This window comes from Gekko japonicus, unplaced genomic scaffold (assembly GCF_001447785.1).
Source record: "Gekko japonicus isolate JY-2015 unplaced genomic scaffold, Gekko_japonicus_V1.1 scaffold14, whole genome shotgun sequence".
Taxonomy (NCBI): Eukaryota; Metazoa; Chordata; class Lepidosauria; order Squamata; family Gekkonidae; genus Gekko; species Gekko japonicus.
In genome coordinates this window covers 1,101,513-1,166,767 of record NW_015176452.1, presented here as the reverse complement: position 1 = coordinate 1,166,767, position 65,255 = coordinate 1,101,513, and the positions used below count along the sequence as shown (strand labels likewise).

Here is a 65,255-nt window from a genome sequence, read left to right as displayed (position 1 = left end):
GGGATGGGGGGGAACTTACCTCCTCCTGCTGCTTCTTCTTCTGCCTCATAAGTGTAGAGCTCCCCCCCCCCGCGAGTATCGCGGGTCCCGCCCCTTGTAAAGATCCTAATCTTTAAATAATCAGCTGATGTTGGAATATTTAATGTATAAGCAAAACCATTTAGCACATGTAACTTATCAAAGCCAACAGAAACCAGACATTTGTGGAATAAATATAATTTGTAGACCCACCTCAGATTTGGTACAGGAAACAAATAGCTTTGGTGGGCATGATGAACTATTTGTGCCTGGAGCTGCACAGGTGGACATGATCCTATTGATTCTCAAAGGCAGTGCTATCTGCTTCTGTCAACCTTCAAATCACATAAAGAATGAGGAGCTGATGGCTATGCTGTGGGACAATTCCATTCCTATTTAGATGGGCATTTCTTTCTTCCATTTTAATTTCACCCTTCCTCCAAGGAGATCAGGGTAAGATACATTGATCTCCATTGCTCCATTTTATCTGCACAACCACCCTCACTCTCAGCAGGTTAGGCTAACAGTCCATGACTGGGCCAGGGCTCCTTGGTCATTAATTTACATATCTTTTCTGCACACTGGGGACCCAATGGCTTACATTACCCCTGCCCCCAATTTTATCCTCACCACCACCACCACCCTGTGAGGTAGGTTGAAATGACTGGCCCAATGGCAGAGTGGGGATTTAAATTTGGGTCTCTCATATCCTAATCCAACACTCTAATCACTACACCACATAGCAGGCAGCACTGGGCAATTTTTACCATATCCCTGCAGAAATAATTTAGGGCTCTATCTTGCTTGCACTCCTGTTTAACATGTAAGTACATCTGCTGGTTAAGATTTGTGTTTGAAGACTAGTGTCATCACTATGACAACACCAAGCTCTATTTTCATCCAGTCTGAGAACAGCAATTGTTTCTTAGAACCAGTGTTAGCACACTATGAGCTGAAATGGAATTTAGACAATTATTATGAACAATACTTCTGGTGCATAGTGAGAGGCAGATTCACATGCTACCCTGAAAAGGAACAGGTTTACAGAGCCTTGGAGATGCTGATTTTTCATTCAGACAGTGGCTGCAGCTGTGTATGCACTGCACTTTGTAACATGATTCTTCCAAGATTTGGCTACTATTATCCATGCTTTTGCAACCAAAGCCTTATGAAAAGCCATAGTTACAATTTAATATTCATTTATGTCCTGTATTCCTTGCCTGCATTGTGCTAGCTAGTTACGGCCCAAAATGAGCAAAATGATGCAATGGGCAAAGTCAATGAAGAAGGCATTGAACTGTCTATATATTTCCCAATAAATTAGACTGATTTGCTGTGCTTGCTGCTTCAACCAATCCCTAATTCTACAGGCAGGGATACTAGATTATACAACGTTAAGGAGACAATTCAAATGAAATGTACATTTCATCCACTGTGGTTAGGGTTGACTGAAAAATTTAGAGATTTGAACACCTTCATCCTAAGCAAACATGTGTTTATTTTATTTACTTTCATGTTATCCATAGCAGCAGGAAGAATTATCAGAGGGGCACAGGGCTATGAGCAATTTTAAGGAAAAGAAGTTGCTTTGTTTCTGGATAGAGCTTTGTGTGCATATATACAACTTTTATAGTCCCTCTGCTCCTCATGTTACAAACCTGCACTAACAACTAAATCTTGAATTAACCATACATAAACCTAGTTACCTGGGATCATGATGTTTGTACCTGCTTTAAGGATAACTTTTTGCCTATTTCTAAGGACCAATGTTCAGATCTCAACCTGTCATTTCAGAGTCCTCACTGTTTTTCTGAATGGCAGTCATTCTGTAGTGCAGTGCAAACATTTTCTGTTCACTCAGTATAAAGTTCAGATAGCTGATGCAAGTAGTAGTTGCCTGATCAGTATACTTGTGTGAAAAAGCATTGCTCCTGTAGTTTAAAGATAATCTCTGTAAAAAATGTGTTTAAATTTGTAAAGAAATGGTACCTTCAGTAGCCTCATCAAAAGACACTGACGTGGGTCTGCAAAAAGGATCACCTTGTTTCTTCTGGCAAATGAGTAGAGAAAAACTTACTTGCCTAAGCAGGCTATGATTTTAACAGTGGGAAGAGGCAGTGAAGAGAGTGCACCATGTTCCTGCAATTTTCTTCTCCATGATTACCTGATTATTACAGCCGGAATAGCATAGAAAATTCAAATGTCAAAGGATAGGGAGATTTCAGACAATCCTCATTTATGACCAGCATAATAAACCCTCCCAACTGCTTTATTAATCTGAATATAAAAATGCAATAAATAAAACGTTTAAAAATGTAACTGAAAAGAAAATTCTGCTTTAGAAACAACATATTCAGAGCATTAAACTGTACCAAAACTTCCTCTGGGCAGTTACAGAATGAAATTAAAAGCTAACATTTATTAATCAGCTCAAATTTTAATACACAGTTTAAGAATGTGGCAGTGCAGAAGGAAACTAGTTTTTAAAACAAACCTGAATTCACCACTAGCAAATACATTAAAGATCTGGAATCTCTAATAAGTGGTTCCAAAGAACATTTTACTTTAATCAGCAGCTACAGAATTGATGTTTTGTGCAGCTGTATAGAGATATTAAAACTGAAATTATTCCCATATTATGGGAGGCACACTCATGACATACTGGAGCTCCATAACCGTACTAGCAGCAACCTCAGAAAAACTTAACAGTTCAACAGACATTTCTAGATCATACCCAGCCCATGAGAATATCACACCAGGTTTTTGTTTGATCGGTTTCTTACAGATACCCCCCTTCCAAAAAAATCAGATTTATATACCAGCAAGGTTAGAACACTGAAGTAGATAATGGCAGATCCCATTTGGTCCACACAAAATTACATACATATTTAACCAATTATGTTTTAATAGAACATAATAAACCTTAAAATTAAAGCACACAGAATTCAAGAGTCTGGCCTGGCAAAAAAAAAAAGACAAGAATACTAAAGAGCATTTTCCACCATTTACTCTCATTATCAAAAATATTTTTCAACTCTTCTTGCAAAACAGAAACAAAAAAGTACATACTGAACACTTACATCACATTCTTCTTCCTATGGCTTTAACCCCACCCCCACCCTGCCCTACCCACAGAAAAGACAGGGGAAAAACAAACCAAAAAGCCAATAAAATGCTATTTGACCACATTCACATAAAATGACACCATGGTACACTACAGAACAAAAAGGAGGCATCATCCAATTGGTGTCCAAAACCTTTTGCTTACTTTGCAGACCTAGTAATCATCACTATACATGCTTTGTGCCAAATCCAAATGTGTCTAAAATCATAATTCACTGGCAACATCATTCAGTGAACAGTTAGATGGAAAATGTAAAATAATTTCAGGAACTGTGACATTGTATTTCTTTAGGTGAGCTAATTAAATATTGCTGTAAATTAGGATGTTGTCCTATAGATTGCAGGATAATCCTTTCTGTTCTAGTCAGTCCATAGTTTATGCAAGTAATTTAGATAACAGACACCACCAAAAAAGTAGGATTGATATGAACAGGTATACTTTAAACTGTAAAGCTCTCTCTCAATGGCGTAACTGGTATAAAGTAAAGTTGAAATCCTGCACAGAGAACAGGGCATGGAGTACTTCCTTTAGGGATCCAGTACACCCATTGTGCTGTTGCTGCATACCATTCACTTTTAACGAACGCCATCTTACACATTGCCCCAACAGATCTAGCACTTTTCTTTTATAGAGCCCCAAAACAAGCAGGAAAGGAACGATACTGGGAAGGGGGGAGAGTGTGCATAAATGAGTAAATGCAGATCCCATTTTTGAAGGAAAAGAAATGGAAGGGCCTGAAGCTGAAAGTGAATGTCTGACCATGTCAGAGCATGCCTGCAAGCATATCAGGATATGCCATATTTTAGACTGCCAGAAGCTTCTGCTCTTTGTGCTCCAGACATGCAGGATTGCAACCTAAATTTGCATCATGAGAAAAGGCATGTATTCTTAAAAAAAAAAAAAAAAAGAGGCTGAATGCAAGTACCCAGCCACTGTTCCAGAGGCCTGCCTAGAATCAGTCAGGGACACAAGAGATCACACACTGCAGACTGCCTACATGGGTGAAAGGAACTCACCTACTGCTTTGGGGGGGGATGGGACGACACCATATAAAATAAAGTTCTAAAGTTGCCAAATTATGTAATCTCTGAAGACATGGCCCTGTATACACTGGGACTGAGGATATCATTACCCATAGATTTTAATGTCGAGGTACATCCTAATGCTATGGGTGGTTGCTTCTGTGAATGAGATGATTTTAACAGTGATCCTGAACAGAGTTAGACCCTTCTAAACTCATGGATTTAGAAGGGTGTAACTCTGCTTAAGACTAGCCTTGTACAGCAAAGCTAGCAAATGCTATAGAAAATATCACCATGTGAATTTTATTATTTCCAAGTAAGAACTGGACTCCATTTACAATCCCTACTAATGTCAGTGAAAAATACTTAAGAATAGACTTTGCCTGTCTCCCACACCAAATCAAATGAAACATGGATCCCAGGTAACTTTGACATGAGAACTAAACTGCTTTTATATTGAAGCTTTCCAATACAAAATGTTAATGCTATGGGCATGAAATACATTTCACGCGAAAACAAAATGAACAATTTTACGAGGAGGAGGAAGCTTCATGACAAATGCATTTTATTTTCAAACTGTTGTTCATAAGCAAAAATCATATTTGAAAACTTTGAGGTATCAACTGAAAATAAATGCCTGGGTTCAAAGTTCTTTTGTTTCAAAACTGTACACTAGCTGGGCAATTCCAGTAATTTTCACTCTAATGTAAAATTTCTTTTGAACAAATTTTAAGTACTAAGTTGCCTATTTTCCAGTCCAAAAATAACGTGATATTGAAGGCTGTTTTCTGGCATTTTTTCTCAAGACTTCTAGTATGGTGCAATTTATGAGTAACACTAAGTAATATGGATATGTTAAAAATTAGCACAACTGTAATTATAATTAGCACAACTTTAATGGACTGACTAGAAACCATTTCAGTGAATGTAATCAACCTCTGATTAAGCACAAAGCATGAACTGGTACAACAAGGTCAATATTTTCCAAAGAAGTCAATCTGTATTAAAAATCATTTACATTAGCATTTGATCCGAAACTATGAGGTGCTGTAAGAACTAAAGACAGTTTCAGGGTAACTCCGCAATTACTGTCAAACTATTTCCCAGACACTAACACACAACATAGCAATGAAAAACACTTGATACAAGTGATCTATACGTAGGAGCTCCGGCAAGTTAAACAGAACCATAGCTGCCTTCAAAATTGTAGCAGTCCCCCTACCAAAGGCTGGGGACAAGGTGAAAGGGGGGAGAAAGACAAAAGAAGAATGACTCAGCAGTCATATCTCATGTCTATAGCTTCATCCAAGTTCTTATCATCATTTGTACTGGCAGCTAAAAATGTCGTTACTGGTGACCCTGTCATATTAATTACACTGGTACTTGTGCTGGCATTCCGCACAGCAATGCTTGTCACATTAATGCCCAAAGTAAGCCTAGTCTGCTCCAAGGCTTTTTCTGGCACTGCAAATGCCTCCAGTTTTTTCTCCCCATTAGCCATATATGAATTTTGGCAGCCACGGCATATGCAGTCTAAGCAGGCTTTTCGGTTTGAGTAGCAAGGACAGCGTTGGCCACGACATGTAAGAACACTTGGATTTTGGGTGGCTCGGCCACATTTACACCCCTTCTTTTCCTGCTGTTTCTTATATACAGTTTTTGTTGGACTTCCTTGCATGACATGACTGCTACCTTTTGATTTATCTTTTGTTTTCAGCATTCCTGATTTAGATTTTGGGCGAGATTTCTTGGCAGTATGATCTAGATTCTTCTTCATGCTTTTATTTGATAAGAGTACATTTTTGCCTATTTTAGAAGCAGTGCCTCCATTGGGTACAGTTGCTATGGGCTGCAAAGACATCTTAACTTCCTGTTTCACCATTACCGGAGCTGAGGCTCCCAACGTTGGGCCACAAAGGATACTGGAAATTGGAAGAGGTTGCACTTTTTCGCTGTCACTTTCCGATCGAGATCGTTTTCTATTTAACTTAACTACCTTCGGTGTTGCAGCTGTACATGAAATACCATGAGGCGAAGAACCCAATGACATGTACATATTATGGCTAGGAAGTGGAGGGGAAAGCTGCAAAAAAGGACCATTTGATAAACTGGTTTCCAAACTGTGCTGCAGATTAGGACTGCAGACATCTGTGCTAGTCTCCAAGCTCCGCAGTACTTCCTCAACACTAAGCAAAAGAGGATCACCTGGTTTTATGTCTTCGCTGAAACTGCATATGTCTGCACACAAGTCACTAGGGGAAACAGTGTCACAGATAGGCTGCAGACTGCTAGAAATATCTTCAGTTTTCATGTATTGTCCAGGACTACATACATCAATTGAATGTTCGTGTTCAGGGGAAGGAATATTTCCTCCAAGTTTATCTGTTGACAGCCCATTACAATTGGGCAATCCATTAATAACAAAACCTTTTGCATCTGAGTCGCATGTGCTTTCAGGTACAGAAGAATTATTAACTGGCGGCTCATTTGTATGCTCAGAAGTTGAAGGTGATGGGGAATATGTCAGACACAATGCCAAGCCTTCATCAGATGCTTTTTCTGGGTCATCATAGAGTGGGGAACCATCTTTGAGCAAAGTCAAAAGATCTGGAGAACTGTCCACAGCTTGTTTAATATCTTGTGCCAATGGTGTTTGTGTTATGTACTCACATAGTTTTTTATAGCAGTTCACTAGAATGCTTAACTGTTTATTTTCTTCAAACTGCTCATAGTCCTTACACCAACTACATGATGGTTTCATCATCATTTTCTTGCCTTTACAGGTTTTGCAGACATAATGTTGACATGTGGAGTTGGTGGGTGCAATTGGATCTTGCAGCAGATTTCCTAAGAGGAAAAAAGAAAAGTGTCACAGAAACCCAATGGAGACTTGAATTTTAATTAGATCCTTATCATATATTAATATATGTTTACCCTTAATATTTGGAAACACAGCCCATGAAACCACTATGTATGTCACCTGAACAGACTTTCACAGTGTAAAGCAATAGATTGCTAATCAGTTTACTGTACCAGCTATAGAATATCCACAATATAAAAAGTCTTTCATGCCTACCATTCCATTTTGTTCATTTTGTCGCTGTTACCATTAATGCAAGGTTCAGGAAATTCTGTTACTACAGGAAGAGTTGGAACAATTGAGTCCTTGCAATGATCACTAACTGAAATTGATCCAAGACCCTTCCCATGTGCTCTAGTATTTGTACTAAGTCCATTCTACCATTTATCTCAACAATTCTAAGCTCCACAGCAAGATAAAATTATATTAATTCAACAAGCAAGTCATAATTTTTTAACATACATTGCTGCAGCATGAGTATCTCCACTGCAAAATTTAACATACTTAAACTAAGAAAACAAAAAGCTGGTATGCAGTATTCATATGAACATATTTTCAACTGGGAATGGAAGAAAACATAATTAGGTTAAACCAAGAAAAGGAGCACTAAGGACATTATACTTTATCTTTACTAACACAGAGATTTATCAGGTCAGAAAAAGCACATTATAAGGAATAGAGGGAAGGGGGGAAACGTCTTTTACACCATAGATACATGTTTTGAGGCTATATTCTATATACAGGCTTTCCAATGCCTCTATACAAGGTGAACTCAAAATAAAGGTATCTGTCACTCATTCAATAGCTTGACTGTAGATATAATACTGAAAAATTATCAAATTGCTCCGTGCATGGCTATAGGTGACAGCAGTCACACCACTTTTGCTGAGAACTCCTAAGGGTTTGGCAACCAACAGGAAGAAAAAAACCTGGACAGATAAAAATCAAAGACATGCAGCAGAAGTGCTGGCTATCACCTTTTATCTCTCTTCTTAGAGGCTAGGAGAAGGGATAACTAGTCACTAAAAAGAACAAAGTTTGAGTCCAGTGGCACCTTTAAGACCAACAAAGTTTTATTCAAAGTTTTTGTGTGCAAAGCACACTACTTCAGACAAATGGAATAAAATTTCCTCAAGGGTTACTTACAGGAAAAAAGAGGGTGAGGGGCAGCCGTTAGGAGGGGCCACGCAAATTCAAGGTACATATGCAGAGCTGAAATTGGATCAGGTGGCCGGCAATGTTCCCTCTAAGCACCACAGTGTTGTGAGCAGAAATTCTACCTCGTAAGGGAAAAAAGCTACTAGCATTAAAGTTGCAAGCAAGTCTACATTTGACTATTGTGTAAATTATTTTTTAGAAGATTATTTCCATAACCTTATAAAAATCTCAGAATATATATATCAGAGAGAGAGAAAGATTATACTGAGAGTCAATGCCTGTCAGAGTGAAGTCCGAGTGACTGTTCGTAACACCAAGTTTTGCCAGTTATATTTACACGTTTCTTTTTCAGTAACAGTTCAAAATAACCAGAAACCTATTTTGTTCTTTATTAAATAAATAATTTTTTATTTAAGCTTATCCCAGCAATCAGCTCATCTTTGTTTCAAAGCCGAAGAGCCAGCGCTGTCCAAAGACGTTTCCGTGGTCATGTGGTTGGCATGACTAAACACCAAGGTGCACGGAACGCTGTTACCTTCCCACCGAAGTGGTACCTATTTATCTACTTGCAATTTCTTGCTTTCGAACTGCTAGGTTGGCAGGAGCTGGAACTAGAGACAGGAGCTCACTCCGTCATGCGGCAACCTGGGTCTTGAACTGCTGAACTACCGACCTTCCACAGCCTGCAGTTCAGCGTCTTAACCACTTGAGCCACCGCAGCTCCTTGAAAAGCATAATAGGAGTGTGCAAAAAATAATCATCATTTTTTCCTGGCTCAGTTGTAGCCTACGGAGGCCATTACAGTCAATAGCCTCCATAGGCTATAATGGAGATGCGATTGAAGGGTATCTGGGGCTCTGGGGGGGCCTGTTTTTTGACGTAGAGGCACCAAATTTGCAGCATAGCTGCTGGTGCCTCTCCTAAAAAACCCCCCCAAGTTTCAAAAATATTGGACCAGGGGGTCCAATTCTATGGGGCCCAGAAGGAGGTGCCCCCATTCTCCATTGTTTCCTATGAAAGCTTGGTTGTGAGCTGAAGCAGAAATCCTCTGAGCTGACCTCTGAAATGTTGTGTACCAGTGCCCCCTAACACAATTTAGAGAGCACTGTGGTGGCCGGTAAGCTCAAGGGATAGCAGCAAACTAGCACATAAATGTAAGAGTTAACAAAAAGGTATGAGAATGAAGTTAGAGTCTAGCAGTATGCCCAAGATAAACCAAGGAGAGCTAGGCAGTCAGCAGTTCCATCTGTGTGTATTATTTCTGACTCCCTCTTGCTTACTCTGGGTACTGATGGGGAAGCCCTCTAAATTCACAGCAGGCACAGCTGTCACTTAGTGAGTGTAACATGGTTCCAGGGCAGGCCCTTAATGAAAAGGCATCAAAACTATTAAGAAAGATTTCTTGTGATAAGCAAAAAAGAAACAGGTATGATTGAAAAACACAGGGGATTAAACGAAGAGCCTGTATGCCAGGAAAAAAAATCCTTCCTGAAAAAAGCAATACAACCAGAAAAATGTGGAAAAACAGTTTACCACCAGGAAGCCAGGCAATAAGTAATCTTAGTAATTAGCACTACATAATCAAACCACTGCTGTAAGCACAAAAGTAGTATGGAGAATTTTGTCCAACAATGTCATGGCTATAAATGAAACAAAGTTTGACTCCAGTGGCATCTTTAAGACCAACAAAGTTTAATTTTGGGTATAAGCTTTCATGTGTATGCACACTTCTTCAGATACTGAACTATCAGACCAAACTGAAGCTGTTCAAACACAATGCCAACAATCAATAGCTCAAAATATTGAGCTGCAAACATAATGTCTAACAAGTAATAAGAGACATTTAAAATATTATATTTCATTATAATTAACCGTTACCTTAAGTCTGACCATCTGTGTATCAATTTTTGTAAACAAAGCAACTTGGGGAAACCTTTTAGAGAGACAAATAAGCCATCAAATTAAAGCACAGGGCATATAGGTTTGGATTTTATCATCTTACACCAAGTAAATACCCCAAGGTAAGAAGAAAATGTAAAATAAATGCAGCACTTAAAACCTCTAACTGGTGGTAGTAGAGAGTGCCATCAAGTTTCAGCTGACTTATGGCAATCCTGTGGAGTTTCAAGGTAAGAGACCTGCCTCTGCATAGTGAACCTGGTATTCCTTAGTGTTCTCCCATCCAAATATTAACCAGGGCTGACCCTGCTTAGCTTCTGTGATCTAATGAGATCTAGGTAGCCTGGCCCACCAAGGTCAGAGCAAAACCTCTAACTACCTGCCTACAGATCCGTAGGCTTAAGTAAACTGAAATAGGTTGTTTTGAACCACCCATCTGCAGTAATGCTAGAGAATGTTTATGACTAGGTTTGCCAGCTCAGGGTTGGAAAACAGCTGGCGATTTGGGGGTGGAGCCTGGGGAGGGTGGGGCTTAGGGAAGGGCAGGACTTTAATAGGGTAGAATGCCATAGAGTCCACCTTCCCTAAAATTCCACATACATTTTTCTGCCTTTAGTTTTCACTTCAGTTCCCCCCTTTTCCCAATTATTTTGAAACCAATTTTACCCTAATTTTTCCCCTGGAAGCCATTTTTAGTCAGCTTTTCCCTTGTGCATAATGTTTCTGTCAGGTTTTTTTGTCCCACTCACTCCCACCCACATTCAGCCCACTTTTTGCTGATTGGACTGTCGTCATCGTCAAACCACTCCCCCCCCCCCGCAAACACGAGTGGTTTTGGTTTTTTTTAAAGGACCTAACATATTGATATAGCGATACAGAGTTGTAATGATAGTTTAATCATGCCCTTTGAATTCCCAGCTTTCATTTTTTTTTTAAAAAAAGCAAGTCTCTAGTTCCTCCCCTTGTGGAGATATGCCTATTCCCTCATGTTTCTGCGAGGGAAAGCACTAGTGACTTACTTTAAAAAAAATGAAAATTGGGAATTTGGAAAACCTGCTTCAACTATCGTAACACTGTATCAATATTTTAGGGCCTTTCTTTACACAGTGGGATGCTGTGACACCACTGACAACAACAGCACCCTCCCTTGATAATCCTGATTATTTACGCCACATGTGAAAGAAAATAAACTGATCCCATAACTGTGACAATAGCAGAGGGAGGGCAGACATAGAAGTACCATGCCCAAATCAATTTCAGTGCTTGTGGATCAACTGCCAAGAAAATCGGGAGTAAGCTGAGTGTGCAAAAAGCTCTTTAATTTAGGACCCACTATCAGAATTAAACTAGATTACACCTTAAAGTCACAAAAGCTTGGTGAATATTCTTCAAATAAAGTAGCCCTCAAACTCCCCCTCAAAAAAAGACTTTTTTAACAACTTGCGAATATTCTGTTTACACACAGGAAGAATTGTGAGCAAACCAATGTTCTATGGTGCTACATGAGGGATTTGAGAGGCCCATCACTATGAACTAGGGTAGCTGTCTTGAGAAGGGATTTGTATAAAGGCGACAGGAAGGGGATTAATGGAAACAAAGACATGGAATGGGTAGACAAAGTTGGATAGTAGACAAAGAAACACCACTGAAGCTGCAGAGCTCCTTAGAGATCTCCCAGCCTCCCCCATCTGACAGCCTCAGAGTCATCTAAGTCAGTGGGCAAGGCTCCAAACCCTGTCCTGGAGAGAGATTCAGGGTAGAGACTGCCATGGTTGCATGGATCTTCTTATGAGCTACTATGGTTCACAACGAAACAAAAGGGGAAAGATGAAGTGTTAGAGATGCCTGAATAGCTCCCTGAGGGGGTGGGGGAAGAATCTGGGGAGATTCTTAGCCAGGTCTGCTTCAGATGTTTTTTGCCTCTTCCTTCTTCCTTGCTTGCTGAGCAATCTCCCTTGCTACAAAATGTTTCACTTAGTTATTAACCCCTGGTGGAATCTCCTCATTGTCCTCAGATCCTGGGAGGAAGAAGAACTGGCTTGAAAGTGACTCAGCTAACTTACTCCTGTTGTGCGGGAACCTGATGGCCATCTGCTTGCTTGCTCCTCAATCTGCCAGTTAACCTGTCATGGGGCTGTGAGGCTGTGCAGCTCCTTCACCATCTAAAGGGGATAAGGTTCGCCTCTTCTCCCTGAAGCAGTGTTACCTCAGACTGGCTGGCCATGCAATTAGTCAGGGCTCTTCTGCATTGAGCTTGGGGATAATGACTTCTAAGTCCTGTTAGAAAAGACCACTGTTTCTGAGGCTTCCACTGTGGGCCACCATTACCTCAGCTGACCAACCACAAGAAGCATATGTTGCGATAACAAGCCAAAGAAGCCTAACCAAAAGGAGAAAAGGATCTTTTTGTTAGAAATAGGATTGCCAAGACAAAAAACTCCAGCAGAGAAGACATGGGTAAGAAAAAGGAATGTAATTAGAGAGACTTAAGGAAAAATAATGAAGAGCAGTTTGAGCGTTGACTGTATTGAACTGAAGCTGGAAAACTGATGGCAGAGTGACAGAGACAGAAATTGCAATCTATTTCTTGCCTCCATGGGACGATGGGAAATGATGACTAGATGCCCTTCTATTCCAGGGGAGAACACATGGCCTCTACATTAGAAATGTGATGGCGAATGAACCTTCTCCACAATAAAAGATAAGGTGGGAATTTTCAGAGCACTGAAAGGAGCTCCTAAAAATGTAAGAAAAGCCTGATGGTTCAGACCTAGTCCAGCATCCTATTTCACAGTGACCAAGTTGTTGCCCTGGGGGGGGGGTCAAACTGGGCACAAAGGCCAATGCCTTCCCCACTGCTGCCTCCTAGCACTGGTACCAAAAGGTTTACTGCCTCTAAACATGGACGTTCACTTCACTTCCCATGGCTAGCAGCCATTGATGGACCTATCCCCCATGAATCTGACTAGTCACCTTTTACTGCCTTCTATGGTAGTGGGCATTACTATCTCCACTAGCAGTGATTTCCATAGTTTCATTACTTGTCCAGCCACCTCAAGTCCAAGCCCAGAGTGATATAATAAATACATTAAATAAAAAGTACTTCCTTTCATCTCTCCTGAATCTATTTCCCATCAACTTCATCAGGTGCCCCCAATTTGAGATTTTTGTTCCAACATGCATCACCTTACACTTACCTAAACTAAACTTCACATACAGCACTGTTGCTAGGGGTATACAATTGTTTTCTCTTGATAGTTTTCAGTTTGGGTCTATTGGACCTGAAAAAAATTCGGGATTCCCGAAAAAACCCAGATCCTAATACCAGTAATGTATTTGAATCTGGGATTTTTTTGGAAGTCCCAAATTATTTGGGTCCAGTAGACCTGAACATTAAAATACAGAGAGAGAAAAAGAACCACCAGAGCCACAAAAAGAAACAGCTCAGTTGGGGCTCTTTTGGGCACTCTGCCCAAAAGAGCCCACAAAGAAGCTGAGCCATGGGGAGGACTCTCCCCACAGGCTCAGCTAGGGCTCTCTTGGGCAACCAGTTTAAACTGGACTGCCCAAAAGTGCCCACAAAGCAGCTGATCCCATGGGGAGAACTCTCCCCGCGGGCTCAGCTGGGACTTTCTGGGCAGCCCAGTTTACACCAGACTGTCCAAAAGAGCCATAGCTGAGCTGGTGGGGAAAGAGGTCCTTCCCCACTCAGCTGTTTTGCAGGCTGGCTTCTGCAGTCCCTTTAAACACCCCCTGTTTAAAGGGACTGCAGAAGAAAGCCTGAGAACAGCTGAGCAGTGGGAGCAATCTGCTTCCAGCCTGTCAGCTTTTTTGGGGGGGGGGGGGTTGCCAGTAATTCCCAAATATGTCCAGGATATTTTCGGGAATTTTTTTATTTCCCCCAAAATCCCAGACGTTTGGGATGTCAAAACATACCCGAAAAATACCAATATGGTTTTTTGGGGTATATTTTTAATTGGGTAGATTCTAATTGTTGCCACTCACCTTTAGAGAGATCTTCCTAGGACACTTGACAGTGGTTTCCACCACTTTGAATAATTTAGTATAAACTGCAAACCTGTCCACTACATTACTCGTTCTCAGCTCTAGTTTACTTATGAAGAAATTAAATAGCACCAATCCCAAAACCGATCCTTGCAGAACCCTACTGTTTATTTCCCTCTGTTGCAAGAACTGATCATTTACACATTTTCCTATTTAACAAATTTTAATCCATCAAAGGGCCCAACAGGGCCCATTCTCTTATTGCATAATTATTGTATTTACTTTGGAGTCCTCAGTGAGGGACCTATAAAATCTTTTCTCTTTTGGAACAAGTGAAGATGATTAAGACAAAGTTTTACTCAAAACGTGTCATGTGAGGATTTTATGCAAGACAATCTGTAGAATTAGACAATGACAAGTGGGGGAGCCACAAAACTCGCAGGGGGGAATCCTTTCTCCCCATTACTGCCACTTCCAGGCCAGCACATCTCCCAGCTAATCACACCATCACCACTGCAACCATCCAGCTCCCTCAGTGCCAGCTGAGGGGGTGCTGTAAAGACTGCTAAACCACCCCACCTGACTGCCTTGTCGCTGGGAGGTTAGCAAGGACTCACACACCCCACCCAATCCACATAGTTGCCTATTCAGCAGGCAGGCATGGGGGCTTGCTGTCTTTAGAACAGTGGTGAGGACTCCTGCATTCCCCACCCAATTCCTGTCTTACAGCTCTGTGGACTTGTGGGCTTGGTAGGGGATGGTAGAGAGAAGAAGAGACTGGATTTAACCCCATCCTTCATTCAGAGTCTCAGAGCGGCTTACAAACTCCATTCCCTTCCCCTCCCCACAAGAGACACCCTGTGAGGTAGGTGGGGCTGAGAGAACTGCTCTATCAAAAACAGCTCTTACAGGACTATGGCTTGCCCAGGCCATCCAGCAGCTGCATGTACAGAAGTGGGGAATCAAGCCCGGTTCTCCCAGATTAGGACTCCCGCACCCCCCAATTCCCACGTAATGACTCTGTGGGCGGGTGGGTTCAGTGGGCTAAACAAGGGGCAGTGAAGACAGCAGTGCCCTATCTGCCCAAATTCTTGATTACTGGTTCAGGGGAGGGGGCATTAAGGACTCCTGCAACCCCCCTGGTCACCTGATTCCCACATTGCTGGCTCAGGAAGACTCACAGGGGGAGACAACACATTTTTTATTTGGAGGCAATTTAAACCCCCTGAGTATTTTTTAAATTTTTGGGTTCTTTTGCAAACTTGGGGAGTGCTCCAAGTGTGCAGAAAAATCTCTTTAGCCTTCACGTGGCCACAATCCACAGATTTAGATATCTGCAGGTGGCAGCCATGGGTGGCTTAATAGTCTCTAGCCAAATGAAGACCAACCAATCCCTTCTTTCTCCCCCCAGCCAATCCCCCCATCTTTTCCTTTCTCTCTTCCCCCCAATCCAATCCCCCCTTCTTTTTTCACCCCTAAGCCAATAACCTCATCTTTTCCTTTTTTTTTTCTTCCCCTCAATCCAATCTCACCTTCTTTCTCTTTCTCCCCCCACTTCTTTTCCCTACCTTTGAGCAGGCAGTGGCGGCAGTGCCTGGACCCTCTCCCAACTTTTTCTGCCATGGTGGCCTGGCTCAGAACACCTTCCAGTGTTCTACACTGTTGCGGCAAGGCTCAAAGCACCTCCTTGCATTCCCCACCACCACAGCTGGGCCCAGAGCAGCTCCTGGAGTTCTCTGCCACCATGGCCAGGCCTGGAGCCTCACCCAGCATTCCCCACTGCTGGATCTAGAGCAGATCTGCAGAAGCAGCAGGAGCCAGGCCATCAAAGATAAGTTTTTGGGCAGGGAATTTAAACCCCCCACTGATTTTTTTTAAAGTTTTTTCTGCAAACCTAGGGGGTACTCCAAGTTTGCAGAAAAATCTCTGTAGCCTTCGTGTGGCCCTGTCCCTGGATTTAGCTATCTGCAGATGGCAGCAACATGCGGCTAACAGTATATAGACAGCTCCTGTGCTTGCTATAAACATTAAGGATATGTTTATTGTTTAAATAGTTAATAATTTTGTTTACTATTAATATACCATAATGTATATTATAATTTACAGCTTAATTCAGTATTTTCAATGTTGTAAAGTTTATCTTAATACCCATATATATATAGGTAGTTCTATTATGACCGCAGGAGACTGTTTCTGTTTTTTTTAAAAAAAACAAACAAACAAACCAAATTTATCTTTACTTCAAACATTTCCTATTTTCAGCTTTTGTTTTTTCCTGCCTCTCATATGGCCAAAACTAAGATCCAAACACAACTGTAGCATATGGTGCAGCAGTATGCAGCTCTCTCAAGTATTAAGTATATCTACAATTTTGCTTGTGGGAAACTAACAGTGCAATCCTGGATAGAGTTACATCAGTCTACACTAATTGATTTCTGTAGAGTTGGACTAGAGTAACTCTGAATAGGATTGCACCATAAGGTATTTATGTTTTCAACTCCTAAAAACATGCCAAATAGTGCAGTTTTACATGCTGAGTTATAAATGATGCATTTAAGTTGGTAAAGCAGTAAAATAAATTCAAGTTTGATATGGAAAATGGCATTCATTTCCCCCTGCATTTTCATTCTTCTCATGTCTTTAAAATTTCTAGAAATTTCACATCTCTGTTTAAGAAGAAAACTGAACAAAAGGTTCACGACCCTGTGGAACGTAACTATAAAGGAAGAGAGCAGCCTCACCAGCATTCAGCTTTATAAATTCACCATTTATAAAAAAAATAATGGCTAGATCACTTGTGCTCCTTGAACCAAAATTAGGACTAATTTGTGCAGTGCACATACGTGCATAAACCCACAAAATCAAAAGTTCTCCAAGACATGGGAATGGGTGTATAATGCCCTGTAGTAGCTATATCCTAAAAAATCTTCCCTTTTTATTCTTGTTACACTCTTCCAGCAATCCCAACAGCAATGAATATGCATATGGGGCAATAATCACATTTTCACAAATATAAAATGTACTTTGCATGCTGGTGAAATAAGTTACCCCCACTACTGGAAGACACTGTGAAGACACACAATTATGTAGAATAAATGAGAAATAAACTGATATTTATTACACAAAAAACTGATAATCCTTTGTATACACTTAACCACTTCTGCTGCTTTTCTATGTTTGCTATAGGATATAACAAAGATAGCTTTTGAAATTCACTTCAGACATCTCACAAACACCATTTATGCATCCCTAAATCCTGAGTGCCAATCACACCCAAATTCTTTTTGCAATACCAAGCATCCTAAACAGATGCCTATGGATTAGCACTTCATGACCTCTAGTTTTATTTGATGATCTGCTACATAACAGCTATTCTTTCATCCTAGACTTTGTTCAGATCCAAGTTAACATCGTAAAAATCTTGAGTATGGATAAACAGTCATTGCAAAAACAGATAAGAGCTCAGTATTAGAGATGCAAACCAAGAATACCCTTTGTCTCATTCACTGTAAGTAGTTACAACCATCCTGTCACGTAAATTATTCATTGTCTCAGTTCTAAGAATTCTGCCCAACTGTATCTCATTATATAAAATACATTTCCTCCATATTTATTACTCAAATTTCTAGAAATGATACAAGCAAATATAAATAACTAGGAATAAGGCCCGTTGTGGAAATAAATGCAACGAAATCTAGAAAGAGGCTCCGGGAGAGTGCCCTAGCTTTGGGGACATAGTGTGAATTTGCTGTGGTATAATGACAAAGTCCACCGTTTTCTCCAGAGGAACTGATCTCTGCTACCTGAAGAGCAGTTGTAATTTTGAGTGATTTCCAGCCCTCACCTGGAGATTGGCAACAATTGTTACCAAGGACAAAATGGCTGGTTTGGAGGGTGGAGTCTATGGCATTCTACCTAAGGTCCAACCCCTCCTCAAACCCCACCCTCTCCAGGCTCCGCCCCTCAAATCCCCAGCCCATCTCCTCCCCAGCTAACCATCAACCTACTATTATCTGCCCCTCTGACTTCAGCTGACTTCTGCCCTCCCTCCTGAAGAGCAGTTGTAATTCTGAGTGGTCTCCAGCCCTCACCTGGAGATTGGCAACAATGGTTCCCCATGAGGGACTGGCTGGTTTGGAGGGTGGGGTCTATGGCATTGTACCTGTCTGAGATCCCACCCCTCCTCAAACCTCACCATCTCCAGGCTCCACCCCTCAAATCTCCAGGAATTTCCCCACCTGGAGTTGGCAACCCTATCTCCCTCCCAGCCAATTGTCAACCTACCATTATCTGCCCCCTGACTTCAGCTTTCCATCTACTCCCCCTCCCTCCTAGAGAGCAGTTGTAATTCTGATTGATCTCCAGCCCCCACCTGGAGATTGGCAACAATGCTTCCCCAGGATGGAATGGCTGGTTTGATGGGTGGAGTCTATGGCATTGTACCTGTCTGAGGTCCCACCCCTCCTGTAAAGTAAAAAATGGGATGGGACCCTTTGCACCATCCAGTGCTCATTGGAAGAAGGTTGCATAACAAAGTTGATACATGAGCATATGCAATAAGACTCTCAAAACTAAACTAGATGGGATGCTGGAAGTCCCATGAAAGGATTTCCCAGGCATGGTTTATGTTTTTATGCCATCTGTTCTTCAAACAGCTTGAAGTGGCAGATGTGATCCCCTTCCCTCATTTTATTCTCACAAACCCTGTGAGGTTGATTAGGTTGAGAGACAATGACTGGCTCAGAAATCTTCATTGCAGAATGAGGACTAGATCCCATTCCTCCTTGTTTGTAGTGTTCCAGCACTCCAACCACTCTTCCACACTGGTGACAGCTAACCACTGGTAAATGGATGTCCTGGGAGATTGCAAGTAAAGCCTCAGGCCATGGTGGGCAGGGAGGGTTAACCCTTTCCTCCTGTACTCTTTTTCTAACCTCAGGTGCCTTCCACTGAAATTGCTCTTTCCTGTTGGGGAGCAGAAAGTCTGTGGCTGGTCCGAAATCACCCAGGCAGCTTCCATAGGGATGCTCCTGCTGAGCAACCTGCTGAACAGGAGCAAGCAGCCAGGGCTAGTGATGCCATGCCAGTCAGGAGGCTTGAAGTCACCCTGAGAGTGCTGGCAGGCCCAGGGTTGCCATTGCCAACAAAGACAAATTGATGCAAAGGATGATGGAAAAGTCTCCATATCTCTATTTTACCAGAGGCTCTGGGTGGGTGCCCCATGGTAAATGCACCAAACAATTCCTAAAGATTTTCCAAAACACTACTCTGTCGATAAATCATTTTCTACACTCACAGCGTTCCCTGCCAGAATGCAACTCATCCCCAGCACTTTGAATTAGTACAAGAGCTTTTTTTGCCTTGTGGTATTCTGCTTGTGGTGTGATCTGTCTTTTTTGTGGTGTGGCATGGTTGTGTTATTGGGTTTGTTTCTTTTGAAGGGGAACTGTTGAGTGAGGACATATTTTACCTCAGAATACACCAGGTCGCATAAGCAACTGACAGTTCCAACTGTTAGAGGTGCGGAATGGAGTGATGTCCGTTCAGCTTCCATATGCAAATGACCTTGAAACGCTGGCCCAATTAGAGAAGAGTGGTCTAGGTTGCAGTGGGTGGGAGAGAACTCAGGCAACACAGCCAGTGGATAAAGACCGTGATTGACACATCACGGAGCCAACTGATTTTGGAGTGCACAGAACGTTGTGAAAGCAATGTTGTGAACATATAGAGAAAGCAAAAAGCATCAAAAATTGCACCAGAAAACTGTAAATAGTATATGTTTTATCCGGGGCACAGAGTCATCTCTACAACTTGCCCTCTGTTGGAATGTATTTCAACATTCAAACTCTTCATATTTCTACCACATTCTATCACATTTCAAATTTTGAAACACCAAAAGTACAGTTTACAATTATAACAAACATCCCCACTGTATTAGTGTAAAACATGTTTCCATCCATTATCTTTGACTAACAAAATATCAGCTAACAGGAAGTGGGACGAAAGGGGGAAAGCACAAAATTATTCAATACAACAGTCTAAGGCAGCACTCCAAATTGTATCATGTTGTAACTAAAAACACTGGCCATGAGAAATGTGCATCTTACAGCCGGCCTTGATCAATTTTTTTGGGTTCTAGAAACCAGCCCAAAAATTTAGGAGGCAGACTCATATTTCAGTCTTCAGGGTTATGTATGATCGTATTTTCTAATTGCTATCACCAGAAAAAATCTTGCAACAATGGAATTTCTAGACACCATGGTGACCTGGCACCTGGGGTTTGTCAAGCCCTGTCTTACAAATAACAAGTTATAGAAACTATTCCAAAGAGTCCTTGCATTAAAATAAAATGAACAAACAGAACTATATATCACAATATACTATAAATAAATCTTCCTTGTGTTTAAAACACACATACGCTACCTTTCACCCAATTTTGGCCCTCAAGATGGTAAACAGGTAAACATTAAAAGCCAAGTTTAAATACAATACATAAAACAACCAGCAAAAAAGAAAATCAATTACCATAAAAGCACTGGTTCTTGCTACATTAATAGTTATCATTTCCCAGAGGATCATGACACAAAAAGCTCTAAACAGAATCTGTCATCTGATTAACCTAATATCTAAACACCAGAGCCAGCCTAGAGATGCAAGGCCCGGAAAAAAATCAGGAAAATTGGGGGGAACTGTTTCCCCCTCGAAGCACTTCCCCCTAGAAAACTGGGGAGGGGGGGATTACAGAATATTTTATTTGACAATGATATGACAAGGTGTTCATATATTTAATCCTCCAATATTATTTCTAAAAGCTATGTAACATGAAGACTTTTATGTAAGATTATGTAAAGTATCGAATAATTGTGATTCCTGTACACTGAGGATACGCTAATGCTGGAATACAGTTCAAATACTGAGAAAATACTGAGGATACCATTCTCAAATGCAAGGGTAAGATGCATTTCTGTCTCCAGGGGTCACTGCAGTTGTCACAATAGAAGGGAAAATGTTTCAGTTTCCTTTTTGCTTGTGGGCTTCGTCTTGTTGGTATACTATAGCTGGTGGATGGGTTTCGGTCCTCTCAGCTAGGCTTCAGAAGACTGCTAGAAAGCACTACAGAGCAACCAAAGGAGCTGAAACTATACTTAATTGAAAGCCCTATGAGGAAAGGTTAAGAGACTTGGAAATGTTTAGTCTGGAGAAGAGGCTGAGGGGGGACATGATTGCTCTCCTTAAGGGTTTGAAGGGCTGTCACTTAGAGGAGGGCAGGGAGCTGTTCCTGTTGGCAGTAGAGGATAGGACTCGCAATAATGGGTTTAAATTAAGGTACTGGCTGGATATCAGGAAAAACTTTTTTACAGTAAGAGTTGTGCAACAGTGGAATCAGCTGCCTAGGGAGGTGGTGAGCTTCCCCTCACTGGCAATCTTTAAGCAGTGGCAGGGCCAACACTTGTCAGGGCTGCTCTAAGCTAATCCTGCATTGAGCAGGGGGTTGGACTAGATGACCTGTATGACCCCTTCCAACTCTGTGATTCTATGATTCTAAATTCATCTGAATTCAGAAAACTGAACCATGAGTGCTTTATGTCTGTACTGTTGGAGGAGTAGGAGGATTAGGGGAGATAAAATAATGTTCTTAGTTTTGTTATGTTGATTGTTCCTTCAGTTTTCATTAGGGTTTTTTTTGCCTGCTCTCATAAACTGGCAAAAGAGGTACCTTATAGTTCAGGTGTCTTCCATTTCAGGACCTTGTAGCTCCATTTGTAACAAAAAAGAACGTTTTAAATAGTAAATTCAATGTGTTATTATTTTCTCTGTAAGCTGTACTTTTAATATATCAAACATAATACTTTTACGCCAAGCCAATTTATGCATATTGTATTTTATGTTCCCAAGTAATTGTTCTGAAAATTTCCATCTGGGGAGGGGGACAGAAAAACCATTTTCCACCCATGGCTTCAAAATCTCCAGAAATTTTACATGTCCAAGCCAGCCTGATGCTTTCGGCATCCTAGGCAAATTTCTTTTGTTCCACGGCTACTTCCCTCCTGTTCGTTTTAGCAACAGCAGCTGCACACAGAAGCAATCAAGGCAACTTCCAGCCTACCTTGTGCCACTCTCCCAGCCAGGTTATTTGGGGGGGGGGGGGCAGAGGAGCAGCAGCCGAGGCATTTGGGCAGGTCTTGGAGGAGGAAGAAAAAGAAGGCAGGCTGGTGGATGCTGGCTTTTCTTCAGTCTCCAGAATAAAAGCATATAGGGAAGAGGAGGCTTCTCTTGCCTTTTAGGCATCCCTCAAAATCTGGCACCCCAGGTAGTCAGGCCAACCCTGCTAAAGACAAGTTGGAGGCCCACAAAATAAATAAATTATTTGAAAAGTCTTCTTGACCCACACCCTCCAGTCCAGATACTACTAGATTAAACAGGTTAATTTCACCACCCTCTCAGCTTCCCCTTCCCCTTCTTTACTGTCCTCAGCATTCAGCACCTTCTAGAACAGGGGTGTCAAACATGCAGCCCGGGGGCCGAATCAGGCCCCCAGAGGGCTTCTATCAGGCCCGCAGTGGAACTGGCTGTCTTCTGCTGCTTCTTCCAGTTCTGCTGCTCCTGCGTCATTGTAGCTTTGCAGCTTACAGATATGCACCTGAACAGCATACTCAAGATTGCAACAGCACAGACATTTTGATGCAATAATTCAGAGCAAGAGGTGTCAGTTATCAGACACCGTTAAATAAGCAAAATATTGCAAGAGTGCTAATGTTTTAAGCATGTTTTTTATTTTAAGTTAAAAAAACCCTTTGTATTTGTGTTCTTTATAAAGTTTATATCTCCGCTATCTGGCATTACATTTTATGACACACGTGGCCCGGGCCCAACAAGGTCTCATTTATGTCAGATCCGGCCCTCATAACAAATGAGTTCGACACCCCTGTTTTAGAACACATTTCTCCTTGTCCTTCACCGGGGTGGGGGCTTTTAGATTTGCAGGTTTTTTTCTTGGAAACACAAAATGCTGATGGAACCTGCAGAACTCCCTACCCTGTGTGTGTGAAACTGTTCTGCTACCCTGCTGATAAGTACCCAAGTATCAAGTCTGCTATTAGACGAGACAAGAGGGGGACCCAGAAAGACTTGAAGGGCATTTCCTTTTCTTCTCCCCTACCATTTCCTCCTTTCCTTCCCTGAAAGACCCCATAGCCTCTCACCTTTTCCTACCTCCTTCTCTCCTTCCCACACACCACCCAACCTACCTTTATCTCCCCCCGCTTCAGTTTCCCCTGCTACCTTACCTCTGGCAGCTCACCTTGGGAAAAGTCTGTCCAAGCTGCACAGGACCAGGCTGGAGAATCCACAAGGACTTGCAAGGGGTACTTTTTTTCTTCCCATGGCAAACCCCATATCCTCACCTTTCCCTGCTTCATTCTCTCCTTCCCACCTATCAGCCAGTCTACATTTTATCTGCCCCCAGCTTCAGCTGTATTTATTATTTTTTACTACACCCAGCAAGATTCCATGGCAGAGTGGGGACTGGAACCTGTGTCTCCAAGATTCCTTATCTGAAACTCTAACCACTACACCACACTGGCTTTCATGTGGCGGCTGCTGTCAAACAATAGTGAGCAGCTAGTGCTGCATGAAGCATGGAACTTCCGTGGTATCAAGTTGCCTAGTGGTAGCTGCTGGGTCTAGGCCCAATGAGTCCTCCCTTCAAAGGCCAAAACAGCCCTGCAAAGGGCCCTGCCCTCTCCACCTGCCTCTTACTGATGAAAACCAAGACTTCAGCAGGCAATACTGTTGGCGTTATCTAGCAACAGCCACAGAGGGCATTTGTTGTTGAAAGCTACAGGTGCTGTTCTATTATATGGGGGAATTTTAAATACCCCTGTGGGGTTTTTGCGTGTTTGTTTAGGCTCAAGATTTTTCTGCAAAGCTGGGGCTTTTCTCAGGCTTGTACAAAAATCTTTCTTGTCTGTTCATGGCTCCAATACCTGGATTTAACTATCCGCAGATCTGGGTACACTGAGAATTAGATATACTGATAACATTGGGAGAACTGTTAAAGCCTCTCCCCAACTGTAAATAAAGAGATCTTTTCACCTAATAAATCATTTGAAGTGTACATGCTCCAATCAAGCCACTCTTTCCACATTATTGATTTATTCTCATTACATAGTGATTGATTATACAGGAGAGCACATGGTAAATGGGTCAAAATTTAACCTTGTGTAATTACTTCCCAGCAGCAAGTATAGCTAGAAGCACTGACTTTCCCCATAAAATTGTGAGATGTTAATATGTAAGTATGCCATTTCTAGTGCGATCCAAGTAGGACCTCCCTCAGTCACATACCTTCAAAAAACAAAACGCATGATAGCCAGCCAACATGGAGCATCTATTGCCCGTCCTTCCGCTAAGTAAAATCTGTTTTAAGCATGTCTTTCCTCATGTACCCTATAAGCATTTTGTAAATTTCAAATATTATAAATATCATCAAATTTCAATGTACTATGAGGATTATTTAACTCCTGATAGAATAGAAATGTGATGTCAAATGCAGAGACTGCACTTTCTGTCATCATATTAAGTCTGATCTAATATCTGCTAGCAAAAAATACAAGTTGATTATTTATCTTTGAATCTAGGAGTCAGCCCAAAAATTTAGAAGACAAATTATTGTAACTGTAATACAAACACCACAACATATAGATATTCTCAACTAACTTGCTAACTGAAACTAGAATAGGTTCTAAAAGTTTTAAATAAACTGTTGCTGCAGGTATGGTTCTGTTCTTTTCCTCTAAATCACTACTATATAAGATGCAGGTATAACCACTCCCACATAATTAACTCAAAGTACTATGTGTGGGAGACAGTACCTCTCTGTTTCTCCAGTACTGCAACCAAAGCTAGCAGCAACAAGCAGAGGGATTCAATTTGTGCCCCTTTGCAGAGGGGATACAGCTGCCATTTTTTTCTATCCTGTGCATCTAATCATGCATTTCCTCACTTTCTTTCCTCCTAATCTCCAAGTTGTGTGTGGAATATTATTGGGATCCTGTCAGTGTGGGCGACCTTCACAGAGAGAGCCAGTCTGAAGAGGGGAGCTATAAAGTTAGTCAGGATCTTCACAGCAACCCAGGAGATGTGGGGGACACACACTGTTTAAGTCTGGCATTATAATGAGGCAAGAGCAGGCAACAAATCCAAGAAAGAGAGCAAAGGCTGACAGCGTGCAGTGAGTGCTCAGGCAAAGTATGAGTAAGGTAAAGCAGGCAACTGATGAAGAGGCAGGTAGGGAAGGACAGAGCTGAATGAACAGCCCAGGGATTCCACGAAAAAAGGGAAGAAATGGAATAAGAGAGATCTGGCAGTTTTGAGCACCACAGGCCAACTTAAGTCTGTTTTCCCCACAATGCGCACTTAGGACTGCAGCCTCTCCCTGGCCCTCCATTTCAAAACACTCCACTTCACCATGTCTGCAGCTTGCCAGAGAACCACAGCCCTGAAGGGAGCCCCCACCTGTCTCAACTTCTCACCCCTCACAATTTATATTGCAGCCTGAAGTGCGGCTGCATCCCCAGCTCCTGCAAACTGCCTCTCACTTCACTATTGTACTGCACTGCCTCTGCTCTGCCCCATGTAACAGCCTGAGGGTTGTGGCCACATGACCTTCACATTTTTGTGGGTCACTATGCTGATCCTTGTTCCTGACTCTCAGCTATAGGAAGCCACATGTCTCTGTTGGTCTCCTCCACTGGCTCTTGCTCCACTGCTTTTCAGAAGCTTTTGGAAGATCTCCTTTGCCTTACCTATACCTGAATCCAAGCAGGCTATCAGAGGAGGGTGGCTTTGGCGCACCAGGCATCAGAAGCAAATTTAAATCACAATTGTGATCTGGTACCCAGATTTGCCAAGGACAGTTCTATTGCCATGTTCAGAATTAGATATATTATTTGAGACCACTGGGCATATTTTAAGTGCCAACCACACACTACTGACACTCAGGTCTCCTCTCCTTTATGTAAAGCTCATCAGAAAGTCTTAAAGTTTTTACCCTACACTCTTCAGATTATATACAGTCCATGATTCAATCCACTGCATCTTCAGGTTAAGGATGTTCACCAGCAAAGCTGGAAAAAGGTTCTGTCTGAAACCATAATTCTGAACTGCTGCTAGACAGTTCAGAAATACTGTGCTAGATGAACCATAATCTTTGCAACTTTGGAGACAAACCAGATGTTACTTTTTTCATGCCTTTTTGCATGTTCCCCTTAGCCACACAGTGGCTACAGGGGATTACTTCTAAAAGAGAGAGAGAGTGCCCAAACGGGCTCAGAACTGCACTTCAGGCATTTCATGAGAAAACCATGCAGGGGAGGTTATTTCACCAGTTTTGCTGCTCCATGTGCACATATAGTCCTCATGGAGCAGCAAAATCAAAAAAATAACCCAACATGGTTTTTGCATGAGAAAAATACTGGGGAGGAGAAGCCCTTCCTCCCCCATGGCACTGTTCCAAGCCTCTTTATTTATTTATTTATTTATTTTATGAAGCAATTCCCTACAGGCTGCAGCCACTCTGTGGAACATGTGAAAACACATGGTAAAAAAGTAATCCCACTCCTTCACGTTCATCCTTGACAATACCTTCACAACATGAAAACTGATTACCACAGAGTAGATTAAGTTGGCTCTCAAGACTACTGGGAGTAAGTAGCTGTTTTCTCAAAAGCAATAGATACCTACTAGCAAACTAGAGTGCACTCTGAAATGCCATCATGTGTAAACAACTTTTCAAATTCTTCAAATATTTAATTCAAATAGAGATGTCTGAATAGAAAAGCCCAGGTGCTTTTAAAAAAATTAAAAAGCCATCACACTTTGTTTTTGTTTTCAAGTTTGGCTTCACAGTCAAACACCATAGTAAAAAGTTAATATGAAAGACAGAGAAGAAATTGGTTTCAATATCTGAGGTTAAGAGGAGGAAAAAAACTAAATGTATAAATGCTAGCAACATAAAGGCAAATTTGAGGTAGAAAAACAGCACACACAGCACCCAGTTGTTCAGTAAAGTGAACAGTAGAGCTGTTCACACCTCTAGCTTGAAAAATCAAATCTAACTAAAGTCTGAGTCCTAACAAAGAAGGTTTTCTGCATGTTTGATTCTAATCAGCCAGGCTTACAGACTAACTGCATTACTTCAAATCCACCATTTATTCTTTATTTAATTTATTCACTGTGCCATATGTGATCCAGATCCTTCAATGTGGCAAGATTTTCACTGTACAGTTAAATATTTTCAATGCACAGAAAAACATCCATCCTCTCTTACAATTCATGTACATTAAGAAAATACCAAGGGAATGGCTGAGGAGGAAGCTTATTAGAAGTGTCTGCTTCAGATGGGAAAAACAGTACCTAACTGCTTCTTACTATCAGCAGAAAGAGTTGTCAAGAAGGGAGGGCAGCAACATCAGAGAATTCTTTTCCCAGTGCCGTTTGAAACAAATCTGAAGTCCTGCTCACTACTGGTGGTGTGCAAAAGATGCAGGAGAACCCATGCACCCTAAGTTCTTGTTCCTGCAAGGCTGTCAGCTCCTTGCTAGTTGCACAGTGAGGTGATTTCCATTGCAAAACATGGATACTTAAACATTAAGATGCACTTATCAGCCTGATGTATCAAAAACAAAAATGAGCTTTTCATAATTTAAAATATAGCATGAGTTATGAAGTTGACAGCTACCTCAATAATCTCTCTCCTTAGGTGGGGGGGGGGTCCTTTAGTAGAACAGTCTTGACCTATTAAAGTTATGTATCACCTGCTTTTTGAGTGTATACTGACCAAAGATATTTCAATCATACATTTTACCAGTTAATTGAGAAACGTATTTAAAGAACATTTGTGTTTTATCTATTTTATAAACATTTCCGTTTCAAAACTTGACCTTGAAAGAGGGGCATAGTAATCTTCAAAATATTAAAAACAACTGAGTGAGAAGCTTTAAAGTATGTGAATCCTACAAGTTAAACCCAACTAATAATCCTGGAAATATATGTCTGGTGAATTTTTTAAAAACACAATAAACATGATGATACAGGTAGTTAGACTTAGACTAATTGGAAAGAATCCAAATGTCTAAACCATGATCCAAATAAAACAAATAAAACAAACGTTCAGACCAAACATTTATTTAATATGCTAAACAATAAATATTGTGTAGCCATTAAGGTGCCACTGGACTTCTGATTTATTTTGCTTCAACAGACTAACATGGTCACCGCTCTACAGGTCGCTTAACCAAAGTACTTCAGGCCTACCAATTTCAGTGAGCTGTGAACTGAGCTGTAAAGGTGACCAATTCATACTGACAGAGATCACTAAGTGATAGAGGTTAGTAAGTGTTCCTACAGTAGCTACAAAATAAAACTTGCTTTCAGAAGAGGCCACAGGCCCTTTTAGTTTACAATAAAATATTACTTTTTAAAATTCAATTCAGACCAATTATCTCTATCTAGAGTTATCAAGAAGAATAATTAAAATATAAGCTATGATCAAGCTTGTTAACCTCCATGCTGGAGCTGGCATAACACAGTACCTAAGAGCACAGTAGACATGTCTCAGTTTAGCAGCTCAGCCATCCATCTGAAATACAGGAAGAATAGCCCACCTTTTTAAAAGCAAACCTTAAACACTGCTCTAATTTATGCGTTCTAAGTTGCATTACATAAAATTTAGAGATCTGGAATTATAAAACTGACTTGAAGTGCATTAAGTTGATGGAGAAGGTGTTGTGTCACAGCAGTGCTAAAATATGGGTGTGCAAACCATCATTTTATTTTGGTCCAACAGGTGTACAATTAAGGGGCAGACAGTATTTGGATTCTCTGCCTCAAGTAACAACATGTCTTGAGCCAGCCTTGCTAATAAGCTTCACGAAGTTTATCTTAGATGGATCCTTTCAAAATCAATTATTGCCCCCTACTTTTAAGGAAAGGATCATATAGCAGTTAAAGACTGACAAGAGCAGTTCCTACCTTATCCAGCACCACTTCCTATTTCCCCTTTGAGCAAACAATCCCATCCTTTCACATTCTTGTCCAGTTTTTAGAAGCTAAACATTTTTTGGAGCTCAGTAACACAAACTTCTTCATGAGGGAATTGGGGGTGCATGTCATACTACTACTTTATGCAATTCTACAGGCGGTGTACATTTTTAAAAGTGTGACACAGAAGCAATTTCTCACAATACTCATTGGTCACTAAACTAATTAAGAGTCTGTGTGACACAAGTCCTTCATGATCTGATTGTTAAAACACACAGAACAATATCATTACAGAATTATCTCCTTTTGCTTTATGTCTGTCCATGATGACAGGACACTTTCCCCGACAGTCTACTGCCGGCTCCTAACCCTTCTCCAAACCAGCAAACTTTGTTTACGGAAACACCTCCAACTTATTGCTGTGCATCAACCTTGAGCTCCCGCGTAAACTGACTGCCAAAACATCTTAAACTACACAGGGCATCAGATCTATGACCTGTGCATAACTAAACACAACACATTATTAAGAACAGAATTCAACTACAAAGACTTTTAAAAAATCAACAGGGGCAAAAGTTCTTAAAAGCCAGTCTCGTACGAGGCATTTAAAAGATCGCAAAGATAAGTTTTAGTCGAGCTTCTTCTTCTATACCCTTTACAAACAACCTGGCATTTACCAGATTTGTTCAGGCAGCAAATAGGCTCCTTCGCGGAGCACTTTTCAAAAGCAGGGCAGGCAGAAGGGGGGGGGAAGAGTTTCAAACTCCCCGGAGGAAAGAGCGAGCCATTCGGGGCGTGCGCCTCTCTGATCGCGAGGTCTACCCCAGAGGCAGGCGGCTTTGCTCCCTGCCCATTTCAGTGGGTGTAACGAGCAAGACGAGAGCAAAGCAGGAGGACTGGCGAACCGGCGGGCGGGCGGGAGCAGGAGGGTGCCGGCTCGCCCGCGGCCCAGAACAATAGAAAGCGCTTCACTCACCGCACACACAGCAAGAGAGCGACTGCCGGAAGTAGGGCAGCAGCTTGCCGATCTCGGCCAGGCACTGCGGATCCTCCCCGGGGCCGTAGTTGAGCACCAGGCGACTGGCGGAGATGTACAAGGCTGTAGCATTCACCGGGTTCATCGCAGACGCTGAGGCCGACGGCTCCGGGCTGAGAAGAAAGCGCGGCTCCGCGCCCGGGCAGGGCAGGCCGAGGGGCGGCTGTACTCCTAGCCCCGCATCGAGGCGCCGACACAGCCAGGGCCGGAGCCGGGGCCTGCTCTCCCTCCCCCTTCCCAGCCCTCGCCCGCCGCAGCTCCTCTTGGCGGCGGCGGCGGCGGCCCGAGCGCCTAAGCTAGGCGGCGGGCCATGCCGGCCTCTCTCCCTCGCCCTCCCGAAGCGGCTCAGGCGGAGGGAGGGCCCCGCATGGGAAGAGGGGGGCGGCGGCGGGATCCGTGATCCCAGCACAGGGCGACGGCCCGGGCCCGGCTCTGGAAGGGGCGGGGGGGAGGTGGCTACGCCCGGACTTTCAGCGAGGCCGCATCACCGCGCGGCGCCCGGGGCCGCTTCCGCGGGGCCAACAGCTTCCCCTCTCCGCGCAGGAATCGGCCACCGCACACCCAGCCCCAATGTCAATAGCAACCGTTAGATCCAACCGTCACTGCGCAGCCATCGCCGCGGTCGCCTCGGCTCTCGAGTGCGCATGCGCGGCCATTCCCTCTCCTCACACCCACCCCCTTCGCGTTTAGTTGAGCGCTCAAGTCGACTCTTCCGAGAGAGTGAAAGAGCGCGCGCAGGGCGGGGCTCTGGCGGCATGGCGCCCTCTCTAGGCCCAGGCCGCAAGTAATGTTGCTGCGCGAGGGAAACACTTCTTCCGCGGAGCATAAACCTCGGCAGAACAGCCTTCGTCGTTACAACGCTTCACAACCCACGAGTAGATGGAATGTGCTTCGGATACTACAATTTATGACTAACTTTAAAAAAGAGAGCAAGCTATGTAGAATGCCTGCTCTTCACTTCTGAGGTGAGGAAGTTATACGCGCACGCAGACGGACGAACTAGATTAATCGATCCAGGCCGTTTCTCGTTTCCGGACAGAATGTTTGTCAATACAGTTTGTTGTTTGGGATAATTCTGCAACCCGAAATGCATAATCTACACTCTCAACCCAATGCAGAATAACCCAACGCAGGTTTGTCAGTTATAAATATCATATTCTCAAATGCATTTATAATACATGTTGTAGCTATACAGTCCGAGCCTGTGCAGGTAATGGAATGTACTCCGAAATAAAGCACACACGCACACAATCGTACTCTTAAGAAAGTCCCAAACTGGGCTAACAGTCTAACTCAAGGCTGTCCAGTGGGGCTTACTCCCAAGAAACTGTTCTTAAAATGGCACTTTAAATACATATATGTAATTAGAGTAAACCTACTGAGACGTACTTAAGGGTGAACATGCTTTGGATATGATGGTGTTTAAATTAGTCACAGTTACCATCTCACTGATTTTGCCAGGGCTAAAATATACCTAACTTTTCCTGCATTGGGAGCATACTGAACCTATGCACACATCCTGGAAGTAAGGCTCAATGAAGACAAATTACCTCCAAGTACATACTAGGGTTGCCAGGTTTGGGTTACCTGGAGACTTTGGGGGTGGATCTGGGAGAGGGTGGGGTTTGGGGAGGGGCCTCAGTATGGTACAATGCCATAGAGTCCACCATTCAGAGCAACCATTTTCTCCAGGGGAGTTGATCTCCATCAGCTGGAGATCAGTTGTAAAAGTGGGAGATCCCCAGGCCCCACTTGGAGGCTGGCAACCCTAGTACATACTCATAGGACTGGGTTATAAAACTTAATCGTGGCTCTGACCCACAACACTCAGCACAACCTATAAATCCATAATAACAATGTGTTTGTCACTTAGGGTTGCCAGCTCTGACTTGGGAAATACCTGGAGATTTTGGGAGTTGAGCTTCAGGAAGGTGGGATCTGGGGAGGGAAGGGACTTCAATGGGTTATAGTGCCACAGTCTACCTACCAAAGCGGCCAGTTTCTCCAGGTGAACTGATCTTTGTTATGTGGAGATCAATCCCAGGAGATCTCCTGTCACCACCTAGAGGTTGGCAATCTTATTGTCAAGTTGAGTGTGCGTTTTTCTTGATTTTATCTTTCGTTTTATACTTGTAAATTGCATGTTTTTATTTGTTTCTTTATTTTATTTGTTTATTTTTATTATTTATAGCTAGCCTTTTCCACTGGGACTCAAAGCAGATTATGCAGTGTGACTGAATACAATCAACAAGATAGGACATTCTGTAAACGAAGTAGGTAATAGATCCAACCAGAAGTCTAAAAAACAGAACTGAACCAAAGCATAAGTGTTGACATGACACATTAAATGATGCAAAATTACACAATTGATCTATTTACTTAGTTAGTTGCCCACCTTTCTCATTGAGTCTCAAGGAGGGATACAGAATTATCAAAGACACTGCAGTAAAGAAAATATAGTACATACTATGAACAGCACAACAAATTTTAAAAAATGAATTAGAAACAGTTACATACATCACATATATTGGATTTCACAATTACAGGATGCTGAATAGACAGTGTAATCCATCCAGTAAGCAATGCTGTATAAAGGGGCAGGAAAATAAAGCTATCTAACAGTTTCAAAGGCAATTAAAATTAAAAATGCACACACAAACACACACACAAGAATCTAGCTGTATCTGAAGAAGTGAGCAGTGACTCACGAAATTTCATACCCTGCCTCCTATTTTGTTAGTCTTTAAGGCACTATGGGATTCTTGCTCTTTTCTACCACTACAGACACAAACATGGCTACCCATCTTGATCGACACACAAGCTATTAGACACCCATGGCCTCCATCTGCAGATATCTAAATCCACAGATCAAAGCCTCATGGAGGCTAAAGATTTTTCTGCACACTTGGGGCATTCCCTACATTTGCAGAAAAATCTGAAAACTCAAAAAAGTACACAGGGGTTTAAATTCCTTGAAAATCAACATTATCTTGGTGGCCGACATAAGGTTGCCAGTCCCTAGGTCCCAGCGGGGGTTCTCCCATTTGGCAATGTTGCTGTACAACATCCCCTACACAATGATGTCACCCAGAAGTGACGTCATCATGTTGGGGACGTTGCACAGCAAAGCGGTGGTTTGAGAACAAAACTCTATGGTTTGAAGCTGGTTTTACCATAGAGTTTTGCCCCCAAACCAGAGTGTTGCCATGCAACGTCCCCAATGTAATGATGCCACTTCCGGGTGATATCATTGCGTCGAGGATGTCCTGGAACAGCCCCCCTCCTCTCGCTGGCATGACAAGGGGATCTGGCAACCCTAGGTTGGCAGTAGGACAGAGGAACCATGTTGGGTGCAGCCCAGGAGCCTCGCCAGCAGCTGCTCCAACCCAGCTGCTGTGACAGAGGACGCTGGCCAGGCCTGGCGGCAGCAGAGGAACATGACAACAGCTGCTCCAGCCCAGCTGCGGTAGGCCCAACAGTAGTGGCAGAGGACTCTGGCTGCTGCTCTGACCTGGTTGCAAAGGATACTGGCTGCTGATCTGGGCCCAGTTGCAGCAGTGGAGCACACTGGCTGTTACTCCAGGCCCTGCCACCGCATGCTGGCTGCTGCTCCAGGCACGGCCATGTTGGCAGAACATGCCAGCTGCTGCTCTGGGCCCTCTAAGGAAATGCATAGAGGACCTTTTTATGTATTGTACTTTTATATCTTGTCTTTCTTACTTGTCTTACCTGAACTAGTTCATAGGTATTGTGAGCCACACTGCATGGGGGATTCTCCTGGGCTCAATAGCTTTGTTTTGTACTCCTCCACATATGTGCATGTCTGGCACATGTGCAGGCTGGACTAAGAAATGTTAGAGTTAATGTGAGGTTTATGTGTATTTTTCATCACTCCATTTGGACCCTCTTCCCTCTATGTAAGTTACTAACTTGAGTGTTTCAGGAGCGGGGCTCGCTGAGGATGTGGAGGGCAGCAAGACTTCCCAGTTGTCCTTACGGCATCTACTTAACTGTCTAAAACATCACTGAACACAGCAGTCCAGATCAGTGTTCTCTCTAAGCTGTGGAGTCTTGTGAGCAAAAATTCTACTTTGTGAACTACTGGCTTTAAAGCTGTGAGCGAGCGATTTGGCTGCTGCATAAATTAGTTTGCTCTGGAGCCATCCTTCCTGAGCTAAGGCAAAAATGTGTGAGCCAGATGCTAAAAAACTGTGAGCTAGCTCACACTAACTCAGCTTAGAGGGAACACTGGTCCAGATACACAAAAAAAATTCACAAAACAAATTAGAATAATGTCCTCTGAAATAAAAATGCCCTGGCCTTGCTAAAGTCTAGCAGCAATGTAATCTTATTAATTTAACAGAGGAAGTTTATTCCACAGTGGTGGAGTGTCTTTGGAAAAGGTACACAAGTGGCTAGTGAAGTTACTCAGGATAGGGTTGCCAACTGCTTGGAGAAAAATGTCCGGTCCCTTTAACAGAGGCTTAATTAGATATTATTTGCTATTGACTTTAATGCCACCCGTCCATTGCCACACATTAAACCTCTTTTAAAGGGACAAGACATGCTGCTCCACTTCTGTGAGCAGCCATATCTAAGGGAGGGTGCTGCCAACAGATTTTCGTCTCTAGTTAGCCTGTGGAATCATACAAGGAAAGCCAATACTTCAAATATATGTTTCTCAGACTGTGAAGGGCAGTAAAGATAAGAACCAGCACCTTAAATTGAAGCTGGTGGCAAATAGGAAGTCAGTGAAACTGCTTTGAAAGAGTCATAATATAGCTGAAGTTACATTTCCCTGGCAGGCAAACACATTTTGAACTAACAGAAGATTCTGGGTTGTCTTAAAGGGCAGCCCCAAGTACAGCATGTTATAATTGTCCAGTTTAGAGATTACAGAAGGATGGATGAACTCTGTGCAAAGACTCTGTGTGTGTAAAGTGCGCTCAATGTTTCTATAATGATAGCAATAATGTTATAAATATGAAAATTACAAAAGTGATACTAATACATTCAAATTGTAAATCCAGTTACATAAGGTAGAAGATAACAATGACGGTGGTCTCCGGAATGTGATGCCGTTTCGACAAACGTCTTCTGACCAAGAATCTATAAGCTTATACATGATATAATACATATGAACATTAGTACTTACATCTTAGGTAATTGTACAACAAAATTTAAAATAAACTTGGTACAAAACCTTACTAGATGATGTGTGGAAAATTGCACTTCAATAGAAAAGCTACCCGATTCACATGGAGTTCAATAACAGTTTCTAGAAAAAACATAGCAAAGCAGTGAAACCAGACAGGCTAACTACGCATAGTTATATAAAGCCAAAGCTTATACAAAAACCAAAGCTGTTGAAACCCACTTACCACCTATTTCATTGCACAAGTAATGGAGAAAATTTCTCTCAGACGAAATAAAGCTTATGTGTTAACCAGGTGTTGGTGGTTCCTAAATTATACTGAGTTCACACCATCATGGTGAATAGAGGGTTCAATTACAGGGTAATACAACCTGTCCAGGTGTGCAGAATTCATGGGGAAGGGATTATGGCCCAAACATGGTTTGGGGGTGGACTGCCAGTTGACATCAGGGCAGAGGCACACTCTGAGGCCATGCGTGTGGATGGATATAGACATTAGAGAACAATGCTGACCAATGGGAGGTCTGGAGGGGCTTGCCCCAGGTAGAGACAAATGATTACCTGGACCAATCTGGTGTCCCAGGGGTTGCAGTTGTCAGGAGGGGCATGGCCTAGATGTGGCCAATGAAGTCCCAAATAGGCAGAATCTGGATTAACAATAGCTGTGATGGGCCTAGCCAGGTGCTAGATGGTTGCGCTGGAAGTGTCTGTTGTGGAACAATAGGGTGGTCTGGCATTTCCCTGGTGCCCGACAAAAGAGGTGGTGTTTCTTAATGTGTGGCAGGATGAACCTGAATGGGAGAGCATTCACTAGACATGGAGAGTTAATGTTTACCGTGATAGGTCTGGCGTAGGTGTAAGAATGCAGATATTGTAAACAAATATATGGAGATTGGAAGGAGAGGATTATACCAAAGGTATTTCCTGACATACAAGTGAACCAAAAGTTGGGGCTGGAAACATGTAACATACTTCATTCATGACAATAGCACAGACCAGAGGCTCTTTGTCCCTGCCTGCCTGTACATTTGACAGACAAAAAAATAGCCATTCGGTCAGTAGAGGATGCCTGAGGCAAGAACAGAGACTTGTCCATTGTAGTCCTTTTGGACTGAGCTGACAAGAGAGAAGTGCGGGGGGGGGGGTTGCTTGCATGGAGCATGTTTGGCAGTGCAGCCAGCCTGGAGAATCTTCACTTGGCCTGGGTTTTCCCCGGACAAGATGTAGTTCTCCTAGCCTCCCAGCAAAAGCCACTGTTTACACCAAGCCTGCTTTATGAGGGCACTGCTTGTGGAGGTTCAGAGGTTGCTCTGGGATATCTCTCAGGAAAGACCACCCTGGGTTCAGGGCCCAGGAGGCTGGTTACAATTACAAAAGGATGGATGAACTCTGCAAGACAGTGAATAACCTATAGATTTCATATAGATGAAAAAGTCAGCCTTGGCCTTTTGCGACCTGTTTTTCTAACAGCAAAGCAGAGTCTAACAAGGCTTCCTAGTAGGGTTTCAGCTCCAGCTTGGGAGATTTCCCAGAGATTTGGGGTGCCTGGTGATGCAGAGTTTGGGGAGGAGAGGGAGTTCAGCAGTGATGTGGTGCCATACACTCCATCCTCCAAAGCTGCTATTTCCTACTGGGGAACTGATCTCTGTAGTACAGAAAACAGCTGTAATTCCAGGAGAACTCCAGACCCTACCTCCTAGTCTTTCTCCTTTGTTGGTCTCTCCTTATGTTGAGTTCCAGGAACAGATTAGATTGGTCATTTTAGCGGTTTCATGGCTACCTAGTTCCGCATAAGCACACTATCTGAGCTGGTGGAGATTATCTTGGTCTTGGCCCTGGAGATACCTACGCTGTGTCCCCCCCCCCCCCCGGGACTCATTGTTAATGCTGAGGGCACCTTACCAGGACTGGGTCATGTTGTGACTGGCCCAACACATTTAAAAGGTCATACCTTGGATTTGAGTTTTGCACTAAGCCTTTGGGGGAAAGGTCTGACTTGGAGACTGAAAATTCTGCCTGTGCCATGTCTACCCAAAGTAAGGGTGAATGCAGCACCAAAGGGGGTGATGGTGGTAAAATCATCTACCCATGGATATTTATGGATCTTACTGGGGGATTTTAGAACTCCCTCAAAGTGGAATCCTGGTTTACTACAGAGCTGGGTGACCTGAAGAGGGCCAGGAGACATGTATTTATTTATTTATTTATTTATTTAATCTTATAAAATTTATACCCCATCTTTTTACCCTCATAAGGGTCACTAAGGCAGTGTTGGTGGAAAATTCGGGGTGAATCCAACAGAGCAAACTCATGAGAAGACCGGGGGTGGGAGTGACAGCAGCAAAGAAATTTTACGTTTTTGCTGCCATTGCATCAGCTAGTTTTTGACCAATTCAGTAGTTTAAGGTATTTGGCACTTGCTGGCTTCTAAATCTGAGCCTTTAAATCCTCAGGATCAGGCTATTTAGTTATACAAAAGAGTAAGAGTCCAGTAGCACCTTAAAGACTTAACAAAATTTGTGTTAGGGTATGAACTTTCATGAGTCACTGCTCATTTCTTCAGATACAGCTAGAATGTGAGTCCATCTGTTCTATATATTGGAAAGTGGAGTGATTTCAGATGCCAAATGACATTTGCCGACAAATGACAATAACAGTTGTGATTCAGTCCAGGTGGATTAATTGAGCTTCGTTATCAGTTGAAATTCAGCAGCCTCTCTAATCTCCCTTTGAAATTCCTTTGTAAAATAACTGCTACTTTTAGGTCAGCAACTGAATGTCCTGGAAGGTTAAAATGTTCCACCACTAGTTTTTGAATGTTGTGATTTCTGATGTCAGCTTTATGTCCATAATAGTTTGTCAACGGGAATGGCCTGTTTGTCCAATGTAGAGGGTGAAAGGGCATTGCTGACACATGGTGGCATAAATCATATTAGAGGATGAGCAGGCGTATGAATCTGAGATGGTATGGTTGACGTTGCTGGGTCCACTGATGCTGTTGCTAGGATCTATATGAGAGCAAAGTTGGCATCTTGGTTTGTTGCAGGTCTTGGTAACAGAGTCCTTGTTACTGTTAAGTAGTTTATCATTGTGGGTGAGAAATTGCTTTAAGTTAGCAGGCTGTTTTTAAGCAAGAAAAGGTTGGCCCCCCACTGCCTGTGTGAGGAAAGTGTTGCTATCCAGCATGGGTTGTAGGTAATTACTAATGTGTTGAACTGGCTTGAGCTATGAGTTATAGGTGACCACCAGTGGTGTTTTGTTGTGATTTTCTTTGGGCTTGTCTTGTAGCAAGCTGTCCCTGGGTATCATTCTGGCCTTTCCAATCATCTTTCTCACCATATCATGAGGATACTGTAGTTGCAAAAATGGCTGTTGCAGCTCCTTCAAGTGAGTATCTCTGTCTGAGGGGTTGGAGCAGATGCGACTATAGCATAGGGCTTGGCTATACCCAATAGATTGTTTGATGTAGTTGGGGTGGTAGCTGGAGCCATGTAGATATGTTTGCCAATCTGTCAGTTTCCAGTATAATGTGGTACTTACGTGTCCTTTGTGTATTCGTACTGTGGCGTCCAGGAAGCTTATTTCTTCTGTAGAGTAATTCATAGTTAGATTGATGGTGGGGTGGAAGTTGTGGAAAGCCTGGTGAAATCTCTCGAGGGCTTCTTTGCCAGGGGTCATGACAATAAAAATGTCATCAGTGAATTTCAAGTAAAGGCGAAGTGCCAATGGGTAGGAGTTCCGAAAACACTGTTCTAGATCCGCCATGAAAATATTGGCATACTGTAGAGCCATGCGGCTGCCTATGGCTGTGTCATTGATTTGGAGGTACCAGTTCTCACCAAACCTGAAGTAGCTATGGGTGAGAACAAACATGCTGAGTTCAGTGGCAAGATCTGCTGTGGTGTTTGTTGAGTTCTCACTGGTATTCATGTGTGGGGTCTGAGGATAGCAGCCTGTAGAAACTGGTCTTTGAGAATTGTCACTCAGCTTCTCATGTATAGTTGGTCTTGACCATTATGACAATGGCTCTTCCCTTGTCAGCTTGCTTTATTATAATATCTGGATTGTTTTTCAGGCTGCTTATGGCATTCTTTGTGCGGCTCAGATTAGATTGTGAGCGATGTTTTTTGTTGATTATTTCAGCTTGGGCTTGGTGGAGGAAGCATTCTATATATAGGTCCAGTGTGGTATTGTAGCCATCAGGGGGAGTCCACATGGAGTCCTTCTTTCTGTAGGGTCGAGTGGGAGATAATTGGTCACCCTTATACTGTTCATTGGTGGAAGGGTGAGAAAAAAGTTGTTCAGCAGTAGATTGTTGAAGCTGTTAGGAGGTTGCCTGTCCAAGTGTGTTCTGTTCTTTGCTGTGGTGAAAGTATTCCTTCAAGTGTAGATGACATAGACGGTGGAAGAAGGCGTCCAGGTCTCCACAGAGCTGTATTGTTTGTGTAGGTTTAGTGGGACAGAAGGATAATCCTCTTGAAAGGACAGATTCCTCTGCTAAGCTGAGGGCATGCTGGGAAAGGTTAACAATATTGCTGGTAGGATTGTTGTTGTGCCTAGTTGTAGCTTGTAAAATGTTAGAAAGTTTTTCTCCTCCTGCTTTTGTAGAGAAGTTAGTTGCATATTGTAGATGCCTTGTCTTCTGTTGTGAAATTCCTCTGAAAAAGGTTGATTTTGTAGATAGGAGTCAAGTTCAGTGAGCTTTTCCTTGATCAGTTTCTGTTTGTGGTACAAGATGCTGACCAAATGTTTCAGTAGCTTCTTGGAGAATGTATGACACAAATTCTCACCATAGTTTGTGGGGTAAGTGAATTGTAGAGAGTTTTTTATTCTGAGTCCCTTAATTAGAGATTAGAGAGACTGCTGAATTGCAACTGATAATGAAACACAAGACAATGAATCCACCTGGACTGAATCGAGATCTAGGTTTCCTGTCTCATTACCAATGCTGATTCTGCCACACCCACTACCTCTCTGCATATCACACCTAATCCAATCACACCTGCTATTGTTATTTGCCTGCTAATGTCATTTGATATCTCAAATCACTCCACATTCCAATATACAGGACAGATGGACTCACATTCTAGCTGTATCTGAAGAAGTGAGCAGTGACTCACAAAAGCTCATACCGTACCACACATTTTGTTAGTCTTTACGGTGCTACTGGGCTCTTACTCTTTTCTGCTGCTACAGACAGACTAACATGGCTATCCATCTTGAGGCTATTTAGTTATTACACTCTTCCAAAGTGTTTTGTTGATAAAAATCTTTTAGGTATGTTCTGATTTGGATGCTGGTTCTAATACAGTTTAGACAGAAGAAATCTCTAGTGCAGTGGCTGGCCCATTTATGGATCATTTTGACCCATTATGTGTCGGATGTTGACAAGATCTTGGAATTTGTGAAGTCACCAATTCTCCCTCTGAGGTGGAGGACATCTCCATGGGTTATTCCTACCGTGCCTTTAGGGAGGCAGGAAATAGTTTTCCCCCTTCCTGTTGGTGCCTCCGGAATAGCCCATCTCCAGTTCTATTCCTGCCTCAGTAGGGAGAAGCAGCAAACCAGCTAGGCTTAGTTGTACTTCTACCTTTTTTACTCTGGTTGCCTTCCAATTCTCTACTTGCCTTGCCTTATCTTCCTCTCCTTTCTTTCCCTTCCTTCTCTCTGCTCCAACCTTGGAGTGAAGCTTCAAGGGGTCCTTGGACCCGAAGAGAAGCCCCTGACGGGCCGCTATGGCAGCGAAGGAGATCCCGGAGGAATTTTTTTTGAGCGACGAGGGAGAGGCGCGCGCTGCGACTGCGGCGGCGCAAGACGACACTGGAGCCGACCAGCCTTTGCGGCTTGATCGTGCACTCCCAACGCTTGTAGCTGACCCAGCGGTGGCGCCACGCGCCCAGAAGCACCACCACCAGCCTGAAGAAGGAGAGCCCGCCATTTTCTCTGCGCGCCTTCGGGCCACTGGCGGCCATTTTGAGGGTTCGGCCTCGAGCCTTGTAACCCTTCGAGGAGCCATCCCGGGAGCCGCGGGTGCAGAGGGAGAGCAGATCTGCAAATCCCCGACCCTGTTCCACCCAGAGGAAGACTGGGAGTCTGGCTCGCAACCGGGTAAGGCCCCTGAACAGGGGACTTTAATCCATTCTTCTGAGCTGATGGCCATGATCAAGCGTACAATCCAGCAAGAAATGGCCCAGCTTCATTCCAAACCCCAGGTTCCCTTACAGCAGGAGGCTTCCCTGCAGGGCTCCCTGCTTTCTCCTCCTTCGGTCTGGCCAACCAAGGCGGCAAAAAAGGCTCCCCCTCCTACCCCTAAGAGACCTGCAGAGGAGCAATGGAGGGAGGAGTTAGAGTCCAACGCCAGTTAAGGTCGGGATGGGACAAGCCTGTAGTCAACAAGCAGTTTCCCGCCTTTGCCAAAAAGTTGTATGCTACGCCTAATTATGCTGATGAGTTATTACAGGTTTCGCCCATTGATGGTCCTGTGGCTGCACTCCAGACTGCTGGTTTAGTCTCTGAGGATGGACTCGGCAACCTCAAAGAATCAACAGACAAAAAGCTTGAGGCAACACTAAGAAGAATTCACGAGTCCATTGCCATGATGGTCAGAGCTGCGTCTACAGCTTCCATCGCTGCCAGGGCATCCATAGTATGGCTGAGGAAACTTATTCAGCTCATTCCAGAAAACAACTGCGCATTGCTGGAAGGAATTTCCCGCATGCTCAAGTCAGATTCCTTCATGGCTGACGCCACCTTGGACATTATTTCCTTCGCTTCCAGGGGTCTGGCTTCTACGGCTGTGGCCAGGAGACTCCTATGGCTGTGGGCTTGGCAGGCGGACGCCCTCTCCAAATCCATTGTTACCGTCTATCCTTTCCAGGGGGACCGTCTGTTTGGCGACGCGCTGGACAACATCCTGGTGGAGACCAGGGATAAGGAAAAAGCCATGCCGAGGTCTCTGAGATGCACAGACAAACGGAACCCTCCCATCATGCCCTGCTGCACTTTTGTCAGAACATCAAGAAGCCTTCCTGGGACACGACCAAGCAGTCCAGAAAGCGGGTTTCCTTCAATCCTAGATTACACAGGACTCAGTTCAACAGGAACGATAGAGGAGACAGAGAGGCCAAGTCAAAGCAGAATTGACTATGCCACGCTCCCGGTGGGGGCACGACTCCTCCACTTTGCCAGGACTTGGTCAGAAGCTCAGGCGGATGCCTGGGCAATGGAAGTCGTATCTCAGGGATATTCAATAGAATTTCTTCGGCAACCTTCAGAGAGGTTCCTGATATCGTCTGCAAGTAATCAGAGAACAAGAGATCCATTGTCGACATGGCCATACAACACTTTTTGAGCATCAGGGCCATCGAGCTAGTCCCGTTATGCGAGAGAGGCCGGGGAGTTTACTCTATATTGTTCATGGTCTCCAAAAAGAACAGAGACTGGAGGGCGATTCGGGATCTCAAGTTCCTGAGCAGATTCATCAGCCTGCAGCACTTTCGCATGGAAACCTTGAAGGCGATAGCAGATTCCATGTCTCCCAACGAATATTTGATGTCCATAGTTCTCACGGAGGCATATCTCCATGTTCCAATCCACTCAGCCCATAAACAATTTCTTCGTTTCTGCATATACGGTCAGCACTTCCAGTAGAGCTCTTCCCTTTCCGGTTTTTCCACAGCGCCCAGATTGTTCACCAAGCTGATTATCAACCCGGTGAGTCATCTCAGGGGCCAAGGGATCCATGTGCATCCGTACCTGGACGACTTGTTGGTCCGAGCCACTACACGGTCGGAGTCCATTCAGAACACCGAACAGACCCTGCAGTGTCTTCGCAATCACGGATTTTTAATCAACCTCGGGAAGAGTTCTCTCAACCCGTCCCAGCAGGTAGAGCATCTGGGCGCACTGATCGACACCACCCGTACTGCTCTGTTTCTGCCGACGTCCAAGGCTCAGAAGATCAAGGCTCTTGCCACGCAGGTTTACCGCAGCAGGTCTTCAGCTTGCCAGACTCCTGGGTCTCATGATCGCCAGCATCAACATGATCTAATGGGGCCGTATGCATGCCAGACTATTACAGATGTTCCTTCGTCCCTATCAACTAGACATCAGGCAAAAGAGAACCATCAACCTGCAGGTTCCTCTCAAAGTCAAGAGAAGCCTACTTTGGTGGATAGACATGAACAACCTCATGTCAGGCAAGAATTACTACGTCTGTCACACCAAGGAGCTGTTCACCAATGCCAGCCTCCAGGGCTGGGGGGCGACACTAGAGGGAGTCCCAGTCCAAGGGACTTGGTTGCCAACTGAGAGGTCTCTTCCAATCAATTTGCTGGAGATAAGGGCTATCCGCTTGGCTTTGGTCCACTTCGCTTCCCATCTGCGGGGCCAACACGTCTTGGTGAGAACGGACAACATCTCTGCCAAGGCTCATCTCAACAAGCAGGGCGGCTCGCGATCCTGCCAACTGCACAAGGAGACAATGAAGATTCTATTCTGGGCGGAGAGGAGTGTTGTGTCCTTGAGGGCAGAACACATAAGAGGGATCAAGAATGTCCAGGCCGACTGGCTCAGCAGGGAGACCTTACAGGAGGGAGAATGGGCCCTCCATCCAAATCTCTTTGACAGGCTAGTGATCCATTTCGGGCAACCAATACTGGACTTATTTGCGTCACCAATGAACCGCAAGTTACCGAGATTTCTCACCAGATATTTCTACCAGGAAGCACAGGCGATGGATGCTCTCACAACGAAGTGGCCTCCGGGCCTGCTGTACGCATTCCCGCCTTTCATCCTGATTTCCAGGACTCTCTGCATAATCAGGGAGCTCAGAGCAGAGGTCATATTCGTAGCTCTGAGATGGACACAACGTCCATGGTTTTTGGCACGGCAGAAGATGTCAATTCTTCCGCCCTCCGGACATGTGTGGCATCCGGATCTGGCCTGGTTATGTCTGACCGCATGGAGATTGAGCGGGGCAGTTTAGCACAGTTAGGATATTCTACTCAGGTCATGGACACCATTATGGCTTCCAGACGAAAATCCATGATTCGCATATATAACACCACCTGGAAGGCGTTCGTGAGGTGGTGCAGACTGAAAAAGGTGGCTCCTCTGTCTCCTTCTGTAGCATCTGTTCTTTCGTTTCTACAGGAGGGGTTGGATGCAGGTCTTCAAGCTTCCACTCTCCACAGACAGCTGGCGGCTTTATCCACGGTTCTACCTTTCATTAGAGGGTTTCAAGATTACCAAGCATCCTCATATTCAATTGTTCCTGCAAGGGGCCTTGGCCAAATCTCCTCCACAGATGCATCGTTTTCCAACGTGGAGGTTGAACATTGTGCTTGAGGCTCTCATGAAAGCACCATTTGAACTTCTCAGAGAGGTGAGGATGAAAACTCTGTTTCTCATTGCCATCACCTTGGCAAGGAGAGTTTCTGAACTTGGAGCATTGTCAGTAAAGTCATCCTTCTGTGTGTTCCACAAGGACAAAGTGATGCTTTGCACGGAATCTACCTTCCGACCCAAGATAGACTCCAGATTTCACTGATCACAGCACGGACTCTACCTTCCGACCCAAGATAGACTCCAGATTTCACCGATCTCAGGAAATATGCTTGACCTCCTTTTGTCCTCGTCCCAAGCATCCCAAGGAACATCTATGGCATACCTTAGATGTTAAACGAGCTCTCAAAATATACATCGCAAGGACGGAGTCTTGGAGAAAGACTTAGTCTATGTTCATTGGCATTTCCTCTCCGCGTAAAGGGGAAAAGATGTCTAGGTCTACGATCAGTTCGGTCCTGAAGTCCTGCATCGTAAAGGCTTACCGGGCTTCGGGACACGATGTTCCCAGCGGCATCATGGCACATTCACTGAGAAGTGCAGCGACCAACAGCTACGTGGTCCTCCATCTCTACCTTTACAAGGCACTACAAAATCAACACTGTGGCATCTGCAGATGCGGCGTTCAGGAGAAGAGTGCTTCAGCACGTCGTGGCATTGGAGGAAGATGACAACCCACCTGAATGAGGGACACTGCTCAGGGAGGTCCCATGAAGATGTCCTCCACCTCAGAGGGAGAACGACCATTGGACACTTACCGTGAAGGGTCCTTCTCCTTTGAGGACAGGTGGACATCTCGGCCCTCCCACTGTCATCTTTCTCTGTTTCTATTTTCTCTGTGCTGATTTCTTCTCTCGTTACCTGTTGCTCATACTCTGGGTGTTCTAACCCTGCAGAGTTGGGTTGTTACATGTTGAAGTTACGTTTCACGTTATATTTTATAGGGCAAGGCTAGTTATTCAAGCTGCAAGCACTGCTTTCGGAGTCTCAGAACTGGAGATGGGCTATTCCGGAGGCGCCAACAGGAAGGGGAAAAAACCATTTCCTGCCTCCCTAAAGGCATGGTGGGAATAACCCATGGAGATGTCCTCCTGTCCTCAGAGGAGAAGGACCCTTCACGGTAAGTGTCCAATGGTCGTTATTCTCTGGATCCATGTCCATCCTGGTTATTGAAATAATGTAAGAACCACATTAACGGTTCCTTGATGGCCATCTTAAGTAAGTCACTGACTCAGGATGCCTTCAAAGGGGTGGCCATTCAAAGAGGTAGTTTATCTGTCCATTAATTTAAAAAAAAAAAACACATTGCTACTGAAAAATGATGTGGCCAGTAATCACCATGTCTCTAATCTTCCCTTTCTTGCTCTGAGGGGGAGGGCATCTTGACATGGGTGATTCCCATCTGTCCATTAAGGAGACAAGACTAAAATTCTTCCAGGCTTCCTGTCTCTTGGGCAGAGGTGCCACTTTCCTTGTTTCCTGCCTCATTAAGGAGAGCAGGCTTTTGTAGGAGCTGTTCACCAAGGCCCCGCCCCCTACAACTCAGCAGAAGGCACTTAATACTCTTATTTATATGCTTTTCAATCCACTTCTTATTTCTTTATTATATACTTCATTTCCTCCTTTGGCCTTCCTCCTTTGGCCTACTCCTTCCCCACCCTTCTTAGGGTGGAGTGGCTGAGGCAGTGGAGAACACAGAGAACTTCAACAAAATCTCAGATGGCTTCATTTCCAAGAAGGATGGGGACCCCCTATCCACCCAGAATTCTTTGAGAACCAAATGAAAGAGGACTGGGCAAACCCTCTTTCTAATAAACAGAACCTGGGTTTAGCCAGAAGAAGAAGAGGAAGAAGAAGAAGAAACGTTTTCCCCCCTAACCATGCTGTGGATCTGTTACAGGTTCCATTAATAGATGCTCCTGTTGTAGCTCTCCTCTCAGGGGGCTTGATTGCTAAAGACAGGGATGGATCCTTATGTAGCCAACTGGACCGTAAATCAGATTGAGCTTCAAATAATCCCATGGGGCTAGGAAACTAGGTGTACTGGCTTGCAGGCTCCAAACATCAGGTGCAAGAAGGCCTGCAAAGCAGAGTCATTCAGTCCAAGGTCAGGGATCCAGAAGTCAGGCAAAGCAGTCATTCCGTCTAAGATCGGGGGTCCAGAAGTCAGGCAAAGCAGAGTCATTCAGTCCAAGGTCAGAGGTCCAGAAGTCAGCAATGCTGAGTCAGTGGTTTAGCGTCTATCATATGCATTGCATCCACACCTAACAGCCTGTCTTGGCTGGTTTTATAGGCCCATGCCTAAGGGTCATGCTTGCAACCAGTTGCTCAGAAACAGTCCTGCAACTTCTTATCTTCCTTATCAGCAAGCAGCTGGTGTTGGGCCAGGAGGTGTGCACTTTGCCATCTTGTCCATAGCTCTCTTCTCAGCCTCTGTCTGCAGTGCTCTAGGGGTGTAGGTGATACTTGTGGGCTGGGAATGGACAACTGAGGTTCACTGGCTGAATCAGGGCTGGAGGGTGTCAACACCAGCTGTTGGCTGTGAATCCTGACAAGCCTGCAGCTCATTTTCCTGCTGGTCAGCTTCTCTTAACTCAAGGCTGGCTATATGGGGCTCCTCTTCTCCTGAGGAGTCCTCCTCTTGTAGGGGATTTTTTAATTTGCGTTTTCTAAAACCTACAATGAAATTAGGGAGGGAATCTACAAACTATATGAGAAAAGAAAGAAAACTCACTAAAAACCCAAGAGTTGGAGGTCATATACTGCTTATAAAAGTAATAGCTTAACAATATAAAAATTGCTTTTCTTAACATTGAGAGTGGTCAATCATCATCATCAATTGTGTTAACAAACCATCAGATCTGACTGTATAAAGAGCATTCCAGGAGAATTGCTTACTAACTTAAACACAAATTTCAGAGAACAGTGGCATCTCATTTTACAATTATATTTCCCTCCTTCATTTAAAGCAAATTAATAATTAAATTCCACTCAGTAGTTGTAGCACAGTCAATTTCTCTTCCCACGCTGTAATCTTCTTTCTTCATAAACACTTTCCCTGTGGCCTTGTCTTGCTGAAACTGGAACTGGTCATCTCAAAACAAAGTCCCTTTTTCTTTTTCAAGGACTGTTATCCGCTTGAATTCTTGCCTTCAATCTTAGAGATCATTCCATTTGTTGCTTTTGGGAGCCAAACTTGCAGAGAGTCTATCCGCCCTTTCGCCCGTCAGACTTATTTTGGATATGTCCATGGCATACCCCTTCGCTTTCAGCTTCGCTTAAACATCTGCATACAGGCCCCACCACTTAAACCTACTCATTAGACTCTCCTCTCAAATATCGGAAGTTCCTGTGATCAAAGGCTAGTCGCTTCTCCAATGTTAACAAACGTTCCTTGAAAATAACAGCCAGTATAAAGCACAGTTCTTGTAAAGTACCTCATTTTTGCCAGCAGGGGGCAAAGGCTTAGCATCCAGCCTGAAAGAGTCTATGGTTACTTCTGGTCACATGGGCCAGTTGCTCTTCCACTTCCTGAAGAAAGCTTGGATCTCGCTTGCTGCTTCTACTGCATCGCCGATCGCCATTTTTAAACATGTTTACTTTTTATAGAATTTGCCAAAGTCCCCAAAACTTGCCTAAACGCTTATTTAGCTCCTGGAGTCTCTCTAATGCAGTCTATTGCCACTTGAAACTCCGTCCCCACTACAAAGGCTTTTCTTTAGTCGCTTATTTGTTCTTTCCGGGGGAGAGTCCCCTCCCCCCCTCGCTTTTAGTAAAAGGGTACTCGCTCATTCTCTGGTGTTCTCGCTTTAACAGACTCACTCTTCAACATCTGATCACTCGGATCTTGCCAGGTAACGATTTTGAGGTGTCCTCACTATCGCTGTGTCCTGGCTGACTCATGACACTAGTTCAGCTGACTCTGGAGGAGAAGAAAAAGACCAGGAAAGGTACCCGTAGGTTTCTTAGAGCAGTCACATAGCTGATGCCACTCTGGACACACTGTGCTTTTCCTCCTGTGCTATGGTGGTGGCAGTAGCAGAACATAGAAGCCTGTGGCTCAAAGCGTGGCAGCCTGATTACCATTCCAAACTAATTATAGCATCCTTTCAATTTCAGGGAAATAAACTCTTTGGAAACAACCTGAATGCCATCCTGGTGGAAACCAAGGATAAGAAGAAAGCCATGCCTAGAGCATATAGGAGACATGATAGAAGACAGAACTCTTCACATTCATTTCAAAACCAGCATACTCCGCCATGCTTCATGAGTGACCAAAGATTCCCCAACTGGAACAGGCACACAGGAGAATAGACAAGGATATTGCAATTAAAAACAAATAGAAGAGAGCATGGCACCAGATCCCCACAAGTGGGAGGTAAATTAGCCCACTTTCTCCCTTAGTGGAGTCAGTCCAACATGGACCAATGGGTGATGGACATGATAAAAATGAGATATGCAACAGAATTGAAATGCTTCAAAATCCAAATAGAGGGAGAAAACCTGCCAACTATGAAATCCATTTGATGCCTCATGACAGGTTCCTGGCTGTGAAGCATCATCAGGGTTTACTTGATGGGGACTGGAGAGCAATTCTTAATTTACTTAAAATATTCATGGTCCACAAGCACTTCAAGATGGAGACACGAAGATCTATCGTGGAAGTGCTTCACTCACAAGATTCCATGGCTTCCATAGACCTCACCGAGGCATATCTCCACATTCCCATTCTTCCATCTCACTGCAGATTCCTGACGTTTGCCTACAACAATGTACACTAACAGTTCAAAGCCCTACCTTTCAGGCTAACCCCTGTCCTAAGGGTGTTCTCCAAACTGATGGTGACCTTGGTAGCTCTTCTCCATCATCAGGGAATCAGCGTTCATCCATTCCTGGATAACCTGTTGATCAGACCTCCAAGCCTAATACAGGCACATGTAGACATTCTGTCTGCCACTCAATGTCTAGCCCACTGTGTATTCCTTATCAGTTCAACCAAGAGCAATCTAATTCAGTCACAGCAGACAGAACACCTGGGAATCACAATGGACTTCCCAGTAAACAGGCTATACCCGCTAGAGGAGAAGATCCAGAAAATCTCCGTCATGGCAAGACAACTGATAAATTCCAGGTCATCATTACTAATGACTCTGGCAAGACTTCAGGGCCTAATTATCATTTGCCTGGACTCCTTAGGTGATGTTTCACTCCCATCCTCTGCGATGGTTCCTGAGACCCTTCTAGCTGCAAATTCTTCAGGAGACCAACATTCCCTTGCTTCTTACCTGCCCTCTTTGACAGGGTCTTGTATGGGTGGACCCCATGATCCAGTCTGGCCAAGGGCAAGGAATTCATATAGCCCATCATAATCCAGGTATTTACAGATGTGTGCCTGACAAGCAAGGAGGCAACCTATTAGGGAAGACCTGCACAAGGGACCTGGAACTGCAGAAAGGAAGATCAGCATCAACTTTCCCAAGATCAAGGCAATTAGACTGGCTTCAGACACATTCCAGATGTGATCAGGAACAACCATGCCTTAATAAGAACAGACAATATCTTGTTGAAAGCCTAAACAAGCAGGGCAGGTCCAAGTCTTCAGCCCTACACACAGAGATAGCACGGGTCATGTGGTGTTTAGGACAGAATCTCAAGTCCATATCGAGCACATCAAGGGCCAGCAACATGTGCTAGCAGACTGGCTAAGCAGACAATAGGTGAACAGCAACGAGGGGTCTCTCATGATGGAGATCTTCATATAGATGATGAAATGCTTTTGCTGTCCAATTGTGAACCTCTTTGCCTCAGAAATTAATCACTGATTCTTCTTAAGGTTCCAGATGGCAAGAGCAGAGCAAGCAGGTGCTCTGATGTCTCTCTGGCCACTGGGCCTCTTTTATGCCTTTCCACCTATTCTTCTAATACCAAAGATGCTGAGAAAACTGAGACAAGAAAAAGCAGCCCTGATCTGCATAGCCCCCAGTTGGCCACACAGACCCTGGTTTTCAGTATTAGCAGGTTATCAATAGAAGATCCTTGGCAGATTTCAGTCTGTCTAGACATGCTTCAACAAGAGCCATGATGACACCCAGACCCAGCATAGCTGTACCTGACTGCAAGGAAATTGAAAGGGAAGTCCTCAAAGGATCACAAGCATGGTGCTAGCCTCTTGTTTCTGCATCTTGAATTTATAACTCTTCATGGAAGACTTTGTATTATGTATGTTTTTATCATGTATTTATGTCATTGGAAGCCGCCCTGAGGGCGGGGTATAAATCTTTGTGGGGAGGGCGGGGTATAAATCTGACAATAAATAAAATAAATACATATGCCAGGTGGTGCAAATGGAGGCACCTAGACCAATTATCCCCTGTGTTACATTAAATCCTGGAGCTCCTGCAAATGATGTTGACTAAAATATGCTACACAGACAAGTGACAGCCCTGGCTACAATGGTCCCAGAGGTTGATGGATCCTCTGTATCCAGACATCTTCACATAGCCAGGTTTCTCAAAGGTTTTAGCCCAATCAACAAGTAGAAACATTTTATTTAAAGAGAAGCCACAACAGGTTCAAAGTGTAATTATTTAAGCTTTCCAGTATATGTCTCTGGCTAATTCTAATAAGAAAATTATTCACAAACACTGGCAGGGTGTAATATTGCACCATGCATAGGTTTTAGGAGGATTAAAAGCATCTGAGATGTAATCGTGAGATCAGATATTACATTTATGACGCTCAACAAGCTAAGTACCATAGGTCACCATAAGTGCGGTAATTGTTCCATATGCCCTTTAGCAATAAAATTAAGGGAATTTCATCATCCACAGGGTTTGTATACCATTAAGTTGTCCCAGTTCACTAACTGCAACACCAAAAGGCTGGTGTATATCATTATATGGCCTTGTAGGTTATGTCAGCAGCATTTAATTGGGAGCCGCCCACTATTACCATCAACGGCCACTATTAACATTGGGGGCATTGGGCTGGTCCTAGTTGAAAAGAGAGCCATATTATCTTGATATGTTGGGAGACCGCTGAGCCGGGTACTCTGGTGCCATACTTTTGATACGCCATCTTGACTTTTTTTAAAAAACAATTTTTGTTTTATTTAAAATACACAAATACAAATAGATTAAATTTTTTGAATTGCTTAGTAAAAACTATCACTATCAGATTCAAACAAGAACTTACGACTTATTCAAATATGTGATTACCAGAAACATCTTTGAACTTTGCATTGTTATTGTAAGAAGCTTTATAAAAACGTTTTGTGTGCCATATTTAACCATTTATGTATCTTTGGCAAATTAAGTTGCAATTAAAGACAACAATAAGAGTGGCCATCTTGACGTAATGACACTCTGAGTGCTTTAATTGTAAATCAGTTTGACAGTTTTAAATGGTTTTAATTGTTTTATATGCACTTGGTACATTATGCCAAGTAATGTAAGCCGCCCGAGCGCGGGGAGGGTGGGCTATAAATATGACAAATAAATAAATATGTGATCTATGTGATCTATCAGAGTACGTATTATGGAGCATAAATCAAGAATTAGGAATAAGGTAATGGAGGCTGCATTAGTGAAGCATTTTATAGAGAAAGCACACACAGCAGATGTTATATGGTTTTGTGTAATATTTAAATATATATCACATGTATACAATTCAAACAATGTGCAGAAAACTTTATTATGTAAGGAAGCTTTTTGGATCTACAGGTTGCAGTCCTACATGCCGCATGGTTTGAATCAGAGCCTGGATTTGTCCTGTTTTGTATAAGATGATGCACTTGTTTTAACATGTGTTATCAAGAGACATTGCAAAGAGGTGTGTATTAGTATTTATTCACAGTGGTCATTTATATTATGGAAATTTTAATGTCAATACTGGATGTGACTTTAAAGATAGGAATTGAAAAAACACAGCTGCAAGTAATTATGGTATGTTCTTTAAGTTGGGCGACAAGCGGGAGTATGTTGAGAACCTTTTGCCAGTGCTGTTTAAGGAGGAAAGTTTTGCTGTGCCTTAAGATTGAGATAGGCTACTGTTAGGCCGGGACCCCTCCTCCCTTGGAAGGACAAGCCTAGTACCTATAAACAGGTGACACAGGCAACCTTCCCTCTCTTAGCATCTTATAGGGTCACTCATTCAAGAGTCTTCCCTGATCTGCAAATAAAATCAAAACAGGTCCTGCAGTCACATGGAATCTGATCTGAAAATCTGATCCTAAAGGTGCACAGGTCTGGTTTTTGGCAGTTCTCTTCCCTCTTTAAATCCATCAGTGTCAAAGATTGATTTCTCAGAAAAGGCAGTAAAACTAACCCATTTCTCCACCTTGCCTTCCCTTACCTGGTTATCCTATGTGAGTCTGTAGTCAAAACCATTTTAATCCCATAACACCCCCTTATAATGATTTGCTGTCCTAGTAATTAGAGTTCACCAAAAACACAGTAGATATTTTCACATGGGAATTTCACATGAATGTTACATTGCACTTGCAATTCCTAGGAATGTTATGAAGCTTCCTTGCTTACACAACATTGTTTCACTATAACCATCACAGCATTGTTCTAGGAGCAATCACATCATGCTCCAAAGGGTATAACCAGCCACTCTCTGTTCAGTAGAGTGTGTGCATTATCTGGACAGCCACTAAATTTACACCCCCAACATGAAGTTGGGTAATTCTTCTCTGAGTGTAACGCTGGTTCGTTTTGCTTCTCTTTCCCCCCAGATCTTTGTTTCTTGGATAGATAATAGTCCCATAGAATAAGTTCCCTTCTTTGTCTCTATAAAGCTACCGCCTTTATTTTCTGAACTTGTATGTGTGTTAGAGTGCTCTTCAATTAATAAGTTTTTTATTTTACTTCTCTTTAATAAAAACCATTCCATTAATCACAGCCTGGTTCATTTTGAGAGTTCCACTGAGGGGAAAATCCCTGTAAATATAGGTGGAGATCCTGCTTGATTACCCTCTCTCACATTGTTTGGATTTTCTGGCTAATTTCCCAACAAAATCAGGAGACCCTCACAACCACTTAGGGTAACACTACTCACTGTGTTAATAATTGTTTGGGTGAGTAACATCAGGGAATCTCTGACATGTTATTTGTAGTGTTTTGGTAGATAGTACTTGCATCTTTGTGTTTTATTAGTGGACTAGAAATAAGGCCCGTTGTGGAAATACATACAACGGGATCTAGAAAGAGGCTCTGGGAGAGTGCTCTGGCTTTGGGCAAACAGTGTCAGTCTGCTTTTAAAACATGAATCTGGGACCTGCACACCACCAGAATACAGCAGATTCCATATGCAACTGACATTCCAACTGCCTTGCGGGGGGGGGGGAGTTTGAGGTGTGGAATGGAGTGAAGTCCAATCAGCTTCCATATGCAAAAGACCAGGTTGTCGCAGCAGTTGTGGTGTGGGCGGGACCCGGGCTTTGCCTTCTGATTGGTGGCGATATATGCTGAGGAGCAGTGCCATCAGCCATACACTAAGGGAGTGCATTTTAGAATTAGAACTTTGGCACCCACTATTCAATTATATATAAGGAGAGATTCTTTGTTTTATAATTAAGTTCCAGATTAAAAGCACCATGTGATCATCTTGGAAGCCAGTTTGACTTTGAAGAGGACGGCTATTGAAACAAGCAGATACCTGGGCACTCAGCAGTTGGAGCTTCTTTTGTCTTTTATGGTTTTCTATCACAACTTTGGAAACTGTGAATTTGGAATTGTTAAATTATTTGGATGGACATTATTTTGCTTATGGTTTTGTATGTATACATCCTACTGGAACTATTTTTCAGCTGTAATTTTTGACTCTGTCCACACTGTGAAATATAAGTTTACTAGGAATAAGGCCCATTGTGGAAGAAAATACAATGAGCGCTAGAAAGAGGCTCTGGGAGAGTGCCAAGGCTGTGGGCACTCAGAATCAATTTGCCATGGCAACCTAAGCAGGGTATAAGGACACAGAGTCCACCATTTTCTCCAGGGGAACGGATCAATGCCATCTGGAGAGCAATGAAATTCTGAGTGATTTCCAGCCCCCACCTGGAGATTGGCAAAAGTGGTTCCCCATTATGGAATGGCTGGTTTGGAGGGCAGAGTCTATTGCATTGTACCTGTCTGAGGCCCCACTCCTCCTCAAACCTCACCCTCTCCAGGCTCCGTCTCTCAAATCGTCAGGATTTTCCCATCTGGAGTTGACAACCCTATCCACTTCCCAGCCAAGCATCAACCTACATTCCCCCCTCATTGATCAGCTTTCCATTTCCCCCCCACCAGCAGCCCCAACTGTGCTCTGAAGCCCTGACTGCCACAGATATGTGGCAGTAATGGGGTGACTGCTGGCACCTTTTCCTATCATTTTTTGCCTTGTGGTACTCTGCTTGTGGTGTGATCTGTCTTTTTTGTGGTGTGGCATGATTGTGTTATTGGGTTTGTTTCTTTTGAAGGGGATGTGATGTGTTGTGAGTGGGGGGGAGGGAGTTTGAGGTGCGGAATGGAGTGAAGTCCAGTCAGCTTCCATATGCAAATGACCTTGAAACGCTGGCCCAATCAGAGAAGAGTGGTCTAGGCTGCAGTGGGTGGGAGAGAACTCAGGCAACATAGCCAGTGGATAGAGACACCTTGTGATTGACACATCACGGAGCCAACTGATTTTGGAGTGCATAGAACGTTGTGGGACCACTACTCAATTATATATAAGGAGAGATGTGGGTTAATTCGGCACAGGTTGTTAATAAGTTTATGATGTGTAAACTATAAAAATTATTTTTGATATGAGTTGTTAATAGTACATTTGATTTATAGATATAATTTCTAGATAAATTATTTCATATAATTGGTAGCCATTAATCATGGTTTTTTTCTCCAATTCGTAATTACACTGTGATCATGTTTTGTGTTATTTATATCCCTTCCTCAGAGGAGAAGGAACCCTCACAGTGAGTGCCAATGTTTCTTTCTGGGTGGATGATTAAGAGGATGGTTACAGAACAATTTCTGGACTTCCTAGATAACTCATCTGCTCTGGACTCTTTTCAGTCTGATTTCAGGTGAGGCTATGGGATGGAGATGGTGCCAGTGGCTTTGTTGGTGTTCTCCATCTGAAAGTAGTAGGGAGTGGTGGCGCAGGCAGTATAACGCCTGCATTAACATCGACTCGAGCACCTGTTCAAGTCCTACCGCGGTCGAGGTGAGCTCTCGACCCTTAAGTCCTAGCTCCCGCCCACCCAGCGGTTTGAAAGCCAAGTAACTACCTATCGGTGAGTAGATAAATGGGTACCCACCCTTAGTAGGGTGGGGGGCACCCTCCTCCTCCCATGGAGGTGTGTGTGGAGAAGCGGCGGCGGCAATGGCGACGGCGAGAACGGCAGCTACAGCGGAGCAGCAGCGGCAGACGATCGGAGGAGGAGGAGGCGGTGTAACGCTGAAGGCGGCAAGCGGTGGCAGCAGAGCCAGAAGGGGACTGATCCCTGGTGGCCAGCAGCGGAAGAGCAGGGCAGCTGTCGTCGACGGAGGAGGGAGGCGCAGTGACGTCATCCGGAGGCACGCGGAGCCGGAAAGGACACAGTCGGGCTGAGGACAACGTTGCCAGCGATCCATCCATCCGCCTGTCTGCCTAAGCACTGGGACATCTCACAGCCGAAAGAAGAAGCCGAGCCGGAAAAAAGTGAACGACACCGAGCCTCCACCAGGGTGCCGGTAGGCAGCCCCTCCCTTGAATTGATGTGGCCGTAGTTAGGGTTGATATAGGTGACTAGCACCCAAGAATTGTGAATCACCCAGAGACCCCTGCGGGGGTTGGGGCGGTATATCAAGTCGAATGATAAATAAATAAATAAATAAGTAGATAAGGGGCTGTGACCAACTGCACTTTTAAAACTGAAGTGCTGTGTAAACATGTAATGGACTGTGAAGGGTTAATTTCTCACACAGCCAGAAAGCCTTGAATTAAAAGCTGCTCCAAGAGAACTGATTGGTTAGCATCAGTTGAGCAGAGAAAGACTTGAGAGCTGAATGCTGGGGAGAGAGGAGTCTGAATTCAGCCGTGGCTGAGAAAAGTCCAGTACTGATGAGTCTGAGTCTAGCCCTGACAAAGAAGGGTTTAGTACTGACAGAGTTTGCGTTTAGTCCTGACTGAGAACAGTTTAACACGGAGTACTTCGAAGGCTGGCAGGAGGAGTGGGTAGTTAGGTGAAGACTCATATTCAGGCCAAGAAAAGAGAATAGATCTTCTAGTGAGAGAAGAACTTCCTTACCCAGCTAAAACAGGGAGTTAACTCTGAAGAGTGGAGAGATCCCTGGTCTGGTGGGTTTAGAAACTGCCTTTTAAATCCCGAGGAGTCTTTTAAAACTCAAGAAGAGTACTGGTGTGTTTACTGAGGGAGTTTGGGTACTGGACAGGCTATCCCTGCCTTCTGGAAACCAACAGAGCCCAATATGCTCAAGAAAGTATACTGGAGTGTTTAGGAAACACTGAAACAAAAGCCTCTCTGAAAAGCTTAAGAAACTCTCAGTTGCTTGAAACATATGCACTGTAGTCTGTGCCCATATTGATTTACCTCAGAAATTTTATCCCTGATTTTATCTGACCTTTCCCCTCTACATTGAATAAAATATGTTGTTATTTTTGAACTTTTAAAAAGCCTCAATTTCCATTTCAGTGGTTTAAATTAAAGGGGGATCTTGACCCTTCCCTCAGATTCCTGGGCTGAGCCAGCAGCAAAATTTCATATTGTGACACGGTGGGACAGCCATAGTTCTTCAGAAAAGAAGACTGATAAATAGGGCTGCTCAGTCAGAAAAGGAAAGAAAAATGAAGGAAAAATCTTGCCTCAGTGGAAGGGAAGTAGGCGACGTCATCATTATTCCTTGTTGCTTCTACTGGATTTATGAGCAGCCTTTGACAGACCATGCCATCTTGCTGTATCAGGATGTGTTTCAGATTGATTTAAATTGTTCATTATGGATCAGACTCAGGATTGCTCTGGAGACAAGTTGTGTGGGATTTTTCCTGTGGCATTCCACAGGATGCAGTTCTGTCCCCCAATGCAATTCAATCCCTATGCAAAGCCCTTAGGAGAAATCATTTGTGGCTTTTGAGTTGGCTATATTAATGACACCCAGCTCTATATTTCTTTATCCAAATCATCTGGTGATGGAGTAGAGATCTTGAGCCTTCACATTCAGAGGCAGTATACCTCTGAATCCCAGTGCCAGGAGGCAACAAAAAGGGAAGACCTTGGCTTCTATGCCCTGTGGATAGCCCTCCAGAGTAACTGTTTATCACTGTGTGAGACAGGATGTTGGAGGAAATGGACCACTGGTCTGATCCAGCAGGGCTCTTCTTCTGTTCTTATGCCTCTGCCTGATACTGTCGTTAAATGGCTAACAGTAAACAAGCTAAAAGTGAATCCTTACAAAACTGAAGTAATGCTGGTTGGGAAGGCTGTAGGTGGACGGAACAGGGACGACCTCTAGTCACTTGTTGAAAGAGTCAACAAGGATAAAAAACAGCTGCCCCTAGAACGGCCCCGCGAAGTCTAGGTGGAGTCGAGACCAGGGGCGGTGTGAAGACTCCCAGGCTCTCTCTGGAGCCCTAGGCGGGTCGGGGCGAGAGACCTGGCAAGGCTGACATCGTTTTACCATGTCCTCGATGTCCTGATCGAGGCCAGGCCACCAGACGTAACTCCGTGCTAACGCCTTCATCCTCACGACCCCGGGGTGGTGCTTGTGTAGAGCCGCTAAGACTCGCTGCTGTAGTGGGGCAGGTATCACCACCCGGCCACCCCACATCAGGCACCCTTTGTAGGTTGACAGTTCGTCTTTCCGGGTGACAAACGGCGTGAATTCGGGGCCCTGCTTGGCCGTAGGCCATCCCCTCCCCACCCAGTCCAGGACCCGACAGAGAACCTTGTCCCGGTCCGTGAAGCGGGCGACCTCCCACACATGTACCGGGCGATCGGGGAGCGACTCCATGAAGGCAATCGAGTGCGCAGGAGTGGGGTCGGGGTCTGTGACAAGCAGCGGCAGGCGGCTGAGGGCATCGACATGTCTGATGGCTTTCCCGGGGCGATACACAAGGTCGTAGCTGTACCTCGCCATGAAAATGGACCATTGTAGAACCCTGGAGGAGACCATCTGCGGAGTCTGACGATCCGGAGCCAGGAGACCCAGAAGAGGCTTATGGTCTGTCTCCACCATGAAGGTGGTGGCATTTTTTTACACCAGCCACTATCACTAGCGTCTCCTAGAGTAGTAGGCGACCCAGGGTGTGTCTTTATCCAGGAGACGGTGCAGGGGCTCTGCCACGGCAGCTTTCAATGGGAGTTATCATCACAGCCCAGAAGATTATTGGCTGCCCTCTCCCGTTCCTGGAGGAATTGTATAGTTCTCGATGCTTGAAAAAAGCAAAGAACATTCTGCAGGATTTGTCACATCCTGAACACTCCTTGTTTGAACTGCTGCCTTCGGGTAGAAGATATAGGACAATTAAAACAAGGACAAACAGATTAAAAAACAGTTTTTATTCGAGAGCTATTATTGCTTTAAATGCTGCATGAAGTTGGAATTTGGGTGACATTGGTGGTTTAGGTTGCAATGTGAACCTTAAGGGAGTTATGGGATGGTTGTGAATGGTTGTGTGAGTGTATATGTGTATGGCTGTAGATCACTGAAATGATTGCACCTTTAATTTCGTTGTACTGTGTACAATGACAATAAAGTATATTATTATTATTATTATTATTATTATTATTAGTGTGATAAAAATTAAGCAGGCCCAAGAAAGCCTGCAGTTCAAATTTGGAAGTGGGAGTCAGGGTCCCCGTAATTGCCCAAACTTTATCGTCCATGGGGTGGATACCCTGGGCGTCCACCGCAAACCCCAAGAACTCAATGTGCGGCACCCCGAGGAGACACTTTTCTTTCTTCACCTTGAGGCCTGCGGAGTCGAACCTCTGGAGCACTGCCCGGAGCCGGTCAGCGAAGGTGGCGGAGTCCGGCGCCGCGGTGATGACATCATCTAGAAAAGCTTATACTCCTGGGATGCCTTTGAGAAGGGAATCCATGAATGACTGGAAAATCCCAGGGGCTACACATACACCGAACTGCAGCCTAGTCACACGAAACGCCCCCTTGTGCGTAGCAATGGTTTGTGCCTCCGCAGCGGCCGCATCTACCGGCAACTGCTGGTAAGCTTGCGCCAAATCTAGCTGACAAAAGACCTTGGCCCCCGCAAGGGAAGCTAAGACGTGGTTTACCACTGGGACTGGGTAAGCGTGGTCCTGCAAGGCTTTGTTGATAGTGCACTTATAATCGGCACATATACGGACGTCACCATTCGGTTTGACCGGCGTGATGATGATCTCCCAGCGCGCAGACTGGATTGAGCACATGGCTAGGTCAGGACACAACACCCACCATGACAAGTTTGCTCATCTGAGCAAATTCTCTGTCGTAGAAAGGCCTGCATGAAGTGGGTCAGGAAGTCTCCCACACTTCTGTCATTTCAGCAACCCCCCCAAAAAAGCCAGAATTGTTCAGGAGGGCATTTTCATAAAGGAAATAAGGCTATAAGTGTTAAATACTGGGTTCTGGACGCATTGCAGTGAACAGGTCTACTTTTTAAAGTGATTTCAGGAACTGTACCCGGAACTTGCTTACCCCTCTCTGATACCGGACCTCCTCTAAGGATGGTTCCGAATGCCCGTCTCTGCCTTATGTATGACAGTGGGCGCGGCGTGAGTAATCTTTCCCGTGTATACAGAGGGCGGATTGGCCAACGAACGCTCCTATTTCCCAGGAAGTGAGACAACACGCTAGGTTTAATGAATAAATGTTGCCTTTTACTAAGCAGTTCTCAAGCATACAAAAACAGATGCACACGCAGATTCACACAAGTTCCTTAGTTACAATAGTATATAGAAAGCAATCAGCATGGAAAATAATAAATTCAACAGACAAGGGGGATAACACAACAGGATACCGCTTATACTTATCTGAGGTCCAAGCTGAGAAGAAATCTCCTCGTAGATGGAATGGGGAAACTTAAGTATCAGCGGGTGGAATTCTAAGACACACGGACTAGTCCAGCCAGCCACGTGTGGGTTCCCTGGTCGCGACTTCAGAGAACACAGTAAGAATCACCTGCAGTACTTAAGTTGCAAGGTGGGGAAGGGATGGGTTAACCAGAGAAACAAAGGCTGTGTTTCTCTTTTTAAAAGCTTGTTTTTGGGCTTGGCTTAAGGCCAGTAAACCCCTAGAAAACCATCCCCTTTACTATGCTATAGGTTAAGGGTTGTGACATCCTAGTTGAGGGGAAGGGGGCAATATTCAAATGATCTGCCCTAACTTCAAAGGGGAGCCATGTGGCCAGGTGTCGAAAGTCCGTTCCCTTGGCAACTTTTGACTTGCAAAGATGTGCCTGGTCCAGAAGGCAATAAAGGATGTGTTCTTTGTGATGCCAAAACCAGATAGGAAGATGGGTTACGTGGTTTCTCACAGATCAGCAATGGTGGGGAAACTTGTTGTTCTGCCAAGTTTCCAAACTGAGCGTAATGGCATTTTGTCGTCTTTGTCCTGAAGCACGCTGGGAAAGTGCAGGGAAGCACGTGTCCTGTAGCACAAGCCTTGCTCACCCAAACGCAAGCATGAGATGCCAAGCAAGCCATACAAACACACAGCAATCCCCTTATCCCATAGGCACAGATGTACAGACAATTAACAGACATAGCATCAGCACAGTACAGACAATGCAATTACAAGCACACATGGTAACATCTCACAGCCACCTCGTTCTGTTGGAAGTCCTGTAGGGTGAAACCAACTGGGTTAAGGTGAGGGCCCCCCCCCAGGGAAAAGCCTCCTAAAGGTGTCCTCCAAGATTATGGAGATGGAGGACCCTGTGTCTAGCTCCATCTTGCAGGGGTTTCCCTCAAGACAGTCACCGTAATTTTATCGGGGATGTCGTGGGGCAAGTTCAGTACCCGTTGCTGCTGGACGGTAGTGGTGTGTAGTTCCGCGGTATGCGTAGATGCTGGGGTTGCCATCGGTCGCCTCTGGTTTCCCTTGGAACAGCAGGCTCAGGTGATGTGGCTAACCTTTCTGCAGTTCTGACACGTGGCATCCTGGAAACGGCAGGATCTCCGCTTGTGGAGCTCCATGCAGCTGGCACACGGTGTCGATGTGGCAGTTTCGACGTCGTGTGCTGACGTAGATGGGCAAGCGCTGAGACGGGCTGGATGCTGTAGTTGCAGGAGCTCATCCTCCTCTGCCACGGTGGCTGGTCTTCTCGAAGATGGCGGACTTTGTGCCTGTCGGACCTCCGCTGTGAACTGGTCGGCAGCTTTTGTGGCGAGGGCTAATTCCATGGCTTCCTTGAATTTGGGGTCTCGCTTGGCAATGAGTTTTTGTTGGTTCTGCTCGTTCCACAGTCTGCATACCAGTCAGTCACAGAGCACTTCCTCAAGGTCGTGAAAGTTACAATGTCTGGAGACCCGTAGGAAGGTCATGACATAAGCTGTGATTGATTCACCCACAGTCTGGTTCCTAGTGTGGAACACATGGCGGGCGGTGATGATGGAGGGCTTCGGCAAGAAGTGCTCCTTTAGCTGGTCTAAAATTGTCTTGTACGCAGTGTTTCAGAGCTCTGCTGGAGTCAGTGGCGAATGAGTGATCTCTAAGGTCAAGCGGCCGCAGACACGGAAGAAAGTAGTACGCTTCTTTTCATCCTCTGTTATCTCGAAGGACTTGAGAAAAAATTTGAAACGGGAGACATAAGAGTCCCAGTCCTCTGCAGCAGCGTCGAATGCATTGAAGTGTCCTGGAGCGGCAGCCATGGTTCCAGGAGCGATGCGATGCACGTGGCGGTGCAGTGCTGATGGGCACTGGGCTGGTACAACAGGGTCCCATCCTCGTTGCCAATGTTAAATACTGGGTTCTGGATGCATTGCAGTGAGCAGCTCTACTTTATGAAGTGATTTCAGGAACACTACAAGGACAAACTCCAGGGCAGCTGCCCTGTTTTTAAGCATGCAAACACCACACCCCACTCCCAATGATAGGCTATTTACATAACACTGTTTCTCTATTGGTCTACTCCAGGATCCTAGTAAGCTATTGTTCTGGGGGACACAAGCTCAACCAGATCCAGATACTAGTTCAGGGATGACTCAGGCTCAGTACACAACAATAAGATAATGGAATGGTTCAGGAAGGTGCTTTTATAAAGGCAAAAGGCTCATAGTCTGATACTGTTTATGTATAATTCACTCATACTACATTGTTTTCTTCTTTTGTAATGCCATTTGTTTTGCACTGTTTGTCATATCATGTCTGTTATGTATTGGGATTGGAACATTCCAGGACTGTTTCTACCAGAGACTGGCTGAGCTTGAAGCTCTAGAACAATAGCCCACCAGGACTCTGGAGGTGGCTAATGAGGAATTAATGGGTCTGACAATGGCCTATCATTGGTAGTTGTTTGGGGAAGTGGGTGGAGTTGTATGCTATTTAAACAGGGCAGTTGCCCTGGCAGTTTGCTTTTTGTTCTTGCTGAATTACTAATAAAGGAGATCTGATCGCTAGACTTGGGGTCAGACCATCCATGGAACCCAGTATTTAACAATGTCTGATACTTTTTTTGCATTTTTTTCTAATCTTTGTAATCCTAGCTCTATTGCATTGCATTGGTTGTGTCATGCTATTCAATTACATTGTTTTACATTGTGTAATCTGCCTTGAGTCTCAGGAAGGAGAGCTTTAAATAAGTAATAAATAAATCTACTGATAACTCGGTGCTAAACAGAAGCAGATCAGCCCTTTGGGACTTCATGGTTCCCTACCAGTACCACCTCTGTCATGTTTGGATTCAGCTTCAATAAGTATCCTCTTGACCACGGAGAAAGACTGCAGTTTCTAGAGCCTTAGCCAGAAAAAATATCTAGCCGGGTGTCACCTGCATATTGAAGACTCCAAATTCCAATTATCTCATTCAATAGCTGAACATAAATACTAAAAAGCACTGTGGACAAAAGAGAGCCCTGTGGCACTCCACAACACAATACCAAAGGGAAGATTCTAGATCTCCAGTAACGAGTCTGAGTTTACTTGGATTTTTAAAAATTGAAATCAATGAAGATCCATTCCTTTTATTCCCACCAGGCTCTCTGTACATTCTATCAGAATGCCATGATTTTCTGTATCAAAATCAGAAGAGAGATCCAATAAGAGCAGCAGTGATGGAATCTCTTTATCCACTTGTATAAGGAGATCATCCACCAGAACAACTAAAGTAGTCTCTCATGGAGAGGGAGACAGGAGAGGGAGAAAGCCAGGAGTGGGAGAAACAGCTGTATTGAATCTTACAGGAATGCTCAATCCATATTTGCAGTTCTCCCAGTGGACTCAATCATTTACTTTACATGAAAATAAGTGACTGACAAAGCAGATAGGCATAATATCACTTAGCTAAACCTTTCATCTTCAGCCTTTGTCACAGATGGACTTCAAACTAGGTATTAGGTGAAGATGGAGAGAACTCTTGAGAGTAGTGACATCTTCCATATAAATGGTATAAGAGTGTAACAAAGAGTTTAAAAATAATTTAAGGTGAAAGTGTATTTTTCACCCTCCAGTTTAAGGCCATGAGCGTATTATGTGTTCTGTCTAAATATCCAGAAGTTCTCTCTAGCTACACATGTCCAGAATTTTGGGATTATATGGGTAGCAGAGTGCACAAGGTTCATTGTGCAGCAAAGCCTAGCTGGTGTGTTTGTGCTAGCAGAAAACAAATTTGTACTCTGAGCCTTTTATAGTTGCAAACTAATATGAGTCCTTTTATTTAAGGAACTCCATTGTAGACAGCAAAGTGAAGAGATAGATTCTCTAATCTAGTCTAACTTGCTTGATGGATAGAGAAACAGGAAAGCATCCTGCTCTCATGTTGCCAAGATGGAGAAGTGTGGCATTGTGTGGAGAGTGAGGGTGAAGTCAGAAGGAAGTAGGTTTTCCCTAAGTGTAGCAATCTACACTTTAAAGGGATAGCATCAGGGAGTAGTAAATGTAGGATGGTCAGCGTCCTGCCTACCTATCTCTCTGACTCTCTTGTAGTCTTATTTATTTATTATTATTTATTAATTTTGAGTTATATCCTGCCTTGCCTGCACAGGCAGGCTCAAGGCGGGGTAAAGGTAAAGGTTCCCTTGCTCGAAAGCCAGTCGAATCCGACTCTAGGGTTGCGGTGCTCATCTCCGTTTCAAAGCCGAAGAGCCAGCGCTGTCCGAAGACGTTTCCGTGGTTATGTGGCCGGCATGACTAAACACCAAGGCGCACGGAACGCTGTTACCTTCCCACCGAAATGGTACCTATTTATCTACTTGCAACTTCTTGCTTTCGAACTGCTAGGTTGGCAGGAGCTGGAACAAGGCGGCATACAACAGATTAAAATACAATAAATGCAAAAAATGCAATACTATAAAATTTCACATAAACTTCCTTTGTAATCTGAGACTAAAAGACAGCATAAAGTCCTTCACTTCCAACAAGGCTTCCCCCACCCACTGGAAATATTTTCAAAAC

General features: G+C 43.9%; 1 protein-coding gene across 1 annotated transcript; it reads right to left on the bottom strand.

The window, feature by feature from the left end:
• Window positions 1–5,361: 5,361 nt before the first annotated feature.
• Window positions 5,362–30,787, bottom strand: MSL2 (male-specific lethal 2 homolog (Drosophila)). The gene is made up of 2 exons (XM_015426849.1): window positions 30,105–30,787; window positions 5,362–7,011 (listed from the first exon to the last, which is right to left on the bottom strand). Exons 1-2 carry the CDS (start codon window positions 30,247–30,249, stop codon window positions 5,438–5,440), a joined length of 1,719 nt encoding a protein of 572 aa, XP_015282335.1. The 5' UTR covers window positions 30,250–30,787; the 3' UTR covers window positions 5,362–5,437.
• Between the last annotated feature and the right edge of the window lie 34,468 nt (window positions 30,788–65,255).

What these genes read in the sequence shown, in the direction of transcription:
- MSL2 (XM_015426849.1), bottom strand. Translation starts at nt 30,249, where the DNA reads ATGAACCCGGTGAATGCTACAGCCTTGTACATCTCCGCCAGTCGCCTG. An exon ending in GCTCTCTTGCTGTGTGTGCG is followed by an intron (nt 7,012 to 30,104) that starts GTGAGTGAAGCG and finishes TTTTCCTCTTAG; the next exon opens with GAAATCTGCTGCAAGATCCA.